A 72,089-nucleotide genomic window follows, 5' to 3' on the forward strand; every position below is an offset into this window, starting at 1 on the left:
TGGTAGCTACCACTCCAACCAAGTAATTATCCGTAGTTTTCCTCTTGTTGGATTTTGGCAACTTGCAACCAGCATCCACATTTACTTCATCTGGATTTTTCCCTTTCAACTCCTCGAAATCATCATCTTCCTGGTCCCCCACTTCATCAGTTGGCTGCTGTACATTAGGTAGTTTCCTGCGCTTGCGCTTATTCCTGCTGTATTTTCCTTCTTCTTCGTTTTGATTTGCCGAATAGTTTTGCCCCTTGCTGCTTGGTAGAGATGTGATGAACTCAGCTACACCATCTTCGAAAGAAGTACACATATTTGTCACAGTAGTTCTGTACTGACCCAACGTCCGAAAAATAAGACAAGTGAAAAAAGAGATGTAAGTTCTTCTGTACTGTTACAAAAGTGTGTACACGATTATTTCTGTATCCACTACATGTAATTACTGAGAAAGTCCTACATCCTAAATGATAAGTACTTCAAATTAATGCAGCTTACCTTATCATCAACATTCACTGATAGATGGTGCTTGATGTCAACCACAGAAGGTTGATAACAGAATATAGATGGCTTGTTCCTGAAACAAGGCTTGAGCTGGTGCAACAAAAAGAAAAGAAAAAGACATTAGCTATGATAACAAAAGAATAAAATATAGCCAAGTGAATAGATGTGTAAACTATTTTTTGTGTTTTACGAGATAGTTCATTATACCGGTAAATTGCTGAAAGATCCATCCGCCTTTGTATCAAGATCAACAACAAGCCTGGTCATCATGTTTGTCCAGACACATATACGAGGTACTTCTTATGGTACGTCTAATGCATCCGTTTCCAGTGAATCTACATACAGAACCTACATAGCAGAAAAATAGACAAGTTAAATGCTATAGTAAAGCCTACTTCCATAATTTACAGATGGACATAACTGCAAAAAGCATGAGTGCATTCCAATAAAAAAGTACATGCTACAAAAACATAGTTGTTCAAAAAACCCACCATGAGGTATGGCATGTAAGTTTTGAACCAATTCTTACTTCCTTTTGCATTTGCTGTCTGGATGAGAGTATCAATGATGAAACCAGCCCAGTTCAAACTTGCAATAGCTTTCGTGTTGAGAACCGCAGGATAACACTTTGGACTGACTAGTATTCCAGTTGTTGGAGCAAACACAAAGGACATCAAATAGATAATGAACTTCCGCAGGTAATCATCGTCTGCTGGATATTCTTTACCTAATTGCTTCTCCAAATAAGTTATAGTTGGTTGCTTGCCATCATGAATACCCAACATCTGGAAAACTAAATTTGTTGCTTCAATGTTTCCCTGATACGGTATAGGATGACTACCCATTGGTACATCCATGATTCTGACAACTGAATCAAGAGTGATGGGTATTTTCCGCCTTTCACCAAAATCAAGCACACATTCATCTTGATCAAAACATGCCATTAAGAATCTGCATAGCTCTGGAATTAGCTTCGAGAACTTCATGCCTAAGACACTGCCAAAATCAGCTCGAATGATCAAAGACCGCTAATCATTAGTCATCGCCTTGCAAACCCGGACAACTTTCATAGGTGAAGACCGGTTGAATAAGTTGGCCTGCAGTAACAAAAGAACAATTAAAAACATGTCTGTAATCATGTTTACCAAAACACACACAAAAGGAATACACAAAAAATCAAAAAAATGTGTGAAATCAATAATACCTTCTCTTTCTTCTCAGCACACTCTTTCTTGAGTTTCTTCTCAGCACACTCCTTGGGTTTCTTCTCAGCATACTCCTTCTTGGGTTTCTTCTCAGCACACTCCTTCTTGGGTTTCTTCTCAGCATCATTATTTACATTTCCAGTGGAGGTATACCGTGCAGTGTCACCTTCATCTCCGTCATCTTTTGGTGGTGCCACTTGCCACACCTTCCAGTGGAGGCACACTACGCAATGGTTTCTCATTTAAAACTTCTTCCTCTGTAGGAACTGATTTGAACTGTAGCCTCTCTTTTAACTTCCTGAATTTTGAATAGTTGTTCTTCTTTTTGCTCTTCGGAGTCTTTGACTTCTTCTGCAAACTATATATTGGGGTAATCAAGACTGCATACTACAGGTCTGAAAAAAAAAACTGCACATGATGTCTTTGATGAAGAACATGTAAGTACTGGAAATAAAATTACATATGTAGTGAGCAGTGTTACAGGTGTTAAAAAAATGCATATTACAGGTGTAAGTACTAGGAATACTGCATATTACAGGTGTAAAAAAAACTGCACATGATGTATTTAAGGAAGAACATGTAAGTACAGACAAAAATAAAATTACATGTGAAAATGCAGGTCTACATATTATAGATGTAAAAAACTGCTAAGATGTATTTGAGAAATAACCTGAAATTACTTGGGGGGGGATTTTTTTTTGAGCATAAACTGTAAGGCTTGCGCCCCACAGTATTTTATTAAGCCAAAGCAACCACTGTACAAATATTTACAACAAACTACACTAAAAGATTACAAAAGAGAGTCAATCCATCTTGACAGGCTCTGAACATGCTTCTCCTTCACCCTATGCTTATGCAAAGAGAGATCTAACACAAAACGACTCCTCCAGCCCCTAAAAGAAGGCATTATACCCTGAAAAATCGCCTCATTTCTCTGCTTCCAAATATGCCAAAGAGCAATAATCACCACTTCAGAAAAGAAAGGCTTATTGAATTTCCTCATGGCAGCATCAACTATAACCTCCAAGGTAGGGCCAGGCTCCCATTCAATCTGAAGATAACTCCATATTCTGATACTGAAATTACAGTGAAAAAACAAATGCATCCAATCTTCAGTAGCATGTGTGGGGCAAAGAACACAAAATAGATCATCAGCCACATTCCAATGTCTCCTCCTAAGCATATCCTTAGTGTTGAGCCTATCACTGACCAGCAACCAAGCAAACACTTTAATTCTCAGAATAACTCTACTCTTCCAAATCCATTTGAAAATGCCAACATCAGGTAATGAGCTAAAGCAATGCTTATAATATAATTGAGATGAAAACACTCCACCCTTCCAAATTGTGCTCCATGAATCAGCTAAAGCATCATTCACCTGGCACTGATCTAATATCACTTCCAAGGCAACAAGCTCCTGAAAGGCTTGCTGTGATAAAGGCAACTCAAAAAGTTCAGATTTGTTGGGAGTTAACAAGAAATCCCTCACCGAGAGCTTATCATCCAGGGAATATGAAAACAATCTCGGAAACCTCTGCATCATAGGATGATCATGCCACTTGTCAGACCAAAACAAAATAGTATCTCCAGTACCAATAGTGACCTTGCAAAGAGGAATGTACTTCATAGCTAGCCTCATAATATCTTTCCACCAGAAAGAACCACAAAGTTTTGAAGCATGAGGCACCTCATTGTTATAATAGTTCCAAACCAACTGCACCCAGGGAGTGTCTTGTTTATTGTAAAATTTATGCAGATGTTTCATCAGAAGACCCTCATTCAACTTACTAAAATCCAGAATGCCTAAGCCTCCTTTATCCTTTGGTTTGCACACCATTTCCCAAGACGCCAAAGATACACCAGAAGAATCCTCTCCTCTCTTCCTCCACAAGCACTGCCTGATAATTCTATTAACTTGTTTCAAAATCCCCTCAGGAATATCCAATGAACAGAGGAAAAATATAGGCATAGATGAAAGGCAAGATCCTATGAGCTGGAGCCTTCCTCCATACGCCAAAAAAGAAGAACTAGCAGTCAAACGCCTCTCCATGCGGTCCACTAAAGGCAAGAAATCCACCATTTTAGGCTTAGTGGTACCCATTGGTAAACCCAAATAAGTAAATGGGAATGAACCCACTACACAACCAAAACTCATAGCCAGGTCCTTAACACAATCATTAGAAATATTGATAGGCAGCATGCAGGACTTATGAAAATTGATTGCCAAGCCAGTTGACAAAGTAAAATCATGTAAAGCCTCCTTAAGAACTGCCAACTGTACTGGATCTGCCTGCAGCACTAGTATAGTGTCATCTGCATATTGAACTATAGGAAAATCCTGCTGATGAATAGGAATGGGTAACTGTAGAAGCCCTCTTTCCTTAAGATCATTCACAATATACTGCAATAACTCAGCACCCAACACAAAAAGTAAGGGAGACAAAGGATCACCCTGCCTGACACCTCTCTTACATCTGAAATTTCTTCCAGGAACACCATTAACTAACACAGCAGAGGTGCCAGTCTCCAGCAAGCTTTTGGCCCATGATATAAATAACTCAGGGAACCCCATTTTCCTCAACACCATATATAAAGCCTCATGCTCAATAGAATCAAAAGCCTTCTCAAAGTCTAACTTAAGAATCACAATCTCCCTCTTGGACATTTTACATTGATGCAAATACTCAAAGGACCACCCCAGACAATCATGAATAGTCCTGCCCTTAATAAACCCATACTGATTCTTATGTACACAAGAAACCATTTTCAATTGAAGTCTATCAGCAACCATTTTGGAGAGAAACTTAACTCCAGTATTTGTCAAAGAGATGGGCCTGAAATCATTGATTTTTTCAGGAGAAGAAGTTTTTGGCACCAGAGTGATATAGGAGGAATTGATATTCTCCACAGATGTAGACTGCTGATGAAAATCCCTGGCTAAAGTATAGTAATCCTCTTTAATAATGGGCCAACATTTTTTCATAAAAAATCCATTAAACCCATCTGGACCAGGAGCCTTATCAGGGGGCATTGATTTGACCACAGCATCCATTTCTTCAGTAGAAAAAGGAACAACCAAATCCCCAAGCCCAGCCACAGTAGGAATTAATCTCTGTAAATCAAATCTCATCTGAATGCCCACTGAAGTACCCATTCTGTTTTTGTAACAAGACCATGCCTCTGCTGCCATAAGATCATGATCAGTGACAATGTGCCCATCTGACAACTTCAAGCTTGATATATTATTCCTTCTATACCTCTCTGTAGCCATGGCATGAAAAAATTTTGTGTTTTCCTCCCCCATCTTTATCCATCTCACAGTACATCTTTTCTTCCAGTAGTTATGCTGGGATCTAAGCAGTCTCTGAAGCTGGTGTTGCACTATTTTCCTGAAATTGAACTCATGAATGAAAAGAGTTCTGACTTCCTCCAGGTCATCAAGAAACAGGAGCACAAGGTTGCACTTGTCAATGAGTAATTTTAATTTCGACAGAGACATCTTCCATTGCTTTAGGGCCACTCTTAACAATTTTAATTTCCTTGCCAGGATTGCAGCACTAGAACCAAGATGAATTGGCTGCTCCCACACTTCCTTGACACATTCAAAAAAGCCCCTCTGATGAACCCAAAAATTCTCAAACCTGAATAGATGTGCTTTTGGTATAACTGTGTCAATACTAACAAGACAAGGGATGTGGTCAGAAGTGGGTTTTGCCATAGGAGAAACCACTGTATTAGGATAGCTAGAGATCCATGAACTGCTTGTGAAAAACCAATCCAACTGCTCCAAAAGGGGGTCTCTCTGCATATTAGACCAAGTATATGCTCTCCCTTTAATAGGAAGTTCTAGTAGGCCCAAGTGATCAATCAATTCATTAAAGAGAAACATGTCATTAATATTGGCACCTGGTCTGTTTCTGTTATCCTGTGATCTAATAAAATTAAAATCACCCATGAACAGCCACAACTCATCATCAGGGATAATCAAATCATACAACCATTGCACAAACAAATCCCTCTGCTCCCCCTGACATGGTCCATACACAACCACCAAGGTCCACTTCTGCCTAGTATGCACAGACTCAAATTCAACAATTATCCCAAACCTCTGAATCTGAATCAAAGATCCCTTAAAAACACTGGATTTCCACACAACCAGAATACCCCCAGAAGCACCCACAGAGGGAGAAAAAGCAAAAGTGTCAAATTGCTTTGGGCAACATTGTTTAATAAAATGTCTATCAAAATTCTCCTTTTTTGTCTCTTGAACACATGCCACAGCACATCCACTCTCAACAATTTTATTAAATAAAGCTAGCTGTTTATCATGAGCATTCAGTCCTCTGATATTCCAACAAAGGACCTTCCAAACCAGCATGTTTATATTATAATCCATAAAAACACTGACATAAACCAGTACCAACTAGCAAGCATAACCCACTAGAAACAAGCCCAACCATCTGAGCACACAACTCACAAGAGACAAAAGGACAGCAGATGACACTAACAGACTCAACACTGACAGACCCAAAGGAAAACACACTGGCATAACTAAAGACCAGCACCACACCACTACCCCACACTCTGCAAAAGTCTTCAACTATCATTTGGGAACTTGGTGCTTGCATCAGCTTCTCCTGAGGCCATAAGCTTCTCCGCCGATAATAGGTTGTCATCAATCTCCAACAAACTCCCAATCTTCTGTAGAGTCGAGATAGGCACAGGAGGAGGCACATGCTGCTCAGGAATTCCAGTGGGAATGTTAGCCACAGACGAACCCTGAGCAACAGCAGATTTCTTGCTTCTCTTCCTCGGGCGAGGCTGCAGACCAGGTGTGACTGGAGCCCTATGACCATCAAGCACCAGCTGACTTCTAGTGAAACGCCTTGGGCCCTCCTGAACCACAGACTTTTGCTTTTTCTGCTTCCCTCTCTGCTTCTTATCAGCCGACACCCCCAAGGCAAAAGGTCCAGAAACAACAGGGCTAGGAGCAACCATAGGAGAGCTCCCCTGCTTATCTGATGAAGCAGCAAAAATAGGGTCCATTTCAGACCCACCCACCTTATCAATAATCCTGATATTCTTTAAGCTGGCATGTACCCAAGGCTTGCGTTGCTCAACATCAACAGACCTAGATCCATCAAAAGCAGTCAGATGAGTATTATCCATAAAAGCAGACTCCCATGAGCGCTTAGGCACAAAAGGCACCAAGGCTAGGGAATCCTCCACTGCCAAGCCATGCAAATTCCCATCAACTAACTGTTGCTCCTCCATCACCCCATCCATGACAGCAAGATCAGGAGCAGCCAGAGGTTCCTCCAAACCCTGAAACCCAAGGTGGGCAGGGACATGAACATCAGCAAGCCCATCTTGCATTTCTTCAACAGCCTCCTCTTGCACCAACAAGGGATCAACAGCATGGACAGCATCCTGAAACTCATGAACCTCTTCAACAACCACCACCTCATCCAAAACATTATGAGCAGCAAGCACTGGTTCCAGCACAAAATGAGCACCAAGAGCAGCATTAGCAATAGGTAGCTCCTCAACATCAGCAGCAGGAGCCTGGAGCTCAACACCAACAAACTCAGCAGCAGGAGCTTGCACATCAACTGGCTCAGCCACCATAACTTGTACAGGGGGGTCAACAGAACCAGAGGCAGACGAAACCCCAGAACCTAAATCTGACCCCTGCACATGCACATCCCAATCCCCAACTTGCCCATGCTGCATTGGGCCAGCAGGGGGAACAAAAGCAGGTACTTCATCAACAGGAGCAACATTCCAACCAACTTCAGGATATTCAGGCTGTACAAAGTTCAGGTTATCAGGGTGCAGATTTCCAGGCATAGGATGCGGATTTCCATTCAACGGCATTTGATCTTCATCTGCAGGGTGAACACCAGCTGGCACAGCAGAGAGGATATAAACAGGGGCAGTCCAAGAGTGACGCAAACCAGCAAACCTTGCCACCTTTGGCTGACGAAAAACCACATCACGAGGAACAAGAGCAGGCGAAGGAAAGGTGGCATACACTAAGATTCTGCACTTCTGAATATCCCTATGCTGCCAGTAATGGAACTCACCAAAAGTGTTAATGGCTTCAGCAATTGTTTCAGTGTTCCTAAAATCCATTGGCGTGCCCATGAACATAAGCCAACCAGTATATGCACCATGCTGCACTCTAAAACCCTGCCCCTCATTATGCTTGATGAAACGCAACGAAAAATCTCCCAGCTGCCAAACACCATGATCCACCAGACCAGCACGAACAACCGGATTGCGAAACTGAAAGGCACCTACCCCACAGAACCATGGCAGATGATTAACAATCTCAATGCCTCTGTCCAACAGAAAGTCCCTAACCTGATTCATAGTATGCTGCATCAGATGCTCAGGCGGGTGAGGATCAACCATCGCCACCACCCATCCTTCATGTGCATCCACCATCGGAGCTGAGGGAGTGACGAAGGTGCGAGGCAAACGAGTCGGGCCGCCATCAATAATGTGGAAGCCAGGAGGTACCCACGGCGTCGGATCGAACTCGAAATTTGCCATGGAGTCAGAGGGTGGCGGCGGCAGAGCCGATGGCTCAAAGACTTGTGGCGGCAGATGAGAAACAGAGGGAGGCGGAACAGCAGGGTTAACTCGCGGAACTGCCGAGGAAGATGAGGGGGCAGCACTACCGGCCAAAATATCCATGATCGATCCCTTTAAAATCGGAACCCATTTCTTTCCCTTTAAAGCCTTACTATTTAAACACTTCTTAGCAAAATGACCATAGGAATAACAAGATTTACACCTGATTTTATTAACACACTTAATTGTGTCATGAGACATACTCAGGCAACGTCGACATTTCCAAACATCCAAGGCCCATCTATCCACGAGGCCCACCAGGCCATCCAGGGAATCAGAACGAGACACCACAGGCCCAGGAGGAGAATCCAACACATCTTGAGCAGCTAGAGGAGAAGATGGGCCAGGAGAAACCAAACCCGCGGCCCGCAAGGCTAGGAGAGCTTCCGATCCAACGGGACAGTCAACGAGCGCGGAAACAGCGCTAATCGCGGAACCAGATCGCATGCCACCCAATTCAAACTGCGGAGCTCCCGACGGCGAGGTCACCGGAGCCTTAGACGGCGGCGCCGCCCCAGAATTGCCACCCTGCGAAACACTTGAACTCTGCCTGGCTCTAACAACATTAGTCCTTCGTGGCTGCCAACGAGATCGACGTGGAGGAGGAGACAACAGAGCTTTTTTCTTTCTGGCTGCTAAGATCCATTCCCCAGCACACTCCTTCTCCCAAAGAACCAGCTCCCTTTCCCAATTGGGGCCCCCAAAACCCCAAAGATGATAGTAACATTTGAAATGCGGGCATCTGTAAAACTTACGATCATAGATCAAAAAACCAACCTTCATGGAAGAAACCGTGAACGAGAAAACACGTTCCCTTAGAGCTGACACCTTCAGATCTCCACAGAAACCACCAGTCGCCGCCTCCAGAGCAAGAGCAACAGATTCTTCATCAAGCCGAAAAGAAGACCTACCAAAGGACGCCACCATGGTGAAATGTCCAGATCCAGACGTGGGATGAACCTTCAGTTTCCACGAACGCCAAACCTCCCTGGCAAACGCCTGACCAGGGGTGAAGTCCAAACCAAGGGTGATGGAGGTCCGGACCGCCATCAGATGCAGATCCAGAGGAAGAAGAGAGGAGGAGGAGGGTGGTGATGGGCTAGGTGGAGGCTAGAACGGCCGGAGAAGAGAGATCGCCGGCAGGGAGGGGTGATGTGACAAGGATTTTCATCGAATATCAGAAACTTTCGGGATGCAAGCTTGGGGGGGGATTACAGTGGGAGTGTAACATCCCAACCTTGTGTTTATAAATAAATGAGTGATCATGTGCATCTCATGCATGTAGTTTGCATTTGAGTAAAATTTGCATCAAACCCTAACAATTATGCAAATCTCTCTCTGTTTCTTCTCCATTCAAAATCTCTCAAGTTTTTCTTATTAGGCAACATGGACTCGTTGCTATTCAATAAATCATGTGTGTCGTAATATTCTTTGGCAAAATTTAGTTCCAAACAAGATTCAAAACAGATTTGAAATTGGTTTTGAAAAGAGAAAGAAAATCAGAAAAAGAAAACCAGAAAAAAATAGAGGGAGAAAACCCCCTCTCTCCCTCTCCCTGGGCGCAGCCCACTTCCCTTCCCTTCCTTTCTCTCTGGCTCGGCCCAAGTGGCCCAGGCCGCACCCACCAGCCCAACTCACCCCGCAGGGGGTTTTCTGCAAAGTGGTCATCGTCTCCCCGCCGTTCCAAGCAGGAGCTGGCGCACGGCCGTCCGCCCGATGGTCGCCAGCGCGCCAAGATCGACGCCGCCGCCCCCGGCGACCCATAAGTAGCTCGCCGCCACCACCCCTAACCCTATTTCCCCCTTTTTTCCCTTCCCCGTGCACTCTCCGCGCCCCTCTAGACCCGCAGAGACCGGCCGGCCTCCGGTCGATTCGCCGCCGGTGAGGTTCGCCGGCCGTCGCCGACCCCTCCTCCGCGCTCAGGGTGAGCCGCTGCATCCCCCTGTGCCCTCGCCTCGCTCTCTCGCCCTCCCTAGCACCTCCGCCATGCGCCACCTGCCCCGGCTGCCGTCGGGCTTCGTCTCCGGCGAAGCTCCGGCGACCAATAGCCGGCCGCGCCGCCACCAAATGGCCCAGCGCGTCGCCCCGAGTATTTCCCCCACATACATGCCTCCAATCGCCCTCCAAATCGCCGGATTGCAGCAGCACCAGAGCTCAATTGCGAGCTCATGGCCATGCTGACGTCAGCATGACGTCAGCATGACGCCATATTTACTTTTCCTATTTTCTGTATTTAATTTCTGTATTTTTAAATAGGAAATATTATGATAGGTGGACCCCATCTGTCAGGATTTTAATAATTTAGGAAATATTTTAGAAACGAATAAAATTATGACATGTGGGTCCAACTTTATTATTATTTATATAATTTTCTGAAATTGATTTAAAATGAATTAAATTTTGGAAATTCATAAGTAATTCATTTTAAATCAGAAAAATATGAAATTATATATCAAAATGATCAGAAAAACATTTCCTAATTGTTTATCCATGTTTCATAAATCTTTGAACCAATTAAATATGAGCCTTAGTAGAAACCCTAATTTGACCCCTCTCATATGTCGGGGTTCGAAGCCGAACCCCTTTAATTTCCATCGATGCACCTAGGGTTACCCAAACCCCTTTAATATGACATGTCATCATATTTTATGTGCATTGCATTGTACCTTGTCTTGATTGTGCTCTTCCTTTCCGGTATTTGGTTCTTCTCGATAGGGACCGAACGAGAGCCTGAGATCAACGCCCACAGAAGAGCGACACCGGAACAACGAGGGACAAGGCAAGCCCTAACCTGGTTCATATATGGTTTCGAAATGCTTTACTTCTGGTTCTTACATATTGCATCCGCTTCAAATATGTTTTATCGGCAGTTCTAGATATCCTATGTGTGCATATTCCATCCTTGTAGCGAGTTCTTGATCCACCGCTCCCAGCAAAACTAGGTCTGAGCTTATTCGCATCGTTAGAGCCGTATATGTGTTATGCTTAGCCATGCTTAGCTGTTGAAGTCTGATCCATCCGGTTGATGAATCAGAGCTACGAATGAACCTAGTTTGACAGGATGACGTGGTAAGATCAGTGATGATGTTAATAAACATGCTAAAGGCTTGGATGGGCCGCCACATGGGGATGTGGTGATTTGACTCGTTCTCGCCGATACTAGGACCTGAGTTCTCGCCTTCGGAACCAAGACTGAGCGTACAACCACATGGGGCCCATGGGAACCCCTTGGCCCGAACTTACCTAGCTTACCCATGAGTCAATTAGTTTGCGAGTTCCATTTGCCATACGCATGGGGGAAAGGTGGAAAAGGTTTTCAAAGTGCATCATACAGGGTGTGGCAAGGGTGAAGGATGCTGGAGGCATTGAACTGGATCCCCTGCACACAATGACCGGTACCGCCTCGGAGAATGGCTACCTACGATGACGGAGCTCCCCAGTTAGTTTGACTCATGGGATAGGCGAAGTAAGGGAAAGGTTTTGGTCGACCACCCTCTGCCGGCACACCAAGGAAGTGTGTTAATCTAGTGGCACTAAGAGTCGGTCAGCGCGTGTGGGTAAAGTTGTACACCCCTGCAGGGTAAATCTTTTCAAAAAGCCGTGTCCACGGTTACGGACGACTTGGTGATGGATTCTGTGATCATAGACAACTTGAAGCTAATCGTAAAACTTGATGTCAATGTGTGATAAGGATCCCTTCTCAGGGTGTCGAGGGGGTGATCCTAGGTGATAGGTTCAGGTGATGATGAAGATTTGGTGGATTCAACATGATGATCTTAGAGCTAGAGTTGATATCGCTCTCTTACCCCTTTTGAAAATGGTCTGAATAGACGAGCTTCTGCTCCCTCCTGTTTACAAAGGAAAACTGGCTTTTCGCAAAATAAGCTCCACATAAAGCCTCGCATACCCGCTTTGCTAACAGGTTGTACTAAGTCTTCTTTGAGTCCACTGTACTCAGCCTTGCATGCTTTGTTTCAGAGGAAGTTCTTCCAACTGATGGTGGCTTCTACCTCGACGTCGACGAGTAGTTCGGAGTTCCTCAGGCGGCAGCCTGAGACTTATGGGCTGGGACGTCGCCTTATGTTATGGCCTCTTAGGCCCTTTGCAGTCTTGTTATCTAGATAACATAATTTGCTTTCCGTTGCTTGTTGAATTGTGGTCGGTGACCTCTGCGTGTAATAAATTTGGATCTTAACTCTGCTAAGAGTTGTAATATATTTGCTTTCAGTCATAGAGTCACTGTTGTGTTACCGATTCTCACCCTGTAGGCCCTAGAGATCTAGGTTAGGCTTATGCCAGATGTGATATCTGGGTTAGTCTAGTCCTGACCTCCGGGGTTCCCCACAGGTTTTGGTATCAGAGCAGGACTGCCTATAGGAAACCCTTTCGACTGATCGATGTTGAGTCTAGTAGTTGTGAAAACTATTTGAAAGCTAAAAGTATTTGCAAAAGCATCTGAATAGGATTCTTTTTACTCCTTATCTGGTGTCATTCCAATGCTGAGTCATCTTACCTTGTTTTGATTGAAAAAGGTTTTACCTCTACCCTGATATTTCCAAACTTATAGGATCTACGAGTTTGGGTTGTTTTCTCTAAAAGTACTCCGTACTTGGTTGCTTAGCTCAGTGTTCCTAAAGTTACCTTAGTTGATATGAATCTTGTTCCTTCTATTCAGTGAATGTTATCATTCCGTTGAATCCTTTCCAAGGAATCTATTTCTCATGGTCTTTGTTTTTCTCTTCAGGATGGCTGGTCGTGGTCGTGGTCGTAACCGACGTGGACAAAACAATGCTGAACAGGAACTGCCGCCACCTCCCACAATGGCGCAGGTTCTTAACAACATTGAGACCAACCGCCTGAGGAATGAACAACTTCTGGAGCGTGTAGCTCAAAACACCGAGCGTCGTCCCGACAACTGTGTCACACTTGGGGACTTCATCCATGCACTGCCTCCTGTCTTCACCCACCCCAAGGAGCCTCTTGATGCTGATGATTGGCTTCGCACCATCGAGCGCAAGTTCAACGCTCTTCATGTTCCACCAGGTGAACGCGTGAACTTCGCCACCTACCAGTTAGAAGGTGCAGCTGGTTCTTGGTGGGAAGGTTTTCTGGCTCTTCAAGCGCCAGGACATGATGTTACCTGGGAGGAGTTCGTCACAGCTTTCCGTGCAGCCTATATCCCCAAGACTGTCATGGACATCAAAAGGAGGGAGTTCCTGGACTTTTCTCAGGGGAAGCTGGATGTGGAGACATATGGACGTGAGTTCACTCAGCTGTCTCGCTATGCACCCCGTGATGTGGTTGATGATGCTGATAAGAAAGATCTGTTCCGCAAGGGACTTAACCCTGAGCTTCGCTATGAGATGCTGCCTTTCACCTTCCAGTCATTCCAAGACCTGCATAACCGTGCTCTTCTGATGGAGAACGGGAGGAAGGATATGGAAAAATCCAAGAAGCGTGAAGAAGGTGATTCTCGTGCATCTTCCTCTCACAACAAGAAGCGCCGAGTCTGGATCCCTTACAGTGCTGTACCTCGTGCTCCCTATGCACCAAGGTCTTCTGGCAGTAACTCTAAGCCACCCTCTGGTGGTTCAAGCTATCGTCCTGCCATGGGTACTGTGCCTAGTGGTGCTTGCTACTCTTGTGGTCAGCCTGGCCACTACTCAAAGGAGTGCCCCCAGAAGTCTGCTGGTCGTGGATATTCTCAGCCCAAGAAGGATGACAAATATTCCTCTGGTCGTGCTCGTTTGACCCATGTCTCTGCTGATGAGGCTGAAGAGGATCCAAGCGTCCTAATGGGTACGCTCTATATAAACTCAATCCTAGCTACAGTTCTGTTTGATTCTGGAGCATCGCATACATTCATATCTCAAGAGTTTGCACAAAGTCATGATATACCCTTCGAGACAATGCCCGCCCCTCTAGAGATCACAACTCCTGGTTCTCATTGGCAAACTATCTGGATTACCCCTGAGGTTATAATCAGTATAGGGCCAGTGTGGTTCCCCACCTCTCTCATTGCCCTCAAGTCAACTGACATTGATATCATCTTGGGCATGGATTGGCTAGTAAAGCATAAGGATGTCATTGATTGCGCAGTTAGGTTTGTTGTACTAACCAATCTTTCCGGCAAAAGTGTTTTGTACTGGGCTCCATCCGCAATACCTCTGTCAGCAAGGTTTACCCCTGAAGCCGAGTTGTATGCCATTGAAGCCCTACCTAAACCAGAAATCTCCGATGTCTGGGTGGTCCGTGACTTTCCAGATGTCTTCCCTGAAGAGTTACCTGGCATGCCACCTGATCGAAGTGTGGACTTTGTCATTGAGTTAGTTCCCGGAACTGCCCCTGTTTCCCGGAGACCATATCGTATGCCTCCGGAAGAGTTGGTTGAACTGAAGAAGCAGTTAGAGGAGTTGGAAGAGAAGAACTTCATACAACCCAGTACTTCTTCCTGGGGTTGCCCTGCCCTCTTTGTCAAGAAGAGAGATACCAACATTCCGCGGCTGGTTGTTGATTACCGTCCGCTCAATGCAGTGACAATCAAGAACAAATACCCTCTTCCTATAATCAATGATCTTTTTGATCAGTTGTCTGGTGCCACAGTCTTCTCAAAGATGGATTTGAGATCAGGGTACCATCAAATCAAAATCCGCAAGGAGGACATTCCAAAGACAGCGTTCACAACTCGTTATGGTCTTTACGAGTACACTGTCATGTCCTTTGGCCTCACAAATGCTCCAGCCACGTTTATGCGGCTCATGAACTCTGTTTTCATGGAGTATCTTGACAAGTTCGTCGCGGTTTACATCGACGATATTCTGATCTACTCCAAAACCGAAGATGAACATGAGGAACATCTCCGTCTGGTGCTAACTAAACTTCATGAGCACCGTCTCTACGCCAAATTCTCAAAATGTGAGTTCTGGTTAAAAGAGCTCATATTCTGTAACATCCCAAATTTCAAATAAAGGAAGAAGAACAATTCTAAATATCCAAATTTCAGAACCAACAAAAAAACTTTTACTTTGCATATAGTACTCTGCATAGGACTTGTGCATTTTGAGTGATATGCCATGATGATTGTTACCTTGTGTATATGATGAACTCCAAAACCCTAGAGTGATCAAATGATCACCATAAATCAAATCCATAAAAAAGAGAAAGAAATCCAATATTATAAAAACTCTAAAAACCCTAACATATGGTCTATGGCATTTTTGTAAATTTGACCCTAGACCCATTTGATCTTCACCAATAGTTGTAATATGATATTAATAAGTAATTACAACTTTGAGAATCAAAGATATACCAATTTAATCAAATTCAAAATTGAAAATATGACCACATATGATAATAGTCACTTTTGACTTTTATAGTCTGGTCACCACTTTGAGCCTCTCTATTTCAAAATTTCTAAACTAAACAAATTCAACTCTTTGTATGTCATCCAAGTACACAACAAGGTGAACAACTTTTGTAAAGATCATGATATCAAATTCATTATGGATCAAGGGTTATGATCAAGAGAAGATGAGACATTGAAACATATGTAATATTCCCAAATTTTAAAATGTGATCAAACCTGGACAAACTTTGACCACCACTTGACCTAGCCCTACTCCCCAGACCTAAACCTACCTAGCCCATGCAAAAGATCGCCATGGACACGACCAGATCATGGCCAACCATGGCCATGCCGGCCACGTCGCCCTCGACACGCCTCCCTCTCTTTCCCTCCACGATCGGCCTCGCCACCTTGTCCAGTAGCTCGCCCTCGATCCCAGAAGATCTCCCGTACTCACCCTTGACCGAGGAGACGACGACAAGACCCGGACGACGCGCGCCTAGTACGTCCCAGGTATGCCGCGAGAGGCATGGGCGACGTCACTGGCGCACGGACTCGCCCACGCGGCGCTCGCCAAATCTCGCCGTACCCGACCACATCCGCGCGTCATAGTACTTCTCTCGCCACGCGGAGCTCGCCGGACACGCCGACGTCATGCCTTGGCGACCACGGCCGCCGGAGAGGACGAACGCGCCCGCCACGGCCGCGACAGTACACGCGCCCGCACGACCACCGTACGCGTCGCATTAACTCGCCGCGGACGCTCACAGATTCGCCGTAGCCTCACGATCGTCGCTGCGTCACGCCTAGCCCTCTAGCTCGCCGGAGACGCCGCGCTCGCGACGACCAGCTCCATGCCTCGCAGCACTCCCTTCCTCCTATAAATAGAGCACTCCCTGGACACAACCAAGCACACCACCATGATCACCACTCACCACCGCCTCGCCCAGCACCAGTAGCCACCTCAATCGTCGCCGGAGCAAGGCCAATCGACGCCTCACTGCCGCGGAAGCTCTGCAGCAATCGCCGTCGATCCAGGCCTCCCCAAGCGACGCCACTGCTACCAGGAGCCTCGCCGTCGTCCACAACCTCGTCGAGCATACTGCCAACCCTAGCTGGAGCCACCGTAAGCCCTCCGACCCCCTACCTGCGCCGCCGGCGAACTCTCTCTCGCCGTCGACGACGACGCACCAGAGCCGTTAGATCCTATTCTAATCCAACGCACCTCGTTGATCCATACCGCTTCGGCGTTAAGCGTCGCTGACGGGTGGAGCCCACTGTCAGGCGGCCCGCGCGTGCACAGATGCGTGGTGGGCTGGCTTTGGGCCGTTTTTAAACCATTGAGCCCAGTAGCTTTTCCCGCCGGCCTTTTTAATTCAAACTTCGTTTAATAAATTTAGTTTAAATTCAATACAGAACCCAACTTTGAAAATTCATAGAATCTGTTTGGCTTGGCCAAATTTAACAAACTTTACATATTTGGAAAGCTAGCAAAAAGATCTACATTATGCCACTAGTCTCACCTCGAGATCCGTTGTGGAAATAAAATGATAAAAAGAAGAAGGCAGGGACTTTTTCACATTCAAATAATTATTAAAAATCAACCAAAATAGATATTGAATTAATTCCAACTCCTATAGCTCACATTTGACTTATACTAATTGTTTCTGCAAGAAAATGGTGTGGTCACTCTACATGATCATGCCCTAGATTAATTAATGGACTATATGGCTAGTTTAGCTATGTGATATTGTCCAAAACTATTATGTAAAGCATGTGAAGTATTTTACTTCATTTAAATCTTGTCCCAAATGAATTCATGTGATGTTTGTACCCCAGGTCCAAACCCTCCTATATGAATATTTGGAGATTTAAATCATTTATAGAATTATAAAATGGTATGAGGTGACATACCTCATTTAAATCATTTTCTCAAATACTAATAATGAATGTTGACTTTGGTCAATATAAATTCAAGTATAGTTATTTGAGAAGTTAAATATTAAGAAGATTTCAATGAGAGGAAATTAGTTTCCTCAAGAACTAAATGGAAATTTATTAACTACATATGCTATGAGAGGAAATCACTATTTCTTTAATAAAGAAAACTCATGCACCTAATAATTTTATGTGTGTGCTTAGCCTAGATTGTGTGAGATAATGATGTGCTTAGCATAGTCTTTGAGCTTGTTTAGTGATTATACCTCGTATTCAAATTTAGACGCTAGCACCGGAGATTTCCAAGAGGAAGGAGAATTCTACCCAGAAGAGGAAGAAGAAAACCTAGAGAACTACCAAGGCAAGCTAATACTCTTGCAAAGTGCAAAGCCCTCCTTGGGCAAGGCATCATGATTCTTATCTTTATTCATATCATCCTATCCTACAGTTATACCATACAAGTCTTACTTGTTGTGTTTTTCAAAGAGTTGATATCAAATGGTATAGTGAATATAGCTACTAGAGTAGCAAAGTTAGCAAAGCAATGTAGCACCCCTCATAATTAGTGCTAGTGCTAAAATACTAAAACTTGACTACTCTAGATGGGAACATATGACTTGTTGAAACTTTGGAATGATGAAGCATTCCATTGAATGATGTGAAGTTGATGGTGAACAAGAGAAGATAGTGATTTTTGATAAAACCCTGATATTGGTTTGAATGCGATACCTTTCCAATTTTTGAGTACCCCCACAATACCTGATTATGGGTAGGGTTTAACTGGAAGTTTATAGATTTTAGTATGAGTTCCCTCTGAACACACATCATAGGGGTTATGCTGAGGCTGCCTCCGTTGTTGAGATATGATGTGAATTGAGGTGAAATTGTACGGCCAAGCCTGTGCGGTTCCCGGGTTAACGGTTGGTTTTCACTGGGAGGCCAAGCTCATGGGGAGAGGTGCTCATACTAGGATGTGTAAGTGAAAGGTTATGGTTGATGATCCGCGTACTGTGTTACGGTGACTCGGAGTTATTCCGACGGATGAAATCAAATGTTGTGGCACAAGTGTGTAACCTCTGCAGAGTGTAAATCTATTCGAATAGCCGTGTCCACGGTTACGGACGGTTGGAAGGGCCATACAGTTTCCAGTGTCAGATATTCTGAAAACCTTAGTGATTGTGAATGGTGATGTGGTGACTTGTTGAAATATTATCAATGATGTGGGAATGACACTAATGTTCCCACTTGAGTTAGTTAGACCATGATTCAAGCTTGTGAACTAAAATTTGGCTTATGCAAGTTAAACTAGAGATTAAATACCTTTAGTGATCATTTTACACTAGTATTAGTTTGCAAGTACTTAAAGTACTTACGGCTTTGTCCCTGGCTATTCAAATGGCCAGAGTACGATGATGAACAGAATTACCACGAGGATGACCAGCAGGACGCCTACGACAACTAGGGGTTTCTGACGTCAAAAGTTGTCCTGTGGACGAGAGAGTCCATCTATAGTTACGCTTCCGCTATGTATGAACTTGTGTATGTATGTTGATGGAAAGATCAACTATTTATGTAAGATGAATCATGTGATTCAAGATTGTATGACATTATGGCTTGTAATAAATAATGACTGTGATATTCGACTATTATGCCTCGCAACAACATTATCCTGGGATTGCGATGAATGACATAATAGGCATCTGGACTTAAAAATCCGGGTGTTGACAAGTTGGTATCAGAGCCATTATTTGACCTTAGAAAACCTTAGTTAGAATGGGCGTTCATAAAAAAACCTAACTTTGAAATCAAAATGAAAAGAATATTTATGAAAAACTTATTCGTACTCTTGTCTTGGAGGATTTTACACAAATGGTTAAAACATGCTCTTTCTTACTATGTCTACTTAAAATTTTGCCACACTTGTTCAAATCTCTAACTTACTCTCCCATTCACTTTCAGATGGAGCCCAACGCACCCGTCAACACCAAGTTTTACCAACTTGGTAATGGAGACAGCTTGATTTTCGAGCATGATCTCACTGCGGTCTCGAACTTTCTGGGGCGCCTCCAGCCCGAGTTCCATGGGATCCAAGTGAACGATCAGCCTGGCGGCGAGATGCAATGGATCATTACTGCAGATCTGAGGGGGAACATGGAGTCTCCTACCGAGGAGAGAATCTTGTTCTCTTTCCGTGAGAGCAACTGGCTCGATGGCCTTGCACGCGGTCTGCAGAAGGCACTGGCACGCCTCTGCGGACAGAACGCGGTGCGCCTGCTTGCGTCCCATTTCGCTCACCTAGTGAAGCGTGATGCCGCAGGAGTACCCATGGCACTGCAGTCTCACCCTGAGCTGAGGCATCACGCCGAGCATCTAGACTTCATGCTGTACCATACTCAGCAGGATCTGGATAACACCAGGATGTACGCGAACCAGACTCACCTCGCCTTGGCCACCCATGGCGACGCTATCAAGATGCTGTCTCGGGACAGCAACAAGCTTCGCCTGCGGTGTGCGAAGAAGGATGTCACTATCACGCGCCTTCGCGCTCAGATCGCGTCACTTGAGACCACGGTGAAGGCCCAGGAGGAGCAGCTGCAGGAGATGGAGGAAGACAAAGCCGGTATCGATATTCGGGGAGGAGGTGCCTTCCTGAGTGACGATGACGACTTCGAGGAGGACGAGTTCACTGAGGAGGAGGATTACGCGTTCCTGGAGCCAGGACCTGATGATGTCGTTCCCATCGACATTGAGGATGAGGGCAGCCACACCTGAGCACTGATGTAGGCATGAGTTGTATCCCGTCAGTTGTATCGTAGCATGTGAAATGGTTCTTAAAACCATTGGAGTGTTGAACTACTAGTTTGTAATATGTGATGTGGAATGAATGAATGAATGTTTGTGTGTGTCATCCAAAGCATTCAAGTTTTTACCAGTTTTTGGAACTCAATTCAAAATAAACCATAGAATTTCCCCCTTATCTTATAATCTTCTGTATATTCAGATGGCCCCTCCCAATCGCAACAACAACGATGCCATGATGCAACTGCTGCAAACCCTGCTTCAAGACAGGGAGACTGAAAGGGTTGAACGTCAAGCCAACATCGTCGCCCCGCAAAACCTTGCTAACCAAGGCCATGGGAATCATGATCATCCCGGATCCAAACTCAAGAACTTTCAGAATACCAACCCTCCGGTGTTCAGCAAGACTGAGGAACCCCTCGACGCCGACGACTGGCTCCAGACTATGGAGAACAACTTAGAGGTCGCCGGAGTGGAAGCCAATGAGAAGGTCCTGTTTGCAACCCACTATCTTGCCGGACCAGCCCGAGCCTGGTGGACCAGCACCCGTGCCATGAACGGAGGTCAAGTCATGACTTGGGCAGATTTCAAGCTCAAGTTCAGCAAGTACCATGTGCCCCCGGGTCTCATCAAGAAGATGCGGGATGAATTCCGCGAACTGAAGCAAGGACGGATGACGGTGGTAGAATACCGCGACAGGTTCCTTACACTGTCAAGGTACGCCCCCGATGAGACTGACACCACCGAGAAGAGGCAGGAGAGATTCCTGAATGGACTGCATGATGAGATGCAAACTGTCCTAGTCAACATCCCCTTTGCCGACCTTGAAGCCCTTGTTGACTCCGCCATCCAGATGGAGGGCAAGTTGCACCAAGCCGATGAGAACCGCAAACGCCGCATGATGCACCAGAGTGGGCCCAGCAATACTCCCAAGTATCGCCCCAGCTCAAGCGGAGGTTTTGCCCCCAGAAACAACAAACCCCAGATGCAGACTTCACGCCCCGGGTTCCAGAACCGGAGTGGAGGAAACTCCAGACCAGGAAGCCATCCCAACCACCACCACAACTACCAGAACAACACCAATAACTTCAACCGTGCCCCAATGAGAGCCCCCAATCCCAACAACAGCAACAACACAAACACCGCTCCAAGGACTGGGAGTAATGCCATTCCTGTCGCTACCAAGGACAAGTCCACCATCACCTGCTATGAGTGCGGTGTAGTGGGACACTACTCCAACGAGTGCCCCAAGAGACTCGCCAAGCTCGCCGGCAACCCTGCTGCACCTGTTCAGCAGCAACGCCGTGTCTCTACCGGAAAGAAGTTCGCCCCCAACAATCCCAATAACCGCAACGGCCGTCTCTTCCACATGAATGCTGAAGAAGCCCAGGAAGCACCAGATGTTGTACTGGGTATGTTTCCTGTCAACTCTGTACCTGCTAGAGTGCTGTTTGATTCCGGAGCATCTCATTCTTTTGTCACCGAAGACTTTGCATCCACCAGTAAAATTCAACCTCTCAGTTTGAAACATGTCATGATAGTTCAAATTCCCGGATCAACCACTAAAGCCAGAAAATTTTGTAAAAATGTACTCATCAGAATACATGAAGTAGACTTCTATGCCAATCTAATAATTCTGGGAACCAAAGGTTTGGAAATAGTACTGGGAATGGATTGGATGGCCAAACACCATGGAATGATTGACTGTGCTAAGAAAGCCATCACCATGACCAGTAGCACCGGTATCATAGTAGAACATGTCTCTGAACTACTACCCAGAAAATTTACTTGCAACCAAAGTGTAGCCAAGCCAACCTTGGATCAAATCAGGGTCGTTTGTCGATATCCTGATATGTTTCCTGATGGTTTACCCGGTATGCCCCCGGATCGGGATATCGAGTTCATTATCGAGTTAATCCCCGGAACTAGACCTATAGCCCAGAGAGCCTATAGCATGAACCCAGCAGAGCTAGTGGAGCTGAAGAAGCAATTGGATGAACTGTTAGCCAAAGGTCTGATCCGACCAAGTGCGTCACCTTGGAGATCCCCAGTTTTGTTTGTGGATAAGAAGGATGGTGCCAGTCGTTTATGTACAGACTATCGTAAGCTTAATGATGTCACCATCAAGAACAAATACCCCTTGCCAAAGATAGAAGACCTATTTGATCAGCTGACCGGTGCCGTAGTTTTCTCAAAGATTGACCTCAGGACTAGATACCACCAGTTGAAGATTCGTGCATCAGACATTCCCAAAACTGCCTTTACCACCAGATATGGATTGTACGAGTACAATGTCCTGTCATTTGGATTGACTAATGCTCCCGCTTATTTCATGAATCTCATGAATAAGATCTTCATGAACTTTCTGGATAAGTTTGTTGTCGTTTTCATCGATGACATCCTCATCTACTCCAAGTCTGAGGAGGAACATGAGCAACACCTTGAAGCTGTCCTAGAGACCCTTAGAGAGCATAAGCTGTATGCCAAGTTCAGCAAATGTGAGTTTTGGCTGAAGGAAGTAGGATTCCTGGGACATATCTTGTCTGCAGGAGGAATTGCCGTAGATCCCGCCAAGATCAAAACTGTTGCAGAATGGAAAGCCCCAACCACCCAGACCGAGGTCCGCGCATTTCTTGGACTAGCCAGATATTACCGCAGATTTGTGGAAGGCTTTTCGAGTATCGCTCGACCAATGACCCAACTGCTGAACAAGGACAAGAAGTTTGAATGGACTGACAAATGTGAGGAGAGTTTCCAACAACTCAAGCTTAGACTGACCACAGCCCCAATTCTGATCATGCCGGACATCACCAAACCCTTCGACGTTTACTGCGATGCATCCAAGATTGGTCTCGGATGTGTGCTTATGCAAGAAGGCAAAGTGATATCTTATCTGTCCCGGCAATTGAAGCTGCATGAGCAGAACTATCCAACCCACGACCTCGAGCTCGCAGCTGTAGTATTGGCACTGAAGGTGTGGCGTCATTACCTCATGGGTAATCGCTGCGAGATCTATTCAGATCACAAGAGCCTGAAGTATATCTTTACCCAGAAGGAGCTGAACATGAGACAAAGAAGATGGTTAGAATTAATCAAAGATTATGATATGGAGATCCACTGTCACCCCGGCAAGGCCAATGTGGTAGCGGATGCATTGAGTAGATTGCCGTGTCAGTTAAACTCAATGATAGCCGAAGAACAACCCAGCCTATACCAGGAGTTTGAGCAGTTTAGAATGGAGTTAGTCAGTGAAGGATTCCTAGCCAGCATGGAGCTGCAACCCACCTTGATTGGTCAAATCAAGGAAGCTCAGAAGGGAAATGCCAGTATTGATGGAATCAAGACCCAGATAACCGCCGGAAAAGCACCGGGATTCACCGTAGATGAAGAAGGAGTCCTTTGGTACAACAGACGTCTGTGTGTACCGTCAGACTCAGAGTTGAAGCAAGTTATTCTGAAGGAAGCCCATGACACCCTATATTCTATTCACCCCAGAGGTACCAAGATGTATCAGGACTTGAAGGAACAGTTCTGGTGGCATGGAATGAAGAGGGAGATCGGAAGCTACATCGCCAAGTGTGATATTTGTCAGCGAGTCAAGGCAGAACATCAGCGACCAACAGGACTGCTGCAACCATTACAGATTCCAGAATGGAAGTGGGACTCTGTAGGAATGGACTTTATCACCGGTTTTCCCAAATCCAGCAAAGGAAATGACTCCATATGGGTAGTTGTCGATAGATTGACCAAGGTAGCCCATTTCATAGCTGTCAAGACCACCTACCAAGGCCCAAAGTTAGCTGAGCTGTACATCTCTAGAATTGTCGCCCTGCACGGAACCCCGAAGTCAATAGTGTCAGATAGAGGTTCACAATTCACCTCAAGATTCTGGCAGAAGGTGCATGAAGGACTAGGAACCCGTCTGAATTTTAGCACTGCTTATCACCCGCAGACCGATGGACAGACTGAGAGAGTCAACCAAATCTTGGAGGACATGCTGAGAGCATGTGTACTGGAATATGGATCTAAGTGGGAAGACTGTTTGCCGTACGCAGAGTTCTCGTACAACAACAGTTACCAAGCCAGTTTACAGATGGCCCCCTTTGAAGCTCTGTACGGAAGGAAGTGTCGTACCCCCCTGAACTGGTCGAAAGTCGGAGAAAGTCAAGTATTTGGACCTGATGTACTTCGTGAAGCCAAAGAGAAGGTGCACAAGATTCGAGAGTACCTCAAGACGGCGCAATCCAGGCAGAAGAGTTACGCTGACAAGAGACGCCGAGAGATGACCTTTGAGATCGGAGACTTCGTCTATCTTAAAGTATCCCCCTTGAAAGGAATGCAGAGATTTCAGCTGAAAGGAAAGCTTGCACCCCGATATGTTGGACCCTTCAAAGTTCTGAGTCGCCGAGGAGAAGTATCCTATCAACTGGAGTTGCCCGAAGAAATGTCGGCTGTACACAACGTGTTTCACATCTCACTCCTTCGGAAGTGTCTTGAAGTTCCTGAGAAGACTGAAGTGTTTAAGAACATCGATCACCGTTCGGTGGATATCAACCAAGATCTGACATACCACGAAGTGCCAATCCGCATCTTGGAAGAGGCATACAGAACCAGCCGCACCAGAAGCATCAAGTTCCTGAAGATACAGTGGAGTAATCACACCGAAGATGAAGCCACTTGGGAGCGAGAGGAAGATATGAAAAAGGAATACCCAGATCTCTTTAGCACCTAATTTTCTTTAAGATCTCGGGACGAGATCTTTTGTAAGGGGGAAGGGTTTGTAACATCCCAAATTTCAAATAAAGGAAGAAGAACAATTCTAAATATCCAAATTTCAGAACCAACAAAAAAACTTTTACTTTGCATATAGTACTCTGCATAGGACTTGTGCATTTTGAGTGATATGCCATGATGATTGTTACCTTGTGTATATGATGAACTCAAAAACCCTAGAGTGATCAAATGATCACCATAAATCAAATCCATAAAAAAGAGAAAGAAATCCAATATTATAAAAACTCTAAAAACCCTAACATATGGTCTATGGCATTTTTGTAAATTTGACCCTAGACCCATTTGATCTTCACCAATAGTTGTAATATGATATTAATAAGTAATTACAACTTTGAGAATCAAAGATATACCAATTTAATCAAATTCAAAATTGAAAATATGACCACATATGATAATAGTCACTTTTGACTTTTATAGTCTGGTCACCACTTTGAGCCTCTCTATTTCAAAATTTCTAAACTAAACAAATTCAACTCTTTGTATGTCATCCAAGTACACAACAAGGTGAACAACTTTTGTAAAGATCATGATATCAAATTCATTATGGATCAAGGGTTATGATCAAGAGAAGATGAGACATTGAAACATATGTAAGATTCCCAAATTTTAAAATGTGGTCAAACCTGGCCAAACTTTGACCACCACTTGACCTAGCCCTACTCCCCAGACCTAAGCCTACCTAGCCCATGCAAAAGATCGCCATGGACACGACCAGATCATGGCCAGCCATGGCCATGCCGGCCACGTCGCCCTCGACACGCCTCCCTCTCTTTCCCTCCACGATCGGCCTCGCCACCTTGTCCAGTAGCTCGCCCTCGATCCCAGAAGATCTCTCGTACTCACCCTTGACCGAGGAGACGACGACAAGACCCGGACGACGCGCGCCCAGTACGTCCCAGGTACGCCGCGAGCGGCATGGGCGACGTCACTGGCGCACGGACTCGCCCACGCGGCGCTCGCCAAATCTCGCCGTACCCGACCACATCCGCGCGCCGTAGTACTTCTCTCGCCACGCGGAGCTTGCCGGACACGCCGACGTCATGCCTTGGCGACCACGGCCGCCGGAGAGGACGAACGCGCCCGCCACGGCCGCGACAGTACACGCGCCCGCCCGACCACCGTACGCGTCGCATTAACTCACCGCGGACGCTCACAGATTTGCCGTACCCTCACGATCGTCGCTGCGTCACGCCTAGCCCTCTAGCTCGCCGGAGACGCCGCGCTCGCGACGACCAGCTCCATGCCTCGCAGCACTCCCTTCCTCCTATAAATAGAGCACTCCCTGGACACAACCAAGCACACCACCATGATCACCACTCACCACCGCCTCGTCCAGCACCAGTAGCCACCTCAATCGTCGCCGGAGCAAGGCCAATCGACGCCTCACTGCCGCGGAAGCTCTGCAGCAATCGCCGTCGATCCAGGCCTCCCCAAGCGACGCCACTGCTACCAGGAGCCTCGTCGTCGTCCACAACCTCGTCGAGCATACTGCCAACCCTAGCTGGAGCCACCGTAAGCCCTCCGACCCCCTACCTGCGCCGCCGGCGAACTCTCTCTCGCCGTCGACGACGATGCACCAGAGCCGTTAGATCCTATTCTAATCCAACGCGCCTCGTTGATCCATACCGCTTCGGCGTTAAGCGTCGCTGACGGGTGGAGCCCACTGTCAGGCGGCCCGCGCGTGCACAGATGCGTGGTGGGCTGGCCTTGGGCCGTTTTTAAACCATTGAGCCCAGTAGCTTTTCCCGCCGGCCTTTTTAATTCAAACTTCGTTTAATAAATTTAGTTTAAATTCAATACAGAACCCAACTTTGAAAATTCATAGAATCTGTTTGGCTTGGCCAAATTTAACAAACTTTATATATTTGGAAAGCTAGAAAAAAGATCTACATTATGCCACTGGTCTCACCTCGAGATCTGTTGTGGAAATAAAATGATAAAAAGAAGAAGGCAGGGACTTTTTCACATTCAAATAATTATTAAAAATCAACCAAAATAGATATTGAATTAATTCCAACTCCTATAGCTCACATTTGACTTATACTAATTGTTTCTGCAAGAAAATGGTGTGGTCACTCTGCATGATCATGCCCTAGATTAATTAATGGACTATATGGCTAGTTTAGCTATGTGATATTGTCCAAAACTATTATGTAAAGCATGTGAAGTATTTTACTTCATTTAAATCTTGTCCCAAATGAATTCATGTGATGTTTGTACCCCAGGTCCAAACCCTCCTATATGAATATTTGGAGATTTAAATCATTTATAGAATAATAAAATGGTATGAGGTGACATACCTCATTTAAATCATTTTCTCAAATACTAATAATGAATGTTGACTTTGGTCAATATAAATTCAAGTATGGTTATTTGAGAAGTTAAATATTAAGAAGATTTCAATGAGAGGAAATTAGTTTCCTCAAGAACTAAATGGAAATTTATTAACTACATATGCTATGAGAGGAAATCACTATTTCTTTAATAAAGAAAACTCATGCACCTAATAATTTTATGTGTGTGCTTAGCCTAGATTGTGTGAGATAATGATGTGCTTAGCATAGTCTTTGAGCTTGTTTAGTGATTATACCTCGTATTCAAATTTAGACGCTAGCACCGGAGATTTCCAAGAGGAAGGAGAATTCTACCCAGAAGAGGAAGAAGAAAACCTAGAGAACTACCAAGGCAAGCTAATACTCTTGCAAAGTGCAAAGACCTCCTTGGGCAAGGCATCATGATTCTTATCTTTATTCATATCATCCTATCCTACAGTTATACCATACAAGTCTTACTTGTTGTGTTTTTCAAAGAGTTGATATCAAATGGTATAGTGAATATAGCTACTAGAGTAGCAAAGTTAGCAAAGCAATGTAGCACCCCTCATAATTAGTGCTAGTGCTAAAATACTAAAACTTGACTACTCTAGATGGGAACATATGACTTGTTGAAACTTTGGAATGATGAAGCATTCCATTGAATGATGTGAAGTTGATGGTGAACAAGAGAAGATAGTGATTTTTGATAAAACCCTGATATTGGTTTGAATGCGATACCTTTCCAATTTTTGAGTACCCCCACAATACCTGATTATGGGTAGGGTTTAACTGGAAGTTTATAGATTTTAGTATGAGTTCCCTCTGAACACACATCATAGGGGTTATGCTGAGGCTGCCTCCGTTGTTGAGATATGATGTGAATTGAGGTGAAATTGTACGGCCAAGCCCTATGCAGTTCCCAGGTTAACAGTTGGTTTTCACTGGGAGGCCAAGCTCATGGGGAGAGGTGCTCATACTAGGATGTGTAAGTGAAAGGTTATGGTTGATGATCCGCGTACTGTGTTACGGTGACTCAGAGTTATTCCGACGGATGAAATCAAATGTTGTGGCACAAGTGTGCAACCTCTGCAGAGTGTAAATCTATTCGAATAGCCGTGTCCACGGTTACGGACGGTTGGAAGGGCCATACAGTTTCCAGTGTCAGATATTCTGAAAACCTTAGTGATTGTGAATGGTGATGTGGTGACTTGTTGAAATATTATCAATGATGTGGGAATGACACTAATGTTCCCACTTGAGTTAGTTAGACCATGATTCAAGCTTGTGAACTAAAATTTGGCTTATGCAAGTTAAACTAGAGATTAAATACCTTTAGTGATCATTTTACACTAGTATTAGTTTGCAAGTACTTAAAGTACTTACGGCTTTGTCCCTGGCTATTCAAATGGCCAGAGTACGACGATGAACAGAATTACCACGAGGATGACCAGCAGGACGCCTACGACAACTAGGGGTTTCTGACGTCAAAAGTTGGCCTGTGGACGAGAGAGTCCATCTATAGTTACGCTTCCGCTATGTATGAACTTGTGTATGTATGTTGATGGAAAGATCAACTATTTATGTAAGATGAATCATGTGATTCAAGATTGTATGACATTATGGCTTGTAATAAATAATGACTGTGATATTCGACTATTATGCCTCGCAACAACATTATCCTGGGATTGCGATGAATGACATAATAGGCATCTGGACTTAAAAATCCGGGTGTTGACATATTCCTTGGTCATGTTATCTCCGAAAAAAGTGTTGCAATCATTCCAGATAAAGTTCAAGCCGTTCTTGACTGGAAGACACCTAAGTCAGCAAAGGAGATTCGAAGTTTTCTCGGTCTGGCGGGTTATTACCGCCGATTCATTGAAAATTTCTCCAAGATTGCCAAGCCAATGACCGATCTTCTCAAGAAAGACAAGAAGTTCGAATGGTCAGAAAAGGCTGAAGAGAGTTTCCAGGTTTTGAAAACCAAGCTGACTACTGCTCCTGTGCTCGTCCTTCCGGACACAAGCAAAGACTTCGTTGTCTATTGCGATGCCTCTCTCCAAGGGCTCGGATGTGTGTTGATGCAAGATGGTCATGTGGTGGCCTATGCCTCTCGACAGTTGAAACCACATGAGCTCAATTATCCTACTCATGATCTCGAGCTTGCAGCTGTGATACATGCTCTTAAGCAATGGCGACCTTACCTTTATGGTAATCGTTGCGAGTTGTACTCGGATCATCAAAGTCTGAAGTATATTTTCACCCAGCCGGATCTGAATCTCAGACAGAGAAGATGGCTGGAAGTCATCAAGGATTATGACTTGGGTCTCAACTATAAACCCGGCAAAGCCAATGTCGTTGCTGATGCGCTAAGTCGGAAGTCCTATTGCAACAATCTGATGGTTAAGCAAGCGCAACCTTCTCTCTATGAGGAACTTGCAAAACTCAACCTTGAGATTGTTCCTAGTGGATTCCTTGCTAATCTTGAGGTGAAGCCCTCTCTTGAAGACCAGATCAATAAGGCTCAGAAGCAATATTCTGGCATTACCGAGATCAAGAAGAACATTGCTAGCGGAGTTGCTAAATGTTTCTCCATTGATGATCAAGGTACCGTTTATTTCGGTAAGCGTCTAGTCATGCCGGATAAATCAGATCTCAAAGAGCTAATCCTTAAAGAAGCTCATGAATCACCCCTCTCCATCCATCCTGGTGGTACCAAGATGTATCGGGATCTTCGCCAAAGATTCTGGTGGTCCGGGATGAAGCAAGAGATCGCTAAGTTTGTTGCTGAATGTGACGTTTGTCATCGCGTAAAAGCTGAACATCAAAGACCTGCTGGCACTCTCCAACCTCTATCAATTCCAGAGTGGAAATGGGATGAAATTGGCATGGATTTCATTACTGGTCTCCCCAAGACCAAAAATGGAAGAGATGCTATATGGGTAGTCATTGACCGTCTATCCAAGGTTGCTCACTTCCTTCCTATCCGAGAAGACATAAAAGCTAGTCAACTAGCAGATCTATATATCTCACGGGTAGTCACTCTTCATGGTGTTCCTAAGAAGATCGTCTCTGATCGTGGAAGTCTTTTCACCTCAAAGTTCTGGTCTAGTTTTCAACAAGCTATGGGAACTCGTCTTTCCTTCAGCACAGCCTATCATCCTCAAACCGGTGGTCAAACCAAAAGAGTGAATCAAATTCTTGAAGACATGCTCAGGGCCTGTGTTATATCCTTCGGTAAAGATTGGGAAAAGTGCCTTCCATTTGCCGAGTTCACCTATAACAACAGCTTCCAATCTAGCCTAGGCATGGCACCTTTTGAAGCTTTGTATGGCAGAAGGTGTAGAACTCCTTTGAACTGGTCCGAAACTGGAGAAAGAAAGTTCTTTGGACCAGATATGATCAATGAAGCAGAAGATCAAGTTCGCATCATTCGCGAGCGTCTGAAAACTGCTCAGTCACGTCAAAAGAGCTATTATGATCGCCATCATCAAGAAGTGAAGTATGAAATTGGTGATCAAGCTTATCTTCGGGTCACTCCTCTCAAGGGTGTCCGTCGCTTCGGTATCAAAGGCAAACTAGCACCTCGCTATGTTGGTCCTTTCCGCGTCCTTGCCAAGCGTGGTAATGTTTCTTACAAGTTGGAGTTACCTTCCAATTTTCTTGAAGTTCATGATGTCTTCCATGTGTCCCAACTCAAGCGTTGCTTCAAAGATCCTATCCGTGGTGTTGATCACGAGACTCTTGACCTTCAAGAGGATCTAACTTATCGAGAACATCCTGTTCGTATCCTTGATGAAGCCGAGCGTAAAACTCGACGTCAGAGCATCAAGTTCCTGAAAGTTCAGTGGTCTAATCATTCTGAGCAAGAAGCAACCTGGGAACGAGAAGATCGTTTATGATCTGAGTACCCTTCCTTCTTTTCTAAAATCTAGGAATCTCGAGGACGAGATTCTTGTAAGGGGGGTAGAGTTGTAACATCCCAACCTTGTGTTTATAAATAAATGAGTGATCATGTGCATCTCATGCATGTAGTTTGCATTTGAGTAAAATTTGCATCAAACCCTAACAATTATGCAAATCTCTCTCTGTTTCTTCTCCATTCAAAATCTCTCAAGTTTTTCTTATTAGGCAACATGGACTCGTTGCTATTCAATAAATCATGTGTGTCATAATATTCTTTGGCAAAATTTAGTTCCAAACAAGATTCAAAACAGATTTGAAATTGGTTTTGAAAAGAGAAAGAAAATCAGAAAAAGAAAACCAGAAAAAAAAATAGAGGGAGAAAACCCCCTCTCTCCCTCTCCCTGGGCGCAGCCCACTTCCCTTCCCTTCCTTTCTCTCTGGCTCGGCCCAAGTGGCCCAGGCCGCACCCACCAGCCCAACTCACCCCGCAGGGGGTTTTCTGCAAAGTGGTCATCGTCTCCCCGCCGTTCCAAGCAGGAGCTGGCGCACGGCCGTCCGCCCGATGGTCGTCGGTGCGCCAAGATCGACGCCGCCGCCCCCGGCGACCCATAAGTAGCTCGCCGCCACCGCCCCTAACCCTATTTCCCCCTTTTTCCCCTTCCCCGTGCACTCTCCGCGCCCCTCCAGACCCGCAGAGACCGGCCGGCCTCCGGTCGATTCGCCGCCGGTGAGGTTCGCCGGCCGTCGCCGACCCCTCCTCCGCGCTCAGGGTGAGCCACTGCATCCCCCTGTGCCCTCGCCTCGCTCTCTCGCCCTCCCTAGCACCTCCGCCATGCGCCACCTGCCCCGGCTGCCGTCGGGCATCGTCTCCGGCGAAGCTCTGGCGACCAATAGCCGGCCACGCCGCCACCAAATGGCCCAGCGCGTCGCCCCGAGTATTTCCCCCACATACATGCCTCCAATCGCCCTCCAAATCGCCGGATTGCAGCAGCACCAGAGCTCAATTGCGAGCTCATGGCCATGCTGACGTCAGCATGACGCCATATTTACTTTTCCTATTTTCTGTATTTAATTTCTGTATTTTTAAATAGGAAATATTATGACAGGTGGACCCCATCTGTCAGGATTTTAATAATTTAGGAAATATTTTAGAAAAGAATAAAATTATGACATGTGGGTCCAACTTTATTATTATTTATATAATTTTCTGAAATTGATTTAAAATGAATTAAATTTTGGAAATTCATAAGTAATTCATTTTAAATCAGAAAAATATGAAATTATATATCAAAATGATCAGAAAAACATTTCCTAATTGTTTATCCATGTTTCATAAATCTTTGAACCAATTAAATATGAGCCTTAGTAGAAACCCTAATTTGACCCCTCTCATATGTCGGGGTTCGAAGCCGAACCCCTTTAATTTCCATCGATGCACCTAGGGTTACCCAAACCCCTTTAATATGACATGTCATCATATTTTATGTGCATTGCATTGTACCTTGTCTTGATTGTGCTCTTCCTTTCCGGTATTTGGTTCTTCTCGATAGGGACCGAACGCGAGCCTGAGATCAACGCCCAGAAGAAGCGACACCAGAACAACGAGGGACAAGGCAAGCCCTAACCTGGTTCATATATGGTTTCGAAATGCTTTACTTCTGGTTCTTACATATTGCATCCGCTTCAAATATGTTTTATCGGCAGTTCTAGATATCCTATGTGTGCATATTCCATCCTTGTAGCCCAGAGTTACTGATCCACCGCTCCCAGCAAAACTAGGTCTGAGCTTATTCGCATCGTTAGAGCCGTATATGTGTTATGCTTAGCCATGCTTAGCTGTTGAAGTCTGATCCATCCGGTTGATGAATCAGAGCTACGAATGAACCTAGTTTGACAGGATGACGTGGTAAGATCAGTGATGATGTTAATAAACATGCTAAAGGCTTGGATGGGCCGCCACATGGGGATGTGGTGATTTGACTCGTTCTCGCCGATACTAGGACCTGAGTTCTCGCCTTCGGAACCAAGACTGAGCGTACAACCACACGGGGCCCATGGAAACCCCTTGGCTCGAACTTACCTAGCTTACCCATGAGTCAATTAGTTTGCGAGTTCCATTTGCCATACGCATGGGGGAAAGGTGGAAAAGGTTTTCAAAGTGCATCATACAGGGTGTGGCTAGGGTGAAGGATGCTGGAGGCATTGAACTGGATCCCCTGCACACAATGACCGGGACCGCCTCGGAGAATGGCTACCTACGATGACGGAGCTCCCCAGTTAGTTTGACTCATGGGATAGGCGAAGTAAGGGAAAGGTTTTGGTCGACCACCCTCTGCCGGCACACCAAGGAAGTGTGTTAATCTAGTGGCACTAAGAGTCGGTCAGCGCGTGTGGGTAAAGTTGTACACCCCTGCAGGGTAAATCTTTTCAAAAAGCCGTGTCCACGGTTACTGACGACTTGGTGATGGATTCTGTGATCATAGACAACTTGAAGCTAATCGTAAAACTTGATGTCAATGTGTGATAAGGATCCCTTCTCAGGGTGTCGAGGGGGTGATCCTAGGTGATAGGTTCAGGTGATGATGAAGATTCGGTGGATTCAACATGATGATCTTAGAGCTAGAGTTGATATCGCTCTCTTACCCCTTTTGAAAATGGTCTGAATAGACGAGCTTCTGCTCCCTCCTGTTTACAAAGGAAAACTGGCTTTTCGCAAAATAAGCTCCACATAAAGCCTCGCATACCCGCTTTGCTAACAGGTTGTACTAAGTCTTGATGAGTCCCTGTACTCAGCCTTGCATGCTTTGTTTCAGTGGAAGTTCTTCCAACTGATGGTGGCTTCTACCTCGACGTCGACGAGTAGTTCGGAGTTCCTCAGGCGGCAGCCTGAGACTTATGGGCTGGGACGTCGCCTTATGTTATGGCCTCTTAGGCCCTTTGCAGTCTTGTTATCTAGATAACATAATTTGCTTTCCGTTGCTTGTTGAATTGTGGTCGGTGACCTCTGCGTGTAATAAATTTGGATCTTAACTCTGCTAAGAGTTGTAATATATTTGCTTTCAGTCGTAGAGTCACTGTTGTGTTACCGATTCTCACCCTGTAGGCCCTAGAGATCTAGGTTAGGCTTATGCCAGATGTGATATCTGGGTTAGTCTAGTCCTGACCTCCGGGGTGTCCGACAGGGAGGCACCATCATGTCTGCATAATACATATGTAAAAAATTCACAGATCTACATATCACATATGTAAAAAAATCACTGGTCTGCATATGATATATGTAAAAAAAACCATAGGTCTGCATATCACACATGTAAAAAACCACAGGTCTGCATATGATATGTAAAAAAAACCACAGATCTGCATATTCCAGATGTAAAAAACCCGCAGGTCTGTATTTGAGATGTAAAAAACCCACAGATCTGCATATTTGAGATGTAAAAAAAACCACAGAAACTACAAAAATAGAACACACTATGTACAGGATGAGCAAAAGGGAACAAACTATGATCAGAAAAATACATTACATATGATGATTATGGGATCTAGCACATGTAACATTAGAGGGAAACTACATGCAGATTCACATCCTCAAAAACGAGCACAAAAAATGCTATGAGTAGAACACACATCCTCGAATGAGGGATGAACTACCACGATTCGCAGCGCCTAACCACCAAAACCATATTAAACGACTACTCCCAGGCTACTCCAGATAGTCTCCGGTATAGGACGAGCCGAATCGCGCGAAATACGCACCGAGAACAACGGCGACCCACCTCCAGTCCCCTCCAATAACGACAACACCACGATTCGCCGTGCGTGACCTTCCCGACGAACTTCAACGTCTACTCCAGACAGTCGCCGGACTAGGACGAGGCGAATCGCGTGAAATCAGCACGCTACTCACCGACGGCAAACCAACTCCAGCAACGAGAAAACACCACGATTTGACGCGCCTCACCCTACCGACGATATTCAACGACAACTACACACCATCGCCGGACTAAAACGAGCCGATTCGAGCGAGACCGACACAAAAACCAACTCCCGCTCACCAAAAACACGGCGACACGCCTCCGGGAAACAACGAACGCCGCCCAGTTCGAGAAGAATATGAACACACACCACAGCGAAGTTCTCGGTAGTACCTCTCGTCGCCGGCGACAGGATTCGGCGAGGCTCTGATCGACGGGCGCGATGAAGGAAACGGAATCGCCGGAGGAATCGCTGCGGACAAGGCGAGTTGAGTGCGGGGGTGGGGGATTGAGATGAATATGGCGAGGACAGGGCTAGAGCAATTAACTCGACGAGATCAATGCGGGCCACGTTTTGGACGCTAGTGGAAAAGAGAGAAAGCCGCACGATTTAGATCCGACGTCTCCGAAGAGGGAGCACTCCGGAAGACTACAGAGTGCGCCGGCACGGAACAGAAATTGGGAAACTTTATGTCTGATTCCTCAAGCAACGGAGCCGACTCCAGAAAATACGTGATAGGAATGATATCATTGAAATGTTCAGAAGGATAAATACATGATAGCAATTTGTAAATGGCGAGGGAAACGCCCATAGTATAAGAGTACAACAGAGAGATACTCGTTGCACCATCAGGAACACATTTGGCAATGAGCTGACATATTGTTATAGTATTAACTTTATAAGTTAAAACACTCAATCTTAACAGTGCCAAGTCCTGAATATTTTATGGAAGGTTTCAATTTGTGAATTGTGAGCCAGCTTAATTGGTAAACTTTTAATGTTGTCAATTTCAAACTTTCTGGTGGCAATAGCTCTAAACCAGTCACCCATGAAAGTGCAAGCCAAGTGCAAATGTTATGGCACATCAAGAACATTAGCAAGAAGTGGAAGGAGGGGACATAAATTTTATGGCCGCCCACATAGAACAAGTGAAAGATTTCGTGTTGAAGCCGTAGGGGAAGAGAATATTGTGATTCTAGTAGCTGAAGGTAGCTGATTTCACAAATCATGAAATTTGATCCATGACTTCACATTACAATTGATAGATTGTCTCGCAATGTTAGAGAAGACGTTAGATTTGCATACCTAAAGAATGGTTCAACTCAACCAACTCATCATAATTTTCCTCAAACTAGAAATGATAGAGCCGTGTGGCTACAATGGTATAGAAACTTTGATTGGGTGGGCGTGGACAAGGATAAGGCTTATACTGCTTTTGTTGTTAATATATTTCTAAAAACTTTGATTGGGTGGATGAAATATTCAGGCATCATGTCTCCACCAAAGATTTTAGAAAAATGTGTTAGAGTTCGCCGCCTCAAATTATTTTCGTCCTTCGCCACTAAATAATAGCATATTATTACTGTCTTAAGCTTGATCACCAAAATGAATAGTGTGTGTTTCATTATTAGTAATGCCTCCTGCACTAGCTTCCAATGAACCATACATAACAAAAATCTCATACAACAACGAACTTTGTCTATGCTAAAAGTTCCGCACCAATGAATGTTGTGGCTCTGCGACAGATATATGTTAGGCTTCTAGTTTTGGCTTCCATAACTTGATCAACAGTAAATGGAACATGCTCCCTTGTTGAGTCTATAGTCAACATCTGGAGAGCAGGGGCATTTTCCACAATATGCACCATAATCTCTAGTTGATCCTTTTGACCTTTGAATTCACGAGCTCTCAAGCTCTTTAGATGCTTGTACTCGAACTGACCCTGTGCTAACGTCCTTAGAGGTCCTTCACCACCGTGATACGAACTTTATGTCTAATTCCTCAAGCAACAGAGCAGACTCCAGAAAATGATAGATAGAGAACAACAGTACGTAGAAACTAAAGATAAATTGTATTTGATAGATCGATTTGGCTGGGGCGTTGTTCAATCGGCCAATACCTTTATATAGGCGCGGGACTTTGCGTTACATGCCGGCGAGACTTGACGTACACGAACAGAACTCCAAAACTAAAACCGACTACAACCTGCCACGGCCATAGAGCCTATAGAGGCTGTTGTGCATATTGTCGCGGTTGATTGTGCTGTCACATTGTTCTATTGCGTGTGGCATCTAAGTGGTGGCATCTAAGAGGCGGGTAATTATTACTGGAAAGTTGGTGTCAATTAGCAGTATACCTTAAATTTTAGGTGAACTTATTTTCTGAAGAAAATATGAAGTTGGCGACAGAGATGATCTCGCTGACACTTTTTGGTGTGTCACAAAATCAATTGGGTAAGAGTTCCAATAAGATCGGCCATGAATTAGAAATACCCATATTCTGATAGTTACTCTGTAGGTCTTTACACTTAATCAAATGTATCGTTCCAATTTCCAAACTTCAAGGTATGGATTTTAAAATTTTGGAACTATTTAAAGATGTGTTGGAATTTTCCTTGAATATTTTGAAAGTTCACAAGATATTTAGTCAAAAGCCAGATAATCATTACTGGAATGTTTTGAGAAATTATCAGAAAACTCTGAAATTTAGTTTAATTTGTTCTTCCGAAAAAGGAATAAGTGGACGAAGGTGATCATGTCGACGCTGTTTTTTCTTTGTCCAAATCAATTGGATAAGAGTTACCCTATGATCGACCATGAATTATAGCAATACTCATATTCAAATGGTTACTGCATAGAGCTGATCTAGTGAGACTAAGGAAGGAAATCGACGGAGTTCTTCTTTTTCAATACTTATCCGGTATAACTGTTTGCTAGGCTAATAGCAGTAACATGTATGCCTCATCTACCCACCAGCAGCACTATTCTAGAACAATAGCATATTGAAACCCCAATTTAAGGAAAAAATAGCACGTACCTTGGACCTACGGATTTACACGAGAAGTGAACACTGCTCCCTCCGTTGTTATCTATCTCACGCTCTACGTTCAGTGGAAGTCAAAAGTTATAAAGTTTGACCAAATATTTAGAAGAAAATAATAACATCTATAATATAAAATCTATGCTACTCCGAATTGTGATCAATCAAATATTGTTAAGTCCTGGTATTTACTACCGCTCGGAATTAGATCATAAGGAGTAATAGAATTGTTATAAAGCGTATTTTCATATTACATACATTTGGCAATGTGAATGTTGGTAGTTTTTTCTATATTTTTTATCAAACTTTACTAATTCAACTTTGATTAAACCTAGAACGTGAGGTAAATAAAAACGGAGGGAGTATGACAGTTGAGCTCGAGCACCAAACTGAATAATGTGTGTTAATATGTATACTCCGATAGTCAAAAACTAGATAATCATTATTGGAATGTTGAACTGTTTGCTAGTATCGTAGCAGTAACATATGCCTCAGCCAGCCAACAGCCGCACTATTCTAGAACAATAGCACATTGATTCGCCAACCAGAAGGGGAAAATAGCACCTTGCACCTTGGGATTTATACGACAACTGAACACTGCTAGTACTAGTTTTTTTTCGAAATGGGGGTAAACCCCGGCTTCTGCATCATACTAGTGTTGAGCTCGATCACCAAACTGAATAATGTGTGTGTTGTAGTGTCAATATGTCTCCCCCGCTAATAACCACACATCATAGAAATCTCATACAACAATGAACTTTGTCTTTGCTGAAAGTTTCTCACTGATGGATGTCGTGGCTCTATGACGGATATCCATATCAGCCGGAACCTGTTGCCGTGTTGCATCTATAGTCAAAATCTCGAGAGCAGGGGCATTTTCCACGATGTGTATCATAAGCTCTAGTTGGTCCCTTTGACCTGTGAATTCACGAGCTCTCATGCTCTTTAGACACTTGTAGTATTCGGACCGACCCTGCGCTAACCTCCTTGGAGGTCCTTCACCACCATACTTGAAAGCTGATACGAATTTTATCTCCAATTCCTCCAGCAACGGAGCCGACTCTAGAAAATACGCGACAGAGAGTGCAGCGTCGGGATGTTCCGGGTAAATGCAGAATAGCAGTTGTAAATACCTCAGATAGGGAAACCTTGAGGTGTTCTCAAGTGGCGACGGAACGGTCGGTAATCTACAAGTACAGTAGAGGGACAGTCGTTGTACCATGTGGAACGCATTGGGCAATGAGCTGGCAGCCTGTTGCGATGTTAACCTGAAACAATGAATCTTAACATTGCGAAGTCCGGGAGTTTCACCGAGACTGATGATGGTAGGCAAAAAATGGTCCCTGAATATAAAAGTTGTGAGCTGATTGGCAATGAGTTGTATTTTGGTTACCCTGCAATCAACCAAACATAGGTGTAGCAGCCTAGGCAAAGGCCGATCCAATCGGAGTTCATCGCCCAGGTGAACCGTATGCAGATCCAGCCGCTCTAGATTAGAGCAATTTGACAGCATATGTTGCAAATCGCTACTAGACACGAACGCTGAGCGCAGGCCAAGACTCTTCAGGTTTGGAAAACCAATAGACTGTGTCCTGGGAGGCACTTTGAGCGATACAGAGGAAAGGTGGATATGCCGCAGGATGGATACGCCTTCTCCGGCGTCGAGCAATTGCAGGGGAAGCCCATAGCGACCATGACCAGGCAAGGTTTCCCACACGAGAAGCCTCACACTTGTCGCCCTCGACGAGACCGCGAAACGTATCCAGACATTCAGATGGCTGGAAACCTGTGGAAGGTGGGACTCGTCAAACCTCAGCTCCAGCTCCTCGACCGCGCCACCGCGGCGCTGGTGCAGTATCTCGTCGACGGCGTCGATGAACCTCTGCACGTAGAGTTCCCTGTAGACGAACGCACGGCCGTCGCCGCACATAGCGACAATGTCGAGGGTCAGCTTGGGAGAGTGCTTCCAGGCGTGCCTCCACCTTCTCGACAGAAGGCTGGTCCGCGCCGCCTGTTTCACGTCGTCCAGTTTTGACAGGATCGTGGGCAGCAGTTCCTCCGGAAGGTCTCCGAACGAGTCTCTTGCTGTGGGCTGGGCTCCCGGTGGGGTTTCTTCGTTGGAGCTTGGCGGCTTGCAATGGCAGATCAGGCAAGCGTTGCTGCGGCAACTGACTGGTACGGTGGCTACTCCTCCACGAGATGCATCGTCCAGGATCCCGCCAGGAGGACGTGCAAGATTGTTCGCCATCAATGTTTCCATCAATCTCTAGCCGAGGTTGAGATGCAGATATCACCTGTTGTCCTGTTGGGCACATGGAAAAAAATAGCGCGCTATTCCAACGCTAATAGCAAGCTATAGCATATCCGGAGAGCCGACGCTACGCTATTTCGGCGCTATAGCGTGCTATTCGTGTTAATAGCACGCTATAGCATGCTAATAGCGTATTTTTAGACTCACGCTATTTTGTTATAGCGCGCTATTTTTTTCCTTGGTTGGGCACGAAAGAAAGTCGATGGACACGGACGGAACAGCGTTCCTGATTATCCTCCCTCGATCGGACGGCGGATCCTATTTGAAGCTCAATGCGTGCAGGAATCTGTTCCGCCTGCGTGAGGTAGCGACATTGGTCGACCTATTTAGGCCCTTTGATTCACACGAATTGTACAGGAAAATTTTCTACACAAGTTGTTTGAGTTATAAGAATCCTATAGGAAATAATCCTATAAAAAACTTGTAGTGCAAATCCTTTAGAAAAAAAAAGCATTAGATCATAACTTATGAAAAAATTCCTTTGCTACAATCAAACAAACTTCATTTTCCCATAGAATTCAAGTATGCATGACATCCTAATCCTATGTTTTTCCTATTCCTATATTTTTCCTATCCTATGAATCAAAGAAACCCTTAGTATGGTAGGTGGGCAACCGGAACCTACTCTTTTGGTCTTTTAGCGGTTTCAGAAATGTTCTAGAACCTTTCAGGGCTCTTCTGGGTTTTCTTTTATGTGTTTTCTGGTCCTCCGAGGCTAATTTTTTGCAGTTTAAATTTGTTCAGATTTTAAAATCCGTCGCACATCAGGCGCTCCCCGATCAGACGGGTCCTCCTATACGCCGCACTTTTCGGGGTTGCACGCCCGCGCCGCCTAAAGGAGGAATGCTGCTGAGCCGACCCATGTGTGTGTTGCCCCTTCTTCTTTCTTCTTCTTATAGTCGTCACGCACGTAAGTTCATGAGTTGGTCGTCGATCCACCCACCGACCGCCGGCCTAACCGCCAACTTCCACCACCGTGGCCGACGTTGCTACCGCAACACCTCGCCGCCCCCCAGCCGGCCATCCTCTAACACCCCCCCCCCCCCCCCCACCCCCCCACGCTAGCGAAAACCGCACCCTCACCCTAGCCCCTAAGTCCGGTCAGCGAGACCTCCACCCTCACCCTAACCCTAATTCCGAACGGCGAGACCCCTAACCCTAAGATGTATTCCTCACCTCCGCCAGCGACGTCGCGGCCAGCTACGTCGTTTCCATCGTCGGTGAGTCTTCTTCTTCATCGTCGAGTTCTTCTTCATCTATGTTGGTGACGGTGGGCCGGCCTATGTAGGACGCGGAGGCCACCATAGAACACGCGGCGCCGCAACGGCCTATATGCCGATCAGACGTGGTGCTATTGGTTCCGAACTCTGTTGCAAGTAATCACCAGTTACGGCCCTATTGAGGCCCACTTCTGCCTGTGGACACAATATTGGGCCCAACGGGCCAAAAAGTCGTGCTGCACAGAAGCACAAACCTAACAGGCGCCCAGGTCCACCAAGCCTAGCCCCACTCGCAAACCCCTCAACCCTCACCGCCGCCGCGCCGGCCACTCTGCCACAGCCGCCGCCGACGCCGACGCCGACGCCATGGGCAAGTTCCGCAAGCTCGGGCGCCACGCCGCGCACCGTGTGTCTATGCTCAGGTATGGATCTCTGCGCTCTCCACTGGTGATGGATATATATCGCGTCGGTGTGCTGCCGGCTTACCGGATTCGTCTCCATGGGCAGGACGATGGTGTCGCAGCTGGTGAAGCACGAGCGCATCGAGACCACCGTCGCGAAGGTACGTCTGTCGATCACTTAGTGCTGGGTGCTTGTCGGACCGGAATTGGTGTGTCTGCAGAGTAGTCGTAACTCGTAACAGTTGAATCCCCTTGTGGTGGTTGTTTTTTCAGGCGAAGGAGGTGCGACGCAAGGCGGATCAGATGGTGCAGCTCGGCAAAGATGTAAGCCCAACACCATTTCTCCAATGGGCAACGTTTTTTTCACCTGAAAACATGTCATGCTTTGTAGCATCCATTAATCTGTGCAGCTGTCTGTCTGTAACAATGACTTAGTCATGTGCAAGTTAGCTCCACTGTATCACCGTTCAATCTGTTTGCAATTACAACTTATGTGTAGCTTAGGTTTCACTTAGAATTAGACTTTATAACTTAGGGTTGTATTAAGCAGAATGAAATGTTGAAAGGTCCACTAATAATGCTCTTCTGGTTTCTGTATCATATACGTAGTAGTATCAGACAACACCCATTCCCCTAGTTGCCCAACGGTTTCTCACTTGAGAACACATGATGCTTAGTAGCTTCGTCTCTGTAACAATGACATGGTGAAATCCACAGAGTTTTGAATTAGTCAAGCAGAAATAGATACTTAATTGGCTCCGTTGCAGTTACTGCTTACAGTCAAGGCTCGATTAGAATTATACTACCCCCGTTCCATCATTCTTGTCGTGATTGTAGTTCGAATTTGTGATGAGGTTTACATGTTCTTTTCAAGCGGAATGAAATGTTGAAAAGTCTTTAATCAGAGAACTGACCACTGAGAATGTTTTTCAAATTTTTTAAAATTATAATATCAGAAAATTTTGTTTTTCAGCATAGCATCTACTGCCTAGTGCCTACTATTTTTTTGGATGGTCAAAGATATCTTCTATACAGTGTGATTCCTCTTTATCATTTTTTGCGTTGATGCTACATAAACTGCTGATGTTGATATATATGCGTTTCTGCAAACTTATCTCCTTCCATAGTGACCTCAAGCCTATGTTATCTCACCAAGATCTTGCACTTACTTGGTTAACTCTTATCTTGAGGCTACAAATACTGAAACTCGTGTCATCTTGTTTGCTGATCAGATTTTACATTGATTTAGTCAACTCTTACCTCTAGGCTAAGAACCTCATCTCAAATTGACAAACTATGTAGGGCACACTGGATGCGGCAAGACGTGCTTCTGCTTTTGTCCGGGGAGATGATGTTCTCCATAAGCTATTTACAGAGCTGGCCTACCGCTACAAGTATGTCTTATTAGCTAGCCATGGATTGGTTAAAAATAGTATAAACTTGCAATCCCACATCGTGTTTTTCTATCCCCTTTGTTTTACCATTGAACTTTGTGAATACTCCTGCATGATCATGGTATTAGTTTTCTCATGGAAAATCGAGTTTCTAATTGGTTGAGGGGGTATTTAGGCAGAGATATTTAGTAGGCGTCCTTGAAACTGTAGATGGCATGTTTGTAGAAAATAGAATTAGTGAATTACATACATTTGGAAACATAGGACAATATTCAAGTTGTACCTATTGATTTCTTTCTTCATGTTTTAGAGATCGAGCTGGTGGATACACGAGATTGTTGCGAACTAGGATACGAATTGGAGATGCTGCACCGATGGCATATATTGAGTAAGTTTCTTTTCATATTTCCTAACATGGAAAAAAAATACTATGTAGCTTTTCAACTAAGTGGTCCTAGTTAGTGCGAGTTACCCAGTTGTACTTTCTGCTTGACTTTGTTTGGTGTCGAAGAACTGGACCGGAAATTTGCTCCCTGAAATTTCCAGAAAATGTGTCTGGCTGTCTTCAGATATTTTTTCTAGATTTCTTGTTGATCAACAGGGCTTTTCATCCTGCTTTTGCCGATATTGTTCTGAGAAGTTTTGTCTGCAGGTTTGTGGACAGAGAGAATGAACTCCGAGAGGCAAAACCTGCAACACCACCACCACCTCAGCGAGCTCCACTTGATCCATGGGCTAAGTCTCGTGCTAGCCAACAATGGGCAGGGCCTAAAATTACCTCGAGTCCGAAATCAGAAGGCTTATGAGAGCAGTGTCTCTGCTGCGTTTTATTTTCTCGTGAATGAGAATACGCATTTTGTCTGTACCAGTCAGGAGGCTTGTCATGCTGGAAGATTTATGTCAGGGTATAAATTGTCAATAGAATAATTCAACTTAGTTGCTGATGTATGGTCGATTGGGGCTGCTGTGTTATCCACACAAGTATGCTATGGGGCAACAAATGCCAGTGATGTAGTATTGGTTTTCCTATTGCTGATGTACAATGAAATTTTCAATGAATCGCCTGACAAGTACGAGCCTCGGTCGCTTGCCATTCACGGCCTACATAAAAATTCCTCGGTTGATTGCTTGGTACTGTTGTGCTTTGTTTAGTGCAATGTGTTTATCCCCTGACGTAAAGCTGAAAAATTGCTACTCTGAAATTCAGAATTAACGGACAAAAATCATGAGAGTAACAATATATTTATCGTTTAAATAGATCGTTACTCTTCTGAGAAATCTATATTCAAAATTATTATATACTAGGAATTGTTTGGTCGAGGTGAGGGGTCCATACTCAAATTTCAGGCTCCGGACTGAACCTTTTCCTCTCACTAGATGAAACTGGCCAAGAAGCTCAGTATTCTCATCTCATCTCATCAGCATGCCCGTCCAAACCTCCAGACAACAAACCTAAACACCACGAAGCTGCCCAAATCTTTGCTGCGCGCTACAAGAAGCCCAAAAATCGCAGGCCGAACTCCACAGTCTCTTTGCTGCCCGCTACAATCAGGCCAGAAATCGCATGCCAAACTCCTCAGATCGGGCGCCTCCAGCGGGTGGTTATGTGCAGCAGCGCCGCCCTGCAAACCGCCCATAAAGTGCTCGACCGAATGCCGTACCGGGACGTCGTCGCGGCCACGGCCGCCATCGGCGCGCTCGGCCGCCGCGGCCGGCACCGCGACGCCGTGGACCTCTTCTCCCAGGTGCTCGCGGATGGCGTCCCGCCCAACAACTTCACCTTCGGCACGGTCCTCCGCTCGGCCACCGCGCTGCGTGACCTGCGCGTCGGCGCGCAGCTCCACGCCTGCGTCGCCAAGTTCGGCCTCTGCTCCAACGTCTTCGTGGGCAGCGCTCTCGTCGACCACTACGCCAAGATGGGCGCCATGCGGGAAGCCCAGAGCGCCCTCGGGGACACCCACGAGCCCAATGTCGTCTCCTACACCGGTCTCATCAACGGGTTCCTGAAGAATGGGATGTTCGAGGACGCTCTCGGGTTGTTCCGGTGCATGCCGGAGAGGAATGCAGTTTCCTGGAACGCGATGATCGGCGGGTGCAGCCAGGCAGGTCTCAACGAGGAGGCAGTCCGTCTGTTCCTGGAAATGTGTCGGCAAGGCGTCAGACCGACAGAGAGCACGTTTCCCTGCGTGCTCACTTCTGTTGCCAATGCTGGTGCACTTGGCATCGGTAGAAGCGTCCATGCATCGGCTATCAAGCACTTTGGCACGCTTGACGTTTACATCGGCAATTCTCTTGTCAGCTTCTATGCCAGGTGCGCTAGCTTGGAGGATAGCGTGCTGGTCTTCAGAAAGATGGAGCAAAAGAACGTGGTCTCCTGGAACGCTTTGATCTGCGGGTATGCGCGGAACGGAAGGGGGCAGGAAGCTTTGGGTGCCTACAAGAAGATGAGAGCTATGGGCATGAAGGCAGACAATGTAACATTGCTCGGTTTGCTGTTTGCTTGCAACCATGCTGGTCTGGTTGACGAGGGTTACTCATTGTTCAAGACTGCACAGGTGGAGCAACCGGACATATTGAAAGCTGACCATTATGCTTGTGTTGTTGATCTACTCTCTCGGGCTAAACGATTTGATGACGCCAAGAGGTTTCTTGAGGACCTTCCTTTTGAGCCAGGCGTCGGGTTCTGGAAGGCAATGATAGGAGGGTGCCAGATTCACTGGAACAAGGACCTGGCCGAGAGCGTCGCGGAGCGTATTCAAGCACTTGATCCAAAGGACACTTCTTCATACATCCTTCTTTCTAATGTTTATTCTGCAGCTGGAAGCTGGCAGAGTGTGTCAATGGTCAGGAGGCAGATTAAGGAGATGGGGCTGAAGAGGATCACTGGATGCAGCTGGATTGAGCTCCAGGACAAGGCCCATGTCTTCTTTAATGGAGACCATAGACATCCTCAGAGTGATGAAATTTACATGATGCTTGAACTTTGCCTGAATACCGATGAAGATGACGAACATTGCCTTGTATGACTGGAAAACTGTCCAAAGAACAGCTGACAGAACATTTTCCTATCTTTGGTTACTGATGCAGTGCTTAGAAGACAGCAAAACCAACTGAGAATAGGCACTTAGTCTTGTTCATCTATTCTTTTTTTACACGGCTCCAAAAAAGAGACCGAGCTCCACTATCATTAACTGATAACGGAACAACAGCAAAAGTTCAGAAAGCATCCATGTGCGTGAATCCAGCTGCAGCATTACGCCTCTGTTGTTGATCTCCTCTCTCAGGCTAAAAGATTCGACAACTCCAAGAGGTTTTTTGAGGACCTTCCATTTGAGCCAGGTATCGGGTTCTAGAAGTCCATGATAGGAGGGTGCCAGATTCACTGGAACAAGGACCTGACCGAGAGCGTCACAGTGTGTATTCACGCACTTGATCCGAAGGACACTTCTTCATACATCCTTCTTTCTAATGTTTGTTCTGCAGTTGAAAGCTGGCAGAGTGTGTATGTGATCTGGAGGTAAGGAGATGGGGCCAAAGAGGATCACTGGCTGCAGCTGGATTGAGGTCCAGGACAGGGCCCATGTCTTCTTTAACGGAGACTCTAGACATCCTCAGAGTGATGAAATTTACATGATTTTTGATGATTGCCTGAATAACGATGAAGATGAACATTGCCTTGTCCAACACACTTTGACCTGGGAGAACAGCACTCGCCGGAAACCATTTCCTGTCTTTGGTTACTGATGCAGTGCTTAGAAGACAGCAAAACCAACTGAAAGCTTTCATCCTGTTGATTCCGTTTATTTCTGCTCTCTTTACATTCCTAACATTCTTAAGTAACTGTTAGACTATAGAATTAGAAATTTTGTGAGCAAACTGTAATGTGTCAATGTGGATAAGGAAATTTTCATGCATTGCACAGTAACACATTAAGCTACAAGAGATGCACGGATCAGATATCTTTCATATTGCTTTGATAGTACAAGAGTTTTTTCCTACTTTTCTGTCATGTGTGCAAAAAAAAAAAAAAAAGACACTGTCTGATTTTAAATTAGGCATACCTAATTCGGAACATTTCATTAACTGAGAACGCCTAGACATTCAGCTATGTATTATATTCTGTACAGAATCAGTACGATAAGGCTGCTTTATGAATCCTCGGAACAAGTCAACAGTGTTAAAGCTCGCAATCAAATGTTGCCCCTGAAAACAAAATTCAGTTTCAAGATGCCAAATCTGTAGAAATAAACACTCCCCCATTAGCATAATGCATCCTCTGTAATCTCCCGTTTTCAGTTGGCAACTGATCATCTCATTAAAATAATTCTAAATGTAGAGATAGAATTGTGCATCTCTTCACAAGTTTCAGAACAAAAAAAGTTGGTCGAGCAGATGGTTGAGGTCAATTTCTCAAAAATAGAAAAAACATATTCAGAACTGAAGCAGAACACATCTGAAGCTTCCACACGATGATTCATTGATTCAGATAATCCGACTCAGTTTACACTGTTCCACAGGGAGATTTAAATCCCTATGATGTAGTTTGACAGAGGAACAAGCCAGACCAAACTAAAGGACTTGACAGGAGGCAATCTAAGACAAACTGAGAATAGTCACTAAGTCAGTTGTGTTCATCTGTTTCATCAAATTGAATGATATGGATGCAGAGAACCTGGAGATCAGAACAACGATGGCCAGGTTATGTCATCTTGCTAGCAGAGGATGGTGTTGCATTATTGGAAAACATGCATTCAAAGCTTCCATGGTGCTGGTTGGTTTCATTTCTCCTTGTTTTATAATACATTCCTAACAATTAAAGAACTGTGGGACTATAGAATAAGAATTTGGTGAGCAAACTGCGATATGTCAATGTGGATAAGAATATATTGCAGTACTCATTGCTGAGAAGCACATTAACCTACTGGAGATGGAGATACACATACCAAACTAGCATGCATATATGGTTTCGGTACTGCAAAGAATTTCTCTATTGTATTCATCTAGGGCTTCTGATTTCAAAGTAAACATATACCTAGCTCAAATATTTCAGTAACTGAGAATGCCTACACATTCAGTACTTGATTCGATTTTGTACAGAACCACTAGGAAACGGCTGGTTTTGAATCCTTAGAAATAAACAAAGTTGTCAAAAGCTTGCGATCAAATGTTGCCTCAGAAAACAAAATTCAGTATCAAGTTACCAAACCTGGAGAAATGAACACTTTCCATTAGCATAGCGCATCCTCCGTAATCTCCCAAGCTCAGTTGGCAACTAATCATGGAATTGAGACAATGCTATCTAAATGTAGAGATAGAACTGTACATCTCTCATCTGAATTTAAAGAACAACAAAAGGTGTTCAAGGAGCTGGCTGAGGCCAATCACTCGAAACAATAAACTTATTCAAAACTGAAGCAGAACACATTTGCAACTTCCACATAACGATTCACTGATTCAGCAAACACGACTCACTTTACACTGTTCCACAGGGAGATCTAAAATAACTGTTGGACTGTAGAATTAGAATTTGGTGAGCAATCTGCGCTATGTCAGTCCTACCAAACACATCGCTGAGTAGCACTAAATTACTGGAGATAGGGATACATAAATCAAATATGCTGCACATGTGGCATCGATACTGCAAAGAGTTTTTCCTATGTGTTCATCTAGGGCACATTTCAGTGAGAAAATAAAGGACCATCTGATTTGAAAGTAAACACACCTAGTTCAAAATATTTCACTAGTTCAGAACGCCCAGATGGTTGAGGTCAATTTCTCAACAAAAAAATGGCTTTCATATCAAAGAACCACAGCCAGTTACAGGAGCATATTACAAGTTTTTGGAGTGGAGACAGAGAGGGGATTAGAGAGGAAGCTCAAGATGGATCATAATTCATAACTGAAACTTCCGCAAGATGATTTGCTGATTCAGATAATCCGACTTGCACTGTTACATTGGGAGATCTAATCCCCTATGATGTAGTTGACAGAGGAACAAACCAGACCAAACCAAAGGACTCGACAGTGAGGCAATCTAAGACAAACTGAGAATAGTCAATTAGTCAGTCCTGTTCGTCTGTTGCCTCAGATCAAATGGCATGAATGCACTTGCAGTGTATTGGAGTTGGTCCTCATGTCAAATTAACTGCAGAGAACCTGGAGATAAGAAGAAAGATGGCCAGGTTAAGCCATCTTCCTAGCAGAGGATGGTGTTGCAATCTTGGAAGACACGCATCGAAGCTTCCATTGTGCTGATTTGTTTCATTTCTCCTTGTTTTATACATTCCTAACAATCTTAAGAACTGTTGGACTGTAGAATTAGAATTTGGTGAGCAAACCGCGATATGTCAATGTGGATAAGGAAATCTTGCCAAACTCATTGCAGAGTACCGCATTAACCTACTGGAGATGGAGATACACAGATCAAATATCCTGCATCTATGGCTTGGGTACCGCAAAGAGTATTTCCATGTCTTTCGTCATGTAGGACTTTTTTCAGTGCATGAAAAACACCACTGATTTCATTAAAGTAAACATGACTATAGTTCAAAATATTTCACTAACTGATAACGCCTACACATTCAGTACTTAAATTTTGTGCAGAATCACAGGTTATGGCTGGCTTTTGAATTCTTATAGCAAGAAGGTCAGAATGAAATGTTGCCACTGAAAACTATATTCAGTATACCCAACCTGAACAAATAGACCTACCATTAGCATAACGAATCCTCAGTAATCTCCCATCGCAATAGGCTAAAATAATTCTAAATGTAGAGATGGAACTGCACATCTCTTCAGAACTTACAGAAGAAAAGTTGTCCGAGCAACTGGTTCAGGTAAATTACTCGAAACAATAAACGTATTCAGAACTGCGGCAGAACAAATTTGAAACAACCACAAGATGATTCATTGATTCAGCAAACCGGACACATTTTACACTGTTGAGAAACGAACAAACGGGAGCAAACTACTTGGACACGAAATCAAGACAATCTAAGAGGAGGTGAACTTTGTGACGGCCTTGGTGCCCTCAGACACGGCGTGCTTGGCGAGCTCGCCAGGGAGTACAAGACGCACGGCGGTCTGGATCTCCCGGGAGGTGATGGTGGGCTTCTTGTTGTAGCGGGCGAGCTTGGCGGACTCGCCGGCCAGCTTCTCGAAAATGTCGTTGATGAAGGAGTTCATGATGGACATGGCCTTGGAGGAGATGCCGATGTCCGGGTGCACCTGCTTGAGGACCTTGAAGATGTAGATCTTGTAGGTCTCGACCGACTTCTTGGCCTTCTTCTTCTTCTTGTCGGCGCCGCCCTCGCCCTTGGCGCCCGGCACGCGCTTCTCCGCCTTGGGCTTGGACTTCTCCGCCTCCACCGGCTTCTTCTCCGCCGCCGGCTTCTTCTCGGCCTTGGGCGCCATCGCTGGTTCGGGAGCGTGCGAGGGGGCGGCGGCGAGATGGAAGTGGTTGCTGGAGGTTGGCGGCGCCGGGAGGAGGCTTGCAGGTTGTGTTGGGTTTGAGTTGCGGGATTGTGGGGAGGGAGAGGTGGGAATATATAGGAGGGCGAGGAGGGGCGTGATTGGTGGAGCTGGTTGGGGTCCGGATCGGTGAGGTGGCGTCGGGTGGAGCCGTTGGATTCGTGGGACGAACGGATTTGGACGTGCTGAGGGGGAGGATTCGTGTGGGGATGCGCGCTCTGGCGGTTCCGTGGTGGGTTCAGGCGGCGAGCGGAAATTTTGGTCGCGAGATGCGCGCGGGAAGATGTGATTTGGCTGATTCGGTTTGGGTTTTGTGCGGATTTTCGCGGGGCTTTTGGCGCCCAGAGAGGCACGTCAACCATAAGCTTTTTTTTTTTTAGTAAAATCTGAAATAAACCTTGAAGTTGTAGTGGGTGTTGGAATCAAACCTTAAACTTATAATCCCGGAAATTAGCACCCCGAGCTTACTATTCCCGATCTATACTTACATGGAGCTCGTTTCCATTCAAAAATTGTTGACGTGGAAGCAGTCAACCTTGGGATCACCGACTGTTCGTAATCCTCAGGCTGGACCCTTTCTCTTCGTCATCCTCATGCCGGCCGAGCATTTAAACGAGCAGAACGCAAGCATCCGCGAGCCTGCCGATAACTTGCACATCTTCGCCATCAAGGGCAGCTAGACCATGGCCTGTGACTCCCCTACATGCGCTGAGTGTGCCGACGATGTACTTCAACGATTCAGCCTACGACACATCTGCTGCACGGCTCCGCCGTGGTGATCGTCGTCGTGCTCCCCGTCTCCGCGGGAACGCAGGCGCGCTTTGTCTGTGGTGCCCCAGCCCAACAACCTGAAGGCGAGCAGGCGTTTTCAAAATCACGTTGACGGCGGCGAACCCAGGCAGTCAGCGCGGTCTGGAGAAGAACGGAGCGAGCTGCAGGTCGGACCGTTCGCCGTCCATCTACAGATCGCGCGCCGTCGTCGAGGTCCAGGTAGCGCGCCACGCTGCAGGCCGGTCCGTCGAGGTCCATGCGGTGCGATGCGCTCCATGCAGCGCGCCTTCCAGCTACAGGACGCTCGCCGCCGTCGAGGTCCGGGTCACGTGCCGCGATGTAAACCGAGCCTCCGAGGTCCATGCCGCGCCGGCGAGTTCCACGCCACGCACGACTTTGAGGGGCGTTGCGGGCATCGCAGGAGAGGGAACTCCAGGGATGGAGGGCAGTCAAAGGAGGAGGAGAGGACGACGGGATGGAGGGGAGTCAGAGGTGAGGACGCCGGGGAGTATGGGGCTCTTCCCCCATTCGTTTGCTGAGCCTCCCGTTCCATTAAGCGTGAGAACCCTGACGCTCCATTGAAGTCTGATCCTAGTGGCCTGAAAGAGCCAATTATGCCTATGAAGACGATGCATCTGACATGTGGACCATTAATGTCAATGAGAGTGAGATGAGACTCCCTAGCCACGTCACATGATTCCTGTTTGGAAACTAACTAAAAGCAAAAAAAATGACCGGGATTGATAAGTATAGGGTGGTGATTTCAAGGATTAAGAGTTCAAGGTTTGAGTTGGACACCATCTACAACTTAAAGGTTTATTTCAGACTTCACTCTTTTTTTCGATCAAAGGACAAAAGGCCCAACTTTAAATTAATAACACCACAAAGGCAATAAGATACAAAGAGCTAAGCCTAGCTTACAACACACACCCACACGAATTGCCAACATGGCTACAACCAAAACCTCGAACGGCGATCACGACTCTTACGAAGCCTACGAAGATTTGGAGAAGACATCGGACAACAACTGTGTCGGGCCGGAGCTCACCCTAGAGCGAGCCATCGAACACGCACGCCGTCAACAGAACTCCCCGCCGCGGGCAGCGCCACCAGTGGGCGACCACCACCGATCGAAAGTAGCACCATGGAAACTCTACGAGGAAATAGGGCAGGACGCAAGCCTTGCCGAAGGTCGCCAAGCGCAGAGCCAACAACATCCGAAGAAACACTCGTAGACTCCAAGACGATGTCTTCAAGAAGAACACAACACGAGCGCGCCGTCACCGCCCGATTCGCATATCTTAGGTTTTCACCCGGAGAACCTTGCTCGACGAATATTGCGCCTCAACCACACCACCAACGGAGAGCCGCACACTGTGAACTCCAAGGCGGTATCTTCAAGAAGATCACGACACGAGAGCGCCGCCACCACCCGATCCGAGGATCTTAGGCTTTCACCCGGAGCACGTAGAAGGACAGGGAGAAGCCTCAACAACGCCTTCAAGAAGGGAACGGCGTCCGTGGACGTCGCTGTCGTCGCCCGGACGAGAAAGGGTTTCCCCTAGGCGAACTCTTCCTGCCTTTTACACACGGCACCCACCGACGGAGCGGTCGATCCACTGCCACCGCACGCTACTCGCCGACCACCACGCCGCCCCCACGACCATGGTTTCCGTCCAGCTCCTGAGCCACTGGCACGCCCGCCAACCAAAATGGCTCCCACCGACCAGGGCCGCCGCCCAGGCACCCAACTCTGAGCAGTGCAAACTGCTAAGCACGGAAGACACCATTGTGAGGGTCGCAGACGCTGACCAAGGACTCCGGGCCGCCATAGCACCGGCGCCGACCCACTGGAAAGAGCACCCCCTGCCAGATCGACCACCAAACCGCCCCCGAGGCGGTCGGAGCACGCAGATCTGGGCGGAGATGGGTGGGCTCGAAGGGGCCCGGCCCCCTGCTCGGCCTGAATCAAGGCGGCTAGACCCGATCTGGATCCGCACAACCCACAGCTTGTTGGTCTCCTCCATGGCGATCCACTGGATCCTCCTTAGGTTGATGCCCGATCTTTCACAGCGAGAACCTGGGGTAGAGAATCCTCCCAACAACGCGATGAACGCAGCCTGGAGAAGAGGGAACGAATCCAGCAAGCAACGGATCGATGAACGATATGCCTCAAACCAAGATCTAGACAATCCTTCATGAACACAAGAACCTTCGCAGCGGATATAATAGATAACGGCAGCGCCGTACCCCCGGAGGGATGATACACGTGATCACACGCAATAGGGAAACCCTAATCTTTAGACTAAATTTATTCTACTCTAAACCCTAGCCGTCCCATCTCCTTATATGAGAGGGAGAGCTGGCCGGCCGGCCCACTTATTGGGCCTAAGCTAGTTCGACTTGGACATGCCTAAGTCAAATAGACTTTATTAAAACCCTAGATGGCCCAGAGCATGACCTGGCTACATTATTATCTCCTAATAACAAGATTATAATAAACTACTGGTACAACCTTAGACCCAAATATCATATCAATGGCTGTCCTAGAGTACCAGGCATGGATATCCATATCATCTCTCCCCTTCTTCAAGAAGCGTTGTCCCCAACGCGTGAGGGTCTTCTGGAAAAAGGTGATGTGATATGAACATGACACGTCCTCGCCGTCCTCAAGTCTTGCTTTCCTTCCACACCACATCCTCCGTCGCGGCCTTCTCGACTTGATACAACACTTGGCACCTCCTTTCTTCTCCACATGAGCTTGGCCTTTGGCGCCAATTCCTTCTTCTTGCGAGGTTTTGATGGACCCTTGTGTCGCTGCACATGACCCTGCACAAGATGTGTAATTCCTGGGCCACATAGATGTCTCACACGTTGATAACGCGTAAAGCACACGTCCGTTGGGAACCCCAAGAGGAAGATGTGATGCGTACAGCAGCAAGTTTTCCCTCAGTAAGAAACCAAGGTTATCGAACCAGTAGGAGTCAAGGGCCACGTGAAGGTTGTCGGCGGAGGAGTGTAGTGCGGCGCAATACCAGGGATTCCGGCGCCAACGTGGAACCTGCACAACACAATCAAAATACTTTGCCCTAACTTAACAGTGAGGTTTTCAATCTCACCGGCTTGCTGTAAACAAAGGATTAAATGTATGGTGTGGAAAATGATGTTTGTTTGTAATGAGCAGCAGAGAATAATGATTGCAGTAGATTGTATTCAGATGTAAAAGAATGGATCGGGGTCCACAGTTCACTAGTGGTGTCTCTCCAATAAGAAATAGCATGTTGGGTGAACAAATTACAGTTGGGCAATTGACAAATAGAGAGGGCATAACAATGCACATACATATCATGATGACTAATATGAGATTTACTTAGGGCATTACGACAAATTACATAGACCGCTATCCAGCATGCATCTATGCCTAAAAAGTCCACCTTCGGGTTAGCATCCGCACCCCTTCCAGTATTAAGTTGCAAACAACAGACAATTGCATTAAGTATGGTGCGTAATGTAATCAACACAAATATCCTTAGACAAAGCATTGATGTTTTATCCCTAGTGGCAACAGCACATCCACAACCTTAGAACTTTATGTCACTGTCCTAGATTCAATGGAGGCATGAACCCACTATCGAGCATAAATACTCCCTCTTGGAGTCACAAGTATCAACTTGGCCAGAGCCTCTACTAGCAACGGAGAGCATGCAAGATCATAAACAACACATATATGATAGATTGATAATCAACTTGACATAGTATTCCATATTCATCGGATCCCAACAAACACAACATGTAGCTCACAAGATCTAACATGATAGCACAATTAGGAGAAGACAACCATCTAGCTACTGTTATGGAGCCATAGTCCAAGGATGAACTACTCACACATCAGTCCGGAGGCGATCATGGTGATGTAGAGTCCTCCGGGTGATGATTCCCCTCTCCGGCAGGGTGCCGGAGGCGATCTCCTGAATCCCCCGAGATGGGATTGGCGGCGGCGGCGTCTCTGGAACTTTTTCCGTATCGTGGCTCTCGGTAATAGGGTTTTCGCGACGGAGAGTTTAAGTAGGCGGAAGGGCAGGGTCGGTGGAGGCACGAGGGCCCCACACCATAGGCCGGCGCGGGGCCCATGCTGGCCGCGTGGCCCTGTGGTTTGGGCGCCTCGTGGCCCCACTTCGTATCCTCTTCGGTCTTATGGAAGCTCCGTGGAAAAATAAGACCCTAGGCGTTTGTTTCGTCCAATTCCGAGAATATTTCCTTTGTAGCATTTCTGAAACCAAAAACAGCACAAAACAGGAACTGGCGCTTCGGCATCTCGTTAATAGGTTAGTGCCGGAAAATGCATAATAATGATGTAAAGTGTGTATAAAACATGTGAGTATTGTCATAAAAGTAGCATGGAACATAAGAAATTATAGATACGTTTGAGACGTATCAAGCATCCCCAAGCTTAGTTCCTACTCGCCCTCGAGTAGGTAAACGATAACAAGGATAATTTCTGAAGTGACATGCTATCATAATCTTGATCAATACTATTGTAAAGCATATGAGATGAATGAAGTGATTCGAAGCAATGGTAAAGACAATGATTAAACAACTGAATCATATAGCAAAGACTTTTCATGAATAGTACTTTCAAAACAAGCATCAATAAGACTTGCATATGAGTTAACTCACAAAGCAATAAATTCTTAGTAGAAAGTTTTGAAGCAACAGAAAGGAAGATATAAGTTTCAGCAGTTGCTTTCAACTTTCAACATGTATATCTCATGGATAATTGTCAACACAAAGTAATATGATGAATGCAAATAAGCAAGTATGTAGGAATCAATGCACACAGTTGATACAAGTGTTTGCTTCTAAGATAGAAAGAAGTAGGTAAACTGACTCAACATAAAGTAGAAGAAAGGCCCTTCGTAGAGGGAAGCATGGATTACTATTTTTGTGCTAGAGCTTTTATTTTGAAAACATAGAAACAATTTTGTCAATGGTAGTAATAATTCATATGTGTTATGCATAAGACATCCTATAAGTTGCAAGCCTCATGCATAGAATACCAATAGTGCTCGCACCTTGTCCTAATTAGCTTGGATTTACATGGATTATCATTGCATAACATATGTTTCAACCAAGTGTCACAAAGGGGTACCTCTATGTCGCATGTACAAAGGTCCAAGGAGATAGATCCCATTTGATTTCTCGTTTTTGATAAATCTCAACTAAGGACATCCATACCGGGACAACATAGAAAACAGATAATGGACTCCTCTTTAATGCATAAGCATTCAACAACAGATAATATTCTCATAAGAGATTGAGGATTAATGTCCAAACTGAAACTTCCACCATGATACATGGCTTTAGTTAGCGGCCCAATGTTCTTCTCTAACAATATGCATACTCAAACCATTTGATCATGATAAATCACCCTTACTTCAGACAAGACGAACATGCATAGCAACTCACATGATATTCAACAAAGGTGTAATAGTTGATGGCGTCCCCAGAAACATGGTTACCGCTCAACAAGCAACTTATAAGAAATAAGATACATAAGCTACATATTCTTTACCACAATAGTTTTTAAGGCTATTTCCCATGAGCTATATATTGCAAAGATAAGGAATGAAATTTTAAAGGTAGCACTCAAGTAATTTACTTTGGAATGGCAGAGAAATACCATGTAGTAGGTAGGTATGGTGGACACAAATGGCATAGTTTTTGGCTCAAGGTTTTGGATGCACGAGAAGTATCCCCTCTCAATACAAGGCTTTGGCTAGCAAGGTTGTTTGAAGCAAACACAAGTATGAACCGGTACAGCAAAACTTACATAAGAACATATTGCAAACATTATAAGACTCTACACTGTCTTCTTTGTTGTTCAAACACTTCACCAGAAAATATCTAGACTTTAGAGAGACCAATCATGCAAACCAAATGTCAACAAGCTCTATGGTAGTTCTTCATTAATAGGTGCAAAGTACATAATGCAAGAGCTTAAATATGATCTATTTGAGCACAACAATTGCCAAGTATCAAATTATTCAAGACAATATACCAATTACCACATGAAGCATTTTCTGTTTCCAACCAAATAACAATGAACGAAGCAGTTTCAACCTTCGCCATGAACATTAAAAGTAAAGCTATGAACACCAGTGTTCATATGAAACAGCGGAGCGTGTCTCTCTCCCACGCAAAGAATGCTAGGATCCGATTTTATTCAAACAAAAACAAAAATAAAAACATACAGACGCTCCAAGTAAAGCACATAAGATGTGACGGAATAAAAATATAGTTTCACTAGAGGTGACCTGATAAGTTGTCGATGAAGAAGGGGATGCCATGGGCATCCCCAAGCTTAGATGCTTGAGTCTTCTTGAAATATGCAGGGATGAACCACGGGGGCATCCCCAAGCTTAGACTTTTCACTCTTCTTGATCATATTATATCATCCTCCTCTCTTGATCCTTGAAAACTTCCTCCAGACCAAACTCAAAACAAACTCATTAGAGGGTTAGTGCATAATCAAAAATTCACATATTCAGAGGTGACATAATCATTCTTAACACTTCTGGACATTGCACAAAGCGACTGAAAGTTAATGGAACAAAGAAATCCATCCAACATAGCAAAAGAGGCAATGCGAAAAAAAAAGGCAGAATCTGTCAAAACAGAACAGTCCGTAAATACGAATTTTTTAGGGGCACTTAACTTGCTCAGATGAAAAAGCTCAAATTGAATGAAAGTTGAGTACATATCTGAGGATCACTCATGTAAATTGGCAGATTTTTCTGCCTTACCTACAGAGGGGGCTACTCAATTTCGTGACCGCAAGAAATCTGTTTCTGCGCAGTAATCCAAACCTAGTATCAACCTTACTATCAAAGACTTTACTTGGCACAACAATGCAATAAAATAAAGATAAGGAGAGGTTGCTACAGTAGTAACAACTTCCAAGACTCAAATATAAAATAAAAATGCAGAAGTAAAATAATGGGTTGTCTCCCGTAAGCGCTTTTCTTTAACGCCTTTCAGCTAGGCGCAGAAAGTGTGAATCAAGTATTGTCAAGAGATGAAGCATCAAAATCATAATTTGTTGTAATAATAGAATCATAAGGTAACTTCATTCTCTTTCTAGGGAAGTGTTCCATACCTTTCTTGACAGGAAATTGATACTTAATATTCCCTTCCTTCATATCAATAATAGCACCAACAGTTCAAAGAAAAGGTCTTCCCAAAATAATGGGACAAGATGCATTGCATTCAATATCCAAGACAACAAAATCAACGGGGACAAGGTTATTGTTAACCGTAATGCGAACATTATCAATCCTCCCCAAAGGTTTCTTCATAGAATTATCAGCAAGATTAACATCCAAATAACAATTTTTCAATGGTGGCAAGTCAAGCATATCATAGATTTTCTTAGGCATAACAGAAATACTTGCACCAAGATCACATAAAGCATTACAATCAAAATCATTGACCTTAATCTTAATGATGGGATCCCAACCATCTTCTAACTTCCTAGGAATAGAAGTTTCAAGTTTTAATTTCTCTTCTCTAGCTTTAATGAGAGCATTTGTAATATGTTTTGTAAAGGCCAAATTTATAGCACTAGCATTGGGACTTCTAGCAAGTTTTTGTAAGAACTTAATAACTTCATAGATATGGCAATCATCAAAATCTAAACCATTATGAATGGATCGTAGCAAACAAGAGGGAGGTGAATGGCGCTACGACAAGTTTTAGCCTTTTTTAATTTTAGCGCAACGGAAGGTAAAGGTGATAGCTTTAGCGATAGCGGTGTTCCTACAACGATACTAGGACAAGTTCAACAAGTAAAGGAATCAACAATATAGTAAGAGTAAGGAGCGAGACAACCGGGGGCGCGGAGACGAGGCGAGGTTTGTTTCCTGCAGTTCCTTCCACAATAGGAAGTACGTCTGCGTTGAGGAAGTGCTAGTCTCACACAAGAGACTAGACGGACACACCACGAAGGAAGGCCTCACATTCTTCCTCGAGAGAGCTCCACGAAGGTGCTCTCCCTCTTCCACTAAGGCACCGGTCGAGGCGTTGATTCCTTCACAAGGTTGGGGCGAGCTCCACACACAAGGATGCTCCCAACACCCTATGGAGCTAGTACATCACCAAGCTAGCTTCCATAGCTGCACATCTCCAATGTTCCACCATAGGAACTCTACCACCAAGATCCACTAAGGAGTACCACGAATTGGCGAACTTTCTCTCGGTAAAATGATAGATCGGGGTCTCCTCCACCACTCCTCAGAGTATGAGCAAGATTGGTTGGATGGATGGGGAGATCCCCTCACTTTGAGCTCAACAACAATGGAGGAGAGAGAGAGAAGAGCTAGGTCGGGCTGGAGTGTGGTGACCCTGCATACCACTGCATGTTGTAGTATGCCAGTCGTTGATATAACATTCACGAAGTATCATTCCGCAAATATTACATCCCTCAGAGTAGTACAACAGAACATAGCAGGTCCATAACTCATTCATTTATTATTACAAATATCATACACATGTGATCTCGGAGCTCCTCTTGGGTCCTAAGAGGAATACTCCTGGGTTCGAGGCGAACCCAACTTAGCTTACAATATAAGAGTCTCATTAAGTTATACATTTATTTCCTCGAGCAGCTAAATACTAAGAGTTCGGGCTGCTCGGCTACTACTACTACTCGAGATGTTCAGGCTTGATCTCCTCCGGAAGCCTCCCCGGTTCCGTAGACGATGAGATAGTCTACGCCCTCTATACCTCCTGAGAGGTCTGGTTCTTCATAGCCGATGATCTCGGCTCCTTCATTGTTGTCGTAGTCCTCCTCCAAGCGATTCAGACAATCTAAGCAAGGGATTTAAGATTGGGATGAGTACGAGCATACTCAACAAGTTCATTATAGATAAGAGGTGTTTAATGCTCTAGCTACGATATTAGACCAGAAAGTCTAATACCAATGCAGGTTTTGATAAACATTTCTTCAAGAGATTGCTTTTATTCCAAAGAGCTATGTCCGTCAGCCTTCACCGGTTTACTAGAACTTCATGGAGCTCCTTTCCGGCCGCGTTCGCAGTTCCTCATCCCGGAACGAGGGAGTGACAGTCCATGATTCTTTACACTCTGCAGAGGTGTGTTGCTTTACCCATAAGAGATCTTAACCTTGGTGCCAACCGGGCAACTTTCCCGTCCACACTTCCTTCGGTGTGAGGCCCGGTATAAGGTCTAGCCAATCATGTTCCTCCGCTACCTCGAACACCCACCCTTTGTTGCATGCCCCGACCCTGGGTCCTCGCCGGTCCCATTATTCCCACTCACGGGTGGACCCCGACCACGACAACAGTTTGGGACTCGTTAACCAAACTCCTTCGCCGGTAGCTGCAACCCATCATAGACCACAATACCGTGGGGACTTAAGGCTTCCCCAGCCAACCGCTTGCACTTCGAGCGACAAGTGTCTACGGACTATGCCGTGGGGACTTAAGGCTTCCCCAGCCAACCGCTTGCCCTGACAGATACAAGTGTCTACGGTAAAGCGCATCCGTTGATGAACGAGAGGTGGAAACACTTTTGACTACTCCGTCCCACTCCGGATCTTATGGTTAACACGGGTATTACGGCACAAGAATCACTAGCGACATTTGTTGTTTAATCCTAGATAGATATAAACCCTTGCAATGGAACCTCCACCATATCAACACAATCCATGGTTCCATTGCCCACCACATAGTCATATTCATAGTTATGAAAGTAGTGGTTTTGGTTTTTATGCAATAGTGATAACCATAGTACTTTGCAAGTAATTTGATAGAAATACTCAAATGACATGACCAAGTGATGAACTTGCCTGAACACTGCAAAGTTTTGCAGTTGGATGGTGTGGAGTGACCCTTGTCCTCTGGTTCTGAAAAATAGCATCATTGTCTGATAAGGGCAATGGTTAAAGAAGCAATTATGCATGATTCCAGTTTTAGGGTTTGATTCCCCCCTTCCGATGTCGTTATTATTTCATGTGAGAGGTTAATACTAAGAATAATTTAGGGATACTCTGTTTAGGGTAAAATACAACCTTGAAATGTTGTCAAGGTGTTTTTAAACTCTAATTGTATTTATGGACTTATTTTCATTATTGAAAATAATATGTGTGATTTAAATCATTATTTAAATCATCAAATTAAGACTTATTCTTAATTGTCTTCAAAAATTCTGTTTGGTATTTTATTTAAATAGAGAATTTTATGCTGATCCATTTTCATATTTTTAATTTATTTTTTAGAGCTTCTAAGCATTTCTTATTTAATTTCAAAGTTTCTGCATTTATATGAATTGTGAAATGACTGAAATACCCTTGGGCCCCACCTGTCAGGTGGCCCAACGGGTTAGGTGTGGCCGACCCACTCCGGTCCGGCCCAACCCGCTCACTCTCTCTCTCTCTCGCGCTCGTGTCCGAACCCTAACCCTAAAGCTCTGGCGACGCCGTGGTCGCCGCCGTCTTCTCCGATATTTCCCGGCCGCTTCCGGCCATCGCCGCCGGTGAGATAGGGCGCATCAGCACCGCCACTTGATGGCGCACCAGATCATCGGCGTCGATCTGGTCCTAGCCGCTCCCTTCGCCGATCCCCATCGCGGTCGCCCTCTCTGTGCTGCGGTGCTCTTCGGCGTCTCTGGTGGGATGGCGCCGTTGAGGCCTTCGCCGCCGTGGTGCGGGGCACTGCGGCGCTAGGCGGAGCCTGGCCTGGCCTGGCCAGGTGCCGTCGTGCTTTCGACGCGCGCCGCCGTGGCCGCCATGGCTGCGGCAGTCGTCTGCTCGCCCCAGGTACGCCACTTCCGATCCCCTACTCTCTCTCACTCTGGCCTGCTCTTCTTCTTCCTCCAGTAGCTCTGCTGTGCCTAACTCGCTGTGTGTGCGTATGCTGCTTTGCTGCTGCGCTGATGCTTGTGCTGTTGTGCTGTTCATGCGGCTCTGCCTCACTAGCCTTGATCATGGTCGCCATGTCCATGCCAGAGCTTGCCTTCCTGCTGTGTTATCCATTTCTTGCTTAAATTCCCTTCTATGGCTCTGTTTATTGTTACTAAGCTCGCCAGATGCTCAATTGTGTTCCTATAGGCTTGCTCATGAGCATCTTGTAATGCTCATTGACTGCTTAATGGTTACTGTCTTGCTACAATTAAATCCATTTGATTGCTTAGTGGCTCTGGTTGTGGTGATGGTTTAATTATATGAGTGTGCTATTCATGTCAGGCTTGATCCAGTGGTACATCATGTATTTGATGTGCTTCTGGATACAATTACAGTTCATCCATTTGTTATCTGTGAAGCAGTTGTTGTTTACCTGTGGCCAATTAATTATCTGGTCCATGCTCTGTTGCTTAGTGATGCTCTAGCATGCTCTAGCATGCTATAGCAGGCTCTGATGATCATGTGATCATCAACAGCTGGTAATTGGTTTGCTTATCTGTTGCATGTGCATTGCTGTTACCTATCTATGTGTATGTGTGTGGCACAGATCAGTGCTGGTGCTTGCTCAAGCATCAGCTGATGCTTGCAGTGATCCTCTGGATCATTAGCAAATGTCTGTTTCATGATTTACTTGTTAATATCAATTATCTGTGTTGCCTATATTGATTGAGTGGATAATTGATGTGAACTGTGATACAGTGATGATCATCACAAGTGATTGGCTTGGCTAGATGGATGCCAACAGTGGTTGGGAACCCTAGCAATTCTTTGAACCCAACCAGGGTGATGATATTTGTATTTGGCTTGGTGGTTTGGCTGTTCTAGGGTTTGAGGTGACCCTGGCAGTAGTCATATGCTGCCCTAGGCTAGCTCCCCTATTTGTTGGCTTGCTGTTGCTCACCAAATGCTTTCTGGGTGATCCATTTATTGGATTGCCAGTGGCTCTTGATGTTGAAATCAAATAGACAATATTTTGTCTAGGTCTGATGGTCAACTAGCTGTAGGTGCTAAGTGTGTGTAACTAGGCTAACTTGTGCTCTCATCTCTTGCTGGATTTCTTTAGTTATGCAATGATTGTCATATCTGTTGTTCCCTTTTGATGATTGTCCAGTGGCCTTTCTGCTCTTGCTTGCACCATATGGCTTAATAGCCAGATGATGACACAACTTGGGTATCACACCCTTTTGATTATGTGTGATTGATGCATATGCTTATATATGAACAAAACCATCTGGTTTGTCCATGATGCTTGGTATACCTCACTCCAGCTCCTAGAATGTGTTGTTGGTGTAGAGGTTTGCCTCTGTGTTGGTCTTATGGTTGCTTTGCTTGCCCTGCTCCTCCTGGTGACTTGATGAAACTTGATTTAATTCAGTGGTGTGCTGGAATAGATTGAACAGTGAGGCTGTTCTATCTGTTCTAGCTGTTCTTGGTGTTCTTGGTGGCTTACCAGTTCAGTTCTGCCGATGGATGATTCAAGTGACTAGGGTTTGGCTGCGAAAAGCTTTTATATGTTGCTGGCTTGCTCTTGTTGGTCGACAGCACTACCTCTTTCCATGGTGACTCACTGTGTGTGTGTTACACATGCACACAGCCTTGTGTGCTGCCTGGTTGTGTGTGTGTGCAAGTGTTGTGCACTTGGACTTGGTCCTATCTGTGGCATGGATCAGCTCGGCAGAGATTGGATCATATCCTCTTCATTTCCATTATTTGCTAACCTGCCAAGTGGCAATGCCACTTAGCATAATATGCTCTATGTTGTGTTGTTTGCAGGGATCAACCTGATGCTCCAAGGATCATGGAGATCATCAAGTACAAGGCTAAACGAAGATTAGTTTGTAGTGTTAGGATAGATCATTGAATTGTAATTTCATTTTCTTTTCTTTTTTCTATTTTGTCCAATTCTTGTAATATGTTGTAATTCCATAATTCAAATCTGAATATTGTAAAGACAATGTATTATGTGTGTGTTGATCAATAAAGCTCAAGTTTTCTTAATGAGCTTTACTTAATTGTTGTATTATTTATAATTTTTGATTAAGGATAATTGTTTATTAAATTATCTCAAGTTTGGATAATGTGATATTCATTTGATGTTTGAATTTGAAATTCAAATTCAAATTTGGTTTGAATTCAATCATACAACTTAATTTAGAATTCAATCATGCAACTTAAGTTTTCAATGTAATATCACTTCTCTCTTCTCAAAACCCTAATTTAGATAAGTAGGAACAAGTTCATCGCACTCTCGAAACCCTAACCCTGTAAGGTGTCGAGAGAGAAACCTGTCCCCCTTCGATGCAGTTTTGTTTTAAAAGCGCAAAATTTCCCCGTAAATTTACAATGCAATGCACATCCCTTTCTAAAATCTACCCCTCGATCGTCTCTAAACCTGGGATATTACAGCCTTTCCCCCTTAAAGAAAACTTCGTCCCGAAGTTGTGGTTGTAATACCTGAAAAGTTCGGGGTATGTTTTCCTCAGGTCTTCCTCCTTTTCCCAGGTGGCTTCCCTCTCGGGATGGTGCTTCCATTGTATCTTGCAGTACTTTATCGCTCGATTCCTGAGTTGTTTCCAGTTTTCCTCGAGAATCTTCGCTGGCTTCTCGATGTATGTCAAATCTGGTTGTAACTCAAGCTCTTCATGTGATACTGGTTCATCTGGGGTCTTCAAGCATTTTCTGAGTTGCGACACATGAAATACGTTGTGAACCTGAGATAACCTTCCCGGTAGTTCCAATTCGAAGGCTAACCCTCGGTTTTGACTCAAAATCTTGAAAGGTCCTATGTACCTAGGGCTGAGCTTTCCTTTTACTCCAAACCTCTGGAGTCCTTTCATCGGGCTCACCTTAAGGTATACCATGTCTCCAACTCGTGGCTCCCATGTTCTCCTCTTTTGATCGGCATAACTCTTCTGTCGGCTCTGGGCTATCTTGAGCCGATCTCTGATAATGTCAATTATTTGTTGCTTTTCCTTGACATAATCAGGGTTGAACTCTTTGCTTGCTCCGGCTTCATACCAGCATATCGGTGATCTACACTTTCTTCCATACAGAGCTTCAAATGGTGCCATCTTGATGCTGCTTTGATAGCTATTATTGTATGAAAACTCTGCTAGTGGCAAGTGCTCCTCCCATGATCCTCCGAAGTCTAGGGCACAAGCCCTAAGCATATCCTCTAAGATCTGGTTAGTTCTTTCTGTTTGTCCACCTGTCTGAGGATGATAAGCGGTACTAAAGTCCAACTTGGACCCTAAAGCGTCGTGTAGTTTCTTCCAGAATGCTGACGTGAACACGGATCCTCGATCCGACACGATCTTCTTAGGCACTCCATGTTTACTCACGATCTCTTTGATGTAAAGATCGATGAGTTTCTCTCCTTTGTCCTGTTGATTTACCGCTAAGAAGTGTGCACTCTTCGTCAACCGGTCCATGATTACCCATATCATGTCCTTCTTTTTATTAGTCATGGGTAGTCCGGTGATAAAATCCATCCCTATCTCCTCCCATTTCCATTCTGGAATAGGTAAAGGTTGTAACTTCCCTACCGGACTTGTTGGGGGGATGACCCCCGGTACGCCAACGGCATGCCAAACCGGATGGTTTGAGCCATCAGGATACCGGTTAAATGTTCATACCGGAGCATAAGATAGGCGTTTGGCTGAGCAGGGCCAAGCCGGTATCTTCAGGGGAGGGATACCGGAACCGGATAGAAAAGGTACCGGGCCACCGGAAAGAAGAGCATGTCGACAAGACTGGTCAAAGATCCTCTCCAGAGCTAGAAGACAAAGATGAGCTAAGCAAAGTAGCTTTAAACGAAGGGCTGACGATAAAGAAGAGGATGACGAAGAAAGAAGCCGGAGGACGTCAGCCTCCCTGATTAAAGAGGACCCCGGTGTCATCTATGATTAAAGTAGCTTTGTAAAGTAGCTTTGTAAAGTAGTTTGTCTAGTCAAAGATACCATTAGGGTTTCTTGCACTGTAAGCCATCCTCTCCCCTATATAAGGAGAGGGGGCAGCCCTCCTTACGGGCGACGCACGAAGTAGCAAGGCACGAAGCACAAACCTGTAACCTGTGAGAATCAATGAAGATAGTGATCTAGAGCGAGTTCTTCCTTGTGTCTTTCTTCTTCAACCTCTGGCCTTGGCCAAGTTCTTGAGGAAACCATCCGAAAGTTCATCCCACCTGATCACAAACCCTCCCCCGAATCCTCTAGCGTCCATTCGGCCCCAATCTAAGCCATCCTATGGCATCTGTCTGTTCACCACGACGACAGTTGGCGCCCACCGTGGGGCATGAAGTGGCGCTTGCGGGAGTTCATATTCGGGCGGGCATCCTCGAGGTCGCCGGCGAGCGTACGGTGTCCGCGCTCGTGCAGCGCATCTACGCCATGGATTTCATCAACGACAACGCGGGCTGCTTCGCCAACGGCGGCATCTTCCCCAAGAACGGCCGCGTCATCGAGTTTGGCAGCCACCGCGTCTACTTCGGCACCGTCCCTGTGCGCCAGCGCCTCTCGCCGGTGCTGGTGGCACCGGACCCGCCAAGATGGCTTTGTGCTGGCCGTGCCGCCGGCAGCGTCGAGGTAATGATGACCGGCGTGGTTGGTGCAGGGAAAGAAGCTGTGGGTGAAGGTGCTGGTCACGCGGTTTCGACCCGTGCGGCCAAGCCGCCGCTGGAGCGCGATGCAGGCACAGCAGGAGCAACATCGGCACCACCGGAAACACCGCTTCAAGCGGCGATGAGCGTCCTCGCCACCCCCATCGCGCAGAACATCGATCCGGCAGCGGCTCAGGCGGAGCTGGAGGCGCAGCGCCAGAAGGTGCTCGAGAGCGGCAAGGACATCCTCCGGGCGCAGCGCGAGCTGAACCTAACCCTACGTGAGTATAACGCTGCCCATGGCTTTGCTTCTGTCAGCGCGCATGCTGCTAGGATGCCGGAAAACCGGCTAAAGGCTCGCAACCTAGATCAGGATTTGCGCAAAGAAGTTTTTGCCGGCAAAAGTACCTCTGCATCTGTTAGCATCGTGGAAAAACCTAAATACAGTAGCCCGGATAAAACTATAAAAGCTGCTAAAGCTGCAGTAGAGCTATGCGAGTCGCTTTCCGGAGATGCGTTGGCAAAACAGCAAGAGCGTGTTAGAGAGCTGCTGGAAACTATTGAGCAGCAGAATGCTGAGCAGCTGGTTAAGCTGAACAAGGCCGCGACCTCAAAATCCGCGCGTTCGACAAGGAATGCCGGTAGCAAGTCCCATGGGCAGGCTTCGTCCCCCCATCCGGACCGAAGAAGAGAAAAAGAAGTGAACGCACAGCAGATGACTGTGTACGATCCGGTTCTTGCCGGAAAGCAACAAGCCGGGCAACACGATGCCGGTAGAAAAAGCCAAGGGGCAGGTCGAGGCTACGCCAGAGGAGGCTATGCTGGAAACAATCATGCCGGTAGATATGAGACCGGGCAAAATTATCGAGCTGCAAGGGCAGCGTACGATGAGGAGGAAATAGATCCCCCGAGGTACCGGCAGGCAAGGGCCGCGGTACCGGAATGTTATGATGAAGCCGATTCTGCAAGACCGGCAGCATACCGGAACCCATTGGGAGAACGCTTGGGAGAGAGATACTTACCGGAACGGGATGCGAGGCACCGTCTGGATAGAGTGTACTTGTCAGAAATGATCGAGGAGGAAGGTCCCCCAGGCCCAAAGTGCTTTGGCCCAAGGATCATGAGAGAAAAACCACCAGTTCGCAACTTTATGTTGCCCCATGACACAAAAACATACGATGGCACTACGAAGCCGGAAGACTGGCTCGCGGATTACGTGACCGCGGTATACGTCGCAGGCGGTGGAGGAACCGTAGCAGGAGGAGGAAATCGGCGTTGGGCCGTGAGAATCATACCATCGTTCTTGGTTGGACCGGCAAGAATCTGGCTAAACAACTTGCCGGCAGGAAGCATAAATGGCTGGCTGGATTTTGAGGAGGCTTTTGTGAGCAATTTCAGCGGCACCTATCAATGGCCAAACAGGCCGCAGCAACTCGCTCTGTGCATACAGCGCGCGAACGAAACAGACCGGGATTATCTGGCCCGGTGGAACACTACAAGGAACTCCTGTGAAGGGGTAATCGAGGCACAGGCCATTGCTTGGTTTAGCAGTGGATGCAGAAGAGGTTCACCGTTGTGGCAAAAGCTGCAGCGGAACATGCCGACGACATTGGCAGAGATGATACGTGTGGCGGATAGCTATGCGTTGGGAGACCCAACGCAGCCGGCAGTGCAACCTGAGCCGGAACAGCTGCGCCAAGAGCAACACCGGGATAACCGGAATAACAAAAGAAGAGAAGATTTTCCGGATCGAAGGTACGGTCCGCAGCAAGTTGCTGCTGTGCAGGAAAACTCTGAGGCCAGCGGCAGTCAGAGGCAGAGAACTGGATCGCAGACGTGGGCGGGTCCTAAGAAACAATGGGTAGAAAAGAAACCCTGGGTCCAGAAAAGAAACTGGCAAGAACCCGCAAAGTACACCATGGAAGCTGCCATGGACCAACCTTGCCGGTGGCACACACCGAATCCGGCACACCCGTCAAACCACCTGACGAAGGATTGTACCTGGACCAAGTACTTGATGCAAAAGGGAACGGTAAAAGATGCACAACCACCACAAGACATGCCGCGGCAACAACAGCTACCGCCACCACCGCCGCTTACCGGGGCAAACGCCTTACCGGTGCAGCCAAACCGGCAGCAGTACCAGCAAGTTAACCGGGTGGAGCAGAACGATGATCAACCGCCTCCACCGGCACCTTTAGGCCGGAATGTTTACGAAGGCCCGCATATGTGATGTGTTGTCTTTGTCACTGAGCCAACAGACAGGCAGAGTGTGCACCGCCGCTCCATGGAGGTCAATGCCGTGATGCCGGCAGTCCCCAAATACATGCTGTGGTCAGATCAGGAAATTACCTGGTCATTTAAGGATCACCCTAAGATCATGCCGAATCCGGGTGGATATGCTCTTATTGTGGACCCAATCATGAAAGGGCCGCAAACTCGAGTAAAATTCAGCAAGGTGCTGATAGACAACGGTAGCAGCATAAACATCATGTACAAGCATACCATGCATACGCTGGGCATAACAGAAAACATGCTTCAGCCAACGCGTACAACGTTCCACGGAATCGTTCCGGGCTTGTCCTGCGCCCCGATAGGAAAAGTTCGGGTGGACGTAGCATTTGGAGGACGTGATAATTGCCGGGTTGAAAATGTTGAGTTTGAGGTGGTGGATCTAGACAGTCCTTACCATGCGTTGCTGGGGAGACCGGCATTGGCAGCCTTCATGGCTACAACTCATACGGCTTACCTCAAGATGAAGATGCCGGCACCTCGTGGACCCTTGACTGTGGTGGGGAACTACAAGGTCTCACTGGAAACTGCATCTGCCGGATCAAACCTAGCGGAATCGCTGGTAATCGCGGAGGAAAAGAAAAGGATGCAAACAGCGGTTGCGCTGGCTCAGTCCTCACAGTTGAGCTTAGCGGCGATGAGTGGAAACTTGGGCTCACCGGCATTCAAGCCGACGAATGAAACAAAGGACATTGTGCTGGATCCGGCTTACCCAGAGCGCACCGTTCGCATCGGTGCCGGACTTGATCAAGCATAGGAAAGCGCGCTTGTCAGCTTCCTCCGTGAGAATCGGAATATCTTTGCCTGGTCAACTGATGACTTGGTAGGTGTTCCGAGGGAGCTGGCTGAGCACTCTTTAAACGTCCGGAAGGATGCCAAGCCGGTGCGACAACCCTTGCGCCGGTTCGCTGAAGATAGAAGGAAAATCATAGGAGAGGAGGTGACAAAACTGCTCGTTGCCGGATTCATTGTGGAGGTCACGCACACAGAGTGGCTGGCCAATCCGGTAATGGTCGAAAAGAAAAAAGATGAGAACCTGGAGGCAAAAGCTCCGAAGGTGTGGCGCATGTGCATCGACTACACCAACCTAAACAAGGCTTGCCCAAGAGACCCTTTTCCTCTACCACGGATCGATCAAGTGATTGATTCAACTGCTGGGTGTGAGTTGTTGTCCTTCCTGGATGCGTATTCCGGTTTCCATCAGATTCCCTTGAAAAAGGAAGATCAAATAAAAACTGTGTTCATTACCCCGCACGGGGCTTATTGCTATGTTACTATGCCTTTTGGTTTGCGCAACGCTGGTGCAACGTACCAGCGCTGTATGCAAAAATGCTTGTTTGATCAAATCGGAAAGAATGTGCAAGTCTATGTGGACGACATTGTGATAAAAACTAAGGTAAAGAACACCTTAATCGATGACATCCGGCAAACATTCGACAACCTAAGACGGTTCCGGATGAAACTTAATCCAGCAAAATGCACCTTTGGTGTCCCTGCCGGCAAGTTGCTCGGTTTCCTGGTGTCAAGCCGGGGCATAGAAGTCAATCCGGTAAAAATCCGGGCGATAGAAAGAATGACTATCCCACGAGAACTAAAAGATGTGCAAAAATTTACCGGAAGCTTGGCATCGCTAAGCCGGTTTGTAAGCAGGTTGGGAGAAAAAGCTCTGCCACTCTATGCTCTGATGAAAAAATCCGACAAGTTCGTCTGGACCCCTCAGGCAGACGCAGCGTTTAAAGAGCTAAAAACAATGCTGGCCACAGCACCTATACTGGCTTCACCGCTAGAAAGAGAACCTATGCTATTATACATAGCAGCAACAAACCGGGTTGTGAGCGTAGTAGTTGTGGTTGAAAGAGAAGAGGAAGGAAAAACCGTCCAGAGTCCGGTATACTACCTGAGCGAGGTGCTCTCCCTCTCAAAACAAAACTACCCTCACTTCCAAAAAATGACTTATGGCGTGTACATGGCCGCCACAAAACTCAAGCATTACTTTGAGGAGCACCCCATGAAAGTGGTGAGTGAAGCACCAATCTCCGATATCATGTGCAACAAGGACGCTAGTGGAAGGATTGCAAAGTGGGCAATCCAGATATCACCATACATGACGGTATATGAAAGAAGAGATGCCATAAAATCACAGGCTTTGGCTGATTTCCTCATTGATTGGGCGGAGATGCAATACAAACCGCCAGATCAGAGGATAGAGTACTGGAAAATGCACTTTGATGGATCCAAACTCAAAGAGGGCCTAGGTGCTGGTGTGGTGCTTACCTCGCCAAAAGGGGATCACCTCCGGTATGTTTTGCAAGTGCATTTCAGGGCATCGAATAATGTCGCTGAATATGAGGCTTTGATACATGGATTAAAGGTCGCAAAAGAAATCGGTGCGCACCGGATCATTTGCTACGGAGATTCAGATCTTGT

The 72,089-nt window shown here is 45.7% G+C and overlaps 4 protein-coding genes across 4 annotated transcripts; 2 read left to right on the top strand and 2 right to left on the bottom strand.

Annotated features, from left to right (window-relative positions):
* Nucleotides 1-38,970: 38,970 nt before the first annotated feature.
* LOC127340037 (F-box protein At4g09920-like) lies at nt 38,971-40,476 on the bottom strand. The gene is made up of 2 exons (XM_051365820.1): nt 39,697-40,476; nt 38,971-39,480 (listed from the first exon to the last, which is right to left on the bottom strand). Exons 1-2 carry the CDS (start codon nt 40,474-40,476, stop codon nt 38,971-38,973), a joined length of 1,290 nt encoding a protein of 429 aa, XP_051221780.1.
* Nucleotides 40,477-42,026: 1,550 nt separating this feature from the next.
* LOC127344522 (uncharacterized) lies at nt 42,027-44,647 on the top strand. Its single transcript, XM_051370821.2, has 6 exons — nt 42,027-42,181; nt 42,267-42,321; nt 42,434-42,484; nt 43,463-43,554; nt 43,865-43,942; nt 44,207-44,647. The coding sequence occupies exons 1-6, from the start codon at nt 42,126-42,128 to the stop codon at nt 44,358-44,360; spliced, it is 486 nt and encodes a 161-aa protein (XP_051226781.1). The 5' UTR covers nt 42,027-42,125; the 3' UTR covers nt 44,361-44,647.
* A 321-nt stretch (nt 44,648-44,968) lies between these two features.
* LOC127344521 (pentatricopeptide repeat-containing protein At5g42450, mitochondrial) lies at nt 44,969-47,323 on the top strand. Its single transcript, XM_051370820.2, has one exon. The coding sequence runs from the start codon at nt 45,159-45,161 to the stop codon at nt 46,578-46,580; it is 1,422 nt and encodes a 473-aa protein (XP_051226780.1). The 5' UTR covers nt 44,969-45,158; the 3' UTR covers nt 46,581-47,323.
* Nucleotides 47,324-50,532: 3,209 nt separating this feature from the next.
* On the bottom strand, nt 50,533-51,034 carry LOC127344520 (histone H2B.11). The gene has a single exon (XM_051370819.2). It carries the CDS (start codon nt 50,965-50,967, stop codon nt 50,548-50,550), a length of 420 nt encoding a protein of 139 aa, XP_051226779.1. The 5' UTR covers nt 50,968-51,034; the 3' UTR covers nt 50,533-50,547.
* Between the last annotated feature and the right edge of the window lie 21,055 nt (nt 51,035-72,089).

This window comes from Lolium perenne, chromosome 3, assembly GCF_019359855.2.
Source record: "Lolium perenne isolate Kyuss_39 chromosome 3, Kyuss_2.0, whole genome shotgun sequence".
Classification (NCBI taxonomy): Eukaryota; Viridiplantae; Streptophyta; class Magnoliopsida; order Poales; family Poaceae; genus Lolium; species Lolium perenne.

Excerpts from the sequence above, each read along its gene's own strand:
- LOC127344520 (XM_051370819.2), bottom strand. The coding sequence starts at position 50,967 with ATGGCGCCCAAGGCCGAGAAGAAGCCGGCGGCGGAGAAGAAGCCGGTG.
- LOC127344522 (XM_051370821.2), top strand. The coding sequence starts at position 42,126 with ATGGGCAAGTTCCGCAAGCTCGGGCGCCACGCCGCGCACCGTGTGTCT. Across the intron at positions 42,485-43,462 it reads TGGTGCAGCTCGGCAAAGAT|GGCACACTGGATGCGGCAAG; the intron begins GTAAGCCCAACA and ends CAAACTATGTAG. Across the intron at positions 43,943-44,206 it reads GCACCGATGGCATATATTGA|GTTTGTGGACAGAGAGAATG; the intron begins GTAAGTTTCTTT and ends TTTTGTCTGCAG.
- LOC127340037 (XM_051365820.1), bottom strand. The coding sequence starts at position 40,476 with ATGGCGAACAATCTTGCACGTCCTCCTGGCGGGATCCTGGACGATGCA. Across the intron at positions 39,481-39,696 it reads AGCGGCTGGATCTGCATACG|GCTGCCAGCTCATTGCCCAA; the intron begins GTTCACCTGGGC and ends ACATCGCAACAG.
- LOC127344521 (XM_051370820.2), top strand. The coding sequence starts at position 45,159 with ATGTGCAGCAGCGCCGCCCTGCAAACCGCCCATAAAGTGCTCGACCGA.